This window comes from Homalodisca vitripennis, chromosome 6, assembly GCF_021130785.1.
Source record: "Homalodisca vitripennis isolate AUS2020 chromosome 6, UT_GWSS_2.1, whole genome shotgun sequence".
Classification (NCBI taxonomy): Eukaryota; Metazoa; Arthropoda; class Insecta; order Hemiptera; family Cicadellidae; genus Homalodisca; species Homalodisca vitripennis.
The window spans coordinates 161,884,705-161,956,793 of record NC_060212.1 but is presented as its reverse complement, the minus strand read 5'-3'; positions in this window follow the sequence as shown (position 1 = coordinate 161,956,793).

Genomic DNA, 72,089 nt, shown 5'->3' with positions numbered 1-72,089 from the left:
AGACTACCACCTATAATTACTTTGAACTTAATTGGACCATGCAGTATGTGGTATGTCGCAAAACAATGACTTTCATTATCAAAATTTAAATCTAATAAAAACACAGTTATCCTGGAGTGCTTAATAAATGTATCTTGTCTAAGATGGTGTGATGTACATTGAACTGTGATGTACTTGAGTAGTTTCAGGAGCACTAATTAGTTCCCTTGTACTGTTCGCTGTATTGTTACGTTAAATACTTTATTATTATATTGGTTAGCTGATTATCATGCGGTTATAGAGTAAATATTTAATTGTTGTCTACTGTTTGCTGAATTAGTTTATTAAATTAGTGATGCGATGCTAACGCGTAAGTGATGATGCTTTGGAATTGTTCATGTTTTTTTTTTCTTTTTTTGCGTAACGGGGTGTGTTTTGATATTGTAACTTGGGTGTATTCTATGTTTAAGCCATACATATGCAGATAGGTAGTTGGATAAGAAATCTTGTAAAGAGAGAGACCGTTGTAATAGTGAGTAAGAGAAAGAGAAAGTTATGTACAAATTGTTGTAAAGAGAGGAAGCCTAAGCCGCAAGCAAGCGTCCAAACTTTAAATTTCGTGGTAAAATTCTGTCCTTATTATGAACTGTAATGCTGAAGCCTTTCTGAATTTTTACCCTTATCAGTTTCATGCACCTACCTGTGGCATATAAAAAAAAAATGTATACGGAGTGGCGGTTGTACGTTTGGCTGGGATGGAGGCACACCGAGAGCTCCTCGGTACTCTACGAGTACCCCATGCTGAGGGCAGCATGATGTAAGGGTGGGGGGAGTGTGACACCTCGGTGTTAACGCCCCAAAGCTTCAACAAATAAATTAATTTAAACTAATATTAAACTGAGAATTCTGCGAAAATTTACATAACATTAATTTAGTGACTACTTCTAATCACTATTTAGAATGGAAGTCAAGACCTCCACAAGGTGTAATAATGCCACCGTACACATTAAGTGCCATCCGGAATAATATAGCGAAATATAGGCGCTGAGCCGACTTCAGAGGAAGGGGACAAGGAATTTTCCACAGCCTGCAGGTGCATTAAACTAAAGCTAACGACCTGGTGTTGCCGCAGACACGTGTAAGGAATCCGCTGACATCAGCGAAGAGCTGTGTTCAACGCAGGCCTCGAGCCGTCCAAAGTACCATGTAGTTTTGTTAATTACTGGGTAAATCGTTGGCGGCAGCACCTGATGGACAACCACCAGGGAAGAACTGGCGCTCTGATTGGTCGGGGACCAAGAGAGAAGGGAAGGGGCATCACTGGAGGCGATCTTAGAGCAGGGAGTCGTAAAATTGGTTCGGGATGCGGTAGATCATAATTCGGCTCCTCTCTCTACAATTCTCTAATTCTATTGTTCTAGAGCCAAATTCTAAATTTTCAATCATGTGTTAATTTTTTTTAATTCAATTAGTTTTAATCTTTTGTTATCTTAATCTAAATCTCTAATCACAAACGTTCGAAATTAAACAAGTAAGATTTTATTCCGACTTCGCTGTTTTATTTCTAAAGTTCGACCTTTCCTCGCCGCGAACTCAAGAACGAAGATCCCTTCTTTTGTCTCCCACTGGGCAAACTGCAGGTCGGCGGCAGATCACACTGTCAACTCCACATTTATTTTGATGCTAGTGACCTTTATATTTATACTTTTATATAATACTGAATAACACACCAGACGTAAAGTAGCACTGATGCCACGACCATAGCTCAGGCTGCAGCTGTAAATGACATAACAAACGCATGTTACAACTGTTCACTTGCTCTAATGTCCCTTGCTGTCAACTCCACAATTCTTTTGATTCTCGTAACATACATACTTATACTGTGATGTAATACTGAATATGACGCCAGAAGTAGAGCAACTGATGCCACGACCATAGCTCAGGTTGCAGTTGTAAATGACATAACAAACCCATGTTAAATTGTTCACTTACTATCAGGTCCCTTGCTGTCAACTCCACATTTCTTTTGATGCTGTTGACCTTTATATTTATACTGTTATATAATACTGAATAACACACCAGAAGTAGAGCAACACTGATGCCACGACCATAGCTCAGGTTGCAGTTGTAAATTACATAGCAAACCCATATTAAATTGTTCACTTACTATCAGGTCCCTTGCTGTCAACTCCACATTTCTTTTGATGCTGGTGACCTTTATATTTTTACTGTTATATAGTACTGAATATCAAACCAGAAGTAGAGAAAAACTGGTGCTACGACCATAGCTCAGGCTGCAGCTGTAAATGACATATCAAACTCATATTAAATTGTTTACTTTTTCAGGTCCCTTGTTGTCAACTACACCTTTATATTTAAACGGTTATGTAATACTGAATATCACACCAGACGTAAAGCAGGACTAACGCCACGACCATACATTAATACTGTAGCTGTAAATGACATGACAAACACAAGTTATACTTGTTTACTGGATCTCTCTTCTTGTGCGTCAGCACCATATGTTTAATATACTCCAACAATGTCGATCATTATCCACACATCTTTTCTACAAACAAAAATTCTTATGCTTTTCCTATACTTGTAGGTAAGAATGTTTGGGCAAAGTGTAGACAACTTTATATTATTTTGTTCACTATAAACAGTAGCATATCCCTATTATGTATTTTATAACGACATATAGAGTTTTTTATTGAAAGTATTATATGGAGGTTATATAATTAGGCCCAAAAAAGAATTAATGTAAAGCATACGAATTTGGAAATTAATGATATAAAGAATGTGATTTTACGAAAATAAGAAAATTTTATACCTTTTGGAAAAAATCAATTTCGGAAAGTATTTTTATTGAAATAATATAATCTCTACAAGTCACGTATTTTTTAAAGTATAACTTTTATACATACTTTAAAATAGTCTCATTTTTATTTTCAGCCGTTTTTATTCGCCCTGGATACACTGCTGAGTAAATTTCTTAATTTAGATTCACATTATACCTCGTGGAATAATCGAACAACTTGTTAGATCTGTTATATTTGCGGAGATGTTAGGCAATATATAAAACCCACAAATTGAAAAGGATTTTCAATGCTATTATATGGCATATGGGCAACCCAGTATTTGGCGCTCTAAAAGAAAAATCCCCTTGTCTTTCGTATAGACAGTAAGAAATCTCCAAGAACAGTGTTTCTACATAGTTTAAAGATTATTCAGCCTTTTTGAGTGAAAATGAGCATGCACAATGTATTTTATCCATTTATTCCCTAAATATCCAGTTATACAAATAAGAAATACAACACGATAGTTTGGTGACAATATTAGGACCAATTTTAGAAATTCTTTGAAATTGTTAAAATATTAAGTTGATCCTGGAGAGCAAAGGCAAATACAAGCCCAATGAAAGTTTCTTCTTTGCCAGATAGGATTGACTTACGCTAATCTGATTGAAGAGTACCTTAAGAATGTTTAGAGCTTCCAATAGTTTACCACTATAGAGATCTGGACGACTGATGTAATTTAATACTAACTCCAATCTAGTTGACTTACCTAATCAGTGTAGCAGTTATTAATGTAATCAAAACTTCAACGAAACATATAAATACAGTTACTCATTTTTTTATAAGCTAGGGTACATTGGATAGTAAATTATAAGTTTATAAATAAACACGTGATAAAATAGCAATAGTTTTGTACATACATTTCCTTTGTAAGCCGTAACTTATAATGTCTTGTATACGGATGTATTTACTTATTTTATCGTCATTTTTAAATCAAAATGACTAATTTTGAACCAAGAATTTCTCTATATATCTGGGCAAACAAACAAAGTACTTGTTTCCTAATACATGTAAAATCATTTAGTTCATTGTTCATTAATATGCGTAGTACTAAAAATGTTAAAGGTTTTGTAACAGAGAGTATCATGATCAGGAGTTTCTAATCAGGTGAAATGTATTTGAATGCTGATCTTGATAGAGATGAAATTTCTTGAGAAATCACCAGAAGCTCAACGTTCTTATTTCAACTAAGCGTTAGAACTTAGGACATATTCCCGGTTCAAACCATGTCGAGACATCGGTTACGCAATCAACTTCTTGATTTATTTCGGCCTCGTTTTGGTAGCTATCGCCAGCATTCCGATACTAAGCCAATAATAAACATTTTTCTGTATAGGAGTAAACTGGTAGTCTTCGGTATGGGTTATAACACAGGCCGAGTAAAACTAAGTACTAATAAGTAAAATAATCAAATTGTCAAAGGAGTTTATTTTATTAATTCACATGAACGCTTTTGGAGGTTTCACAAAAAAAACATAAAATAATAATTTAGTTTACCGTTTGATCCATTCATGGTATAACCTATATATTTGTTGTAATTAAACTATGACCTAAGAGACATATTACGTTTGGCTACTCAAAACACGTCTAACCAAATATATTTTAAGGCTCTTAAAGTATTACTCGCCATACATTATCGCAAATTCTCCAAAACTGAATACCTTGTATTACTAATTGAGTGTTACAAAATATGATGACCTTGTAGGTACCAGTCACAAATACTATTTTAAAACAAACCAGTTGTACTTTGAACCAGGCCTATCATCAGTAAGAAGACTTGAGCTGTCTTGTCTAAGAGAAAGCAAGCCTTAAAGAACGCAACCTTGGTTTATCCAAGAATCCGTACAATTCGGCTATTGGTGAGATTTTTCAAGTTTAAAAAGCTGATATTTGAAATCTATAGTTAAAAGCCTTATTATTTCACAGAGACTCGCCAAACATTCCTGGGATTACGCGGAACTATACAGTAGAGGTTACATCACCGGATAACTAAGTTTAATTAATACATTACATAATAGTATGTAATCATCATACCGATCAATTATGTCTAACGTGTGCAATAATCAGGTACATGCTTCGTGAGGATCTCCCTTGATTATCTGAACCAATTGTACTACTGTACAGAGCATATTAAAGTATACAAACATTAACGAATGAAACATTTTTTTTTTATTTTTCTTTATTTTCTCAAAAATGTTAACTACTACATAACGTGGTACAAAAGTATACATTAAATCAGTATTACGAGTTTAAATTTGTGTAAAACAAATGTAAAATGATACTAATTTGTATAGTAATTGCCATAAAATCTATACGTACTTAATACTGTCAAATTCCTGTCAAGTCAAATAGACTTGGTAAACATATGAACATTCAGCAAGTGCAGCCCTTTATAAAAACTCTACTATATACCTATTTCTACGATATGCATAACGTTTACTGCAGGTTGCTTTGTATTGCCATATTTTCTAACGTTGTGGTTTGTCAGTGCGTACAATGTATATTGAAATATTAACATACAATTTAATTTAACAAACCATATAAAAATTAACATTGATTCTAAATTATTATTGTAACTACATTATTAGGGGAAAACATTTAAAATAACAGTTCAGGCGAAGTAATAGGAAAAACATTATTCTCCCAGTTGGTATTTTTATTTTAATATATTAGTCTTTAAACATATAGGCTGATACATAGTCGCTCCGATTATTTATTTCTTCCAGTTAATTTCTCGCATTGGATATTATCTTCGGCTGTTATGTCCTATTATGTCTTACGATTTTAAAAATTCATCTTTAAGCCACTAAACATAAATATTGAAATTTAAAGGTATATAAGATACATATATGTACTCACCTATATGCAGGGAGTTCAAAAACACATTCATTCATTTCCGTTAAATATTTCGGTACATATAGTTTTATAACTGCAGGTAAATACAACATCCAACACAAATACAATTGTAATTTCAATTTGTACTTAACGAGCAAATCTCAGAATAAGCTCAATTGGAAAAACAACCGATTTCAATTATACCGTTTTAAATGAAACGTAGTACGACATTACAAAACCTGACTATTTGTAAAGGTCATCTCAAAAAAATTTTTCTTTAGATTTTCCTTCAAACATAATTTCAACGCAGACGGGAGTGGGGTTTATGATGAAGGTTGTTTATCCATGAGCATTCTATCATTGAATTCTGTCACTCAATAGGTTAACCAAATTTATGTTCTGTCTGCCGGGAGAATGCAAACGTTTCTTGTACGTATGATTGTCTGTCTATAGGATATCTCCGGAATGAAATGAGCTACACACTTGAAGTTTGCTTACAACGTTAGTGAAGCCTACTACGTATGATGTGGGGTGGTACTACCTTGATAAGTCAGTAAGGAGTTGTTTTATATGAAGTTATATATGGTAAGCAATATCATCCGACTTCCAGTATAAGTTACTTCTTTAATTTGGTTCTCATTCTTATAATTTTAATATCTCCAAGAATTAAAAAAAAAAATATTGTTCAATATAATCTCTGGCTTCAGAACAATAAAATAAAAAAAGTTTTATAACTGGTTCTTACGCTTAGTTTTTGGGTAAATCGAGTAAATTTCTTTCCTGACGACCAAAGGCTAATTTTAAATCGATTGCATTTATTATTAAGGATGTGTATTTTACAGTGTAAATCTTTGCGAACATTTGTATGATCGCCTAAATTAACTTGAGACAGCAAACGCTTGGGTGGACAAGGAGTCAGGTGAATAGTAACTGGAGACTGTCACTGACGCTCCATTAGGGTTGTTGGTTATACAAGAGGGCCTGGCTCAACATTGAGATAGGTCACTGATCCTGTATTGTAGCAAGTACTTTGGTACTAATAGCTGTTATAATATGTATTACTATAATAAGGAACTTTGTGGTGTTATCCATATTATAGTTCAAACAAGTTTTTTAAGTAAAATTAAACATTTATAACCAAATAAAGTGGTATATGAAGTATTTTTAAAAGATTAGATATTAGATACAGAAAAGTATTAATATGTGTGTTTGCCTGATCTGATATTTAAAAAATATAATATATATTAGGATTTTATCAAATAGTATCAACTGATCAATTCTATGTGTGTTCATCTCCTCCATTTTCGATTTTTTTTCTGAGAGAACTATAATGCTAAATAATCTATACTTATTTATGTTTCCAAATGTTAAAATAAATTTCATATAAATTTAAAATTTGTTTTTTTTTAAATTGAAATAAGTATATTTATAGCTGACACAACGGTGCATGTTATATGAGATAATCACATTAGTAATAATATTTTAAACATTACGAAGCAAAGCGATTCCAAGACACAAGTTCGGGCTGAACTAATGCACAAACAGTAGCTGTTAAAATATTGGTAACTTCACCAACATGACAGGCTTGGAGCAATAGTGTATTTATATTTCGTAAAAACTGTTCATACAGCTCCCTTTTACCTATTTCTTTTCAACCTTTTACTTGAAATTTCCTTAAATCTTTAAGTACAAAAATGTATGAATATAGTGCATATAATTGTAAAATTACGTTTTCCAGTACAAAAATATATATTACAGCAGGCCGTAACTTAAATAAAAATTTGAAATAATTCAAGTTTATTCTTAGGCCACACATCAGCCATAACCAATACCACACAGTCTATTAAGACGGTCACTAATTTTAAAATAAATGTGATCTAGAAAATTAATCTTAGAGCTATATATCATTATTAAGAAACTATAATTATTATATAAGAGAAACTGTTCATTATTGCAATCTTTGAAATTAAGTAGCAATAGAATGAATTGACGGCGTGATTTAATTTATTGCGTCATAGCGGCAGCGAATATGATATTTACGCGATATAATTAGCTATAATTAACATTTCTGCATTATTCACCAAGACACAAATTTTATTTTACTAAGTACTTAAGTTTACAGGAGATCGTAACCTGTAGTTAATAATCATAAATAGAGGCATTTATCAAGCATCACCAGCCAAGTAATCACCATTTAAATGCAATAAAAATTTGCACTATTGAATAACATTAATTACTTTAGGAATAATACTTACTAATTTTTATCATACAGTATAAATTAAAATTACGTGTTTACCTTTAAATCTATCAAATATTTTTGTAATCTTTACTTCTATCTTTTAATTTTGTAAAAGATTCATTACCGCCTTCTTAGATTGTTAGGTATCAGCTGTGTATACGTTACATTATATTAGCCTAAAAGTAATAATAATATCAGAACTATCTAGGGTGGTAGCAAAACAGGAAAGATAAAAGATTATCTTGAATTATTCTATTAAGTCTCATTCTATAGGAGATCACTACTTTTGAACAAAATAATCTATCTGGTGTCATCGCAATTGGTTGTATGAGTCTTCTTATTCACAATCATTGCTATATTACGAGGTCCTTAGCGCTGAATCCTAGTACAGGAGCTATTGAATGTACCTTTTCGAAATGTACCATTTTACTGCACGATAATTCCAAAATTAGCCTGTCATTGCTGGCCTTAAAACTGAACGTCACACCTACGTCAATATGCAACTTTATATATTCTATGTTTTGATTATTCTTCATCTATTTTTATTTATTTACTGTCTCCGAAGTAAAACGTATCAATTACATACTTTCAATGTGTGGTATTGTACAGTATATGGTGAGGTTAGTTAGACTGATTTCGTACTCTCCATCGATCACATCCACAGTTGAAAAGACATCACAAGATACGGGCGGCGCCATGCCACTGTCAAAAGTGAAAACATTAAATGGTAGAAACTTCAAGCAGAAGTAATCACAGATTACTGAGTCTTCAGATTGTTTACGCTCATAGTTATAATGTACTCTCACACCGGACCCTAAGTAAGGCACGAGTTGTACGGGAGGTCTGAGATTACCAAAACTGTCATAGTAGTAGCCTCTATTTCCAATTTTTTTTTACAACAGACCCAGTGCTTGTTGATCGCAAAAAAACCGTCAGCTTCTATGTGTTGGGAAGCAACTTTATCTCCGTCATGTTGAAAGGCTTATTGAAGGTGGAGATCCGTAGCACCCATTTGAAGTGAAAAGTTTACACCCTGGTGAGTGAATGAAAAATACTGATTAAGGATGTTGAATTTTGTGAATTTATACAAAAAAATCCCCAATACTCTAAATTTATACCTGTTTTATCAAATCTAACATTGGTTTTGTCGAAGTCCTTCACATCAAAAGTGTCGCTGTTACAGGAAAACTTGATAATTGATATAGGCTTTCCTTACCAATTTTAATTTTTTGTAAAATGAAACAGATACAACCACTTCGATACCCTTTGCTGTGAGCGGGGTCTCTTAACTTATACAAAGCGATCCCCACCGTTTTAGGTTAGTAATAAAGGCCAGGGTTACTGACGTCACAGGAGGGTTTAAAATCGAATAAATTTATTGAGCATATCTGTCATGAGATTTTTCTGAGCATTAGTGAGCTCTATCATTTAGAGAAAAATTTAATTTTAAATAAAAATATCTTCTATAGTAATATCAAGTTCAATGATGGTCATTTCTAGGATACCAGAAAGCAGTGAAGAATAAGTAGGAAGCCTTCAAACACATGGTCCAGGAGAAAGGCTTTTAATTTAATTTATTTAATTAAAACTTTATTTAATTAAAATTAATTATTATTACTTTTGGTGATAGTTATGCCAAGGCAGTTTTCCGGACAATGGGATGTACTTCATAGTACATATAAGATACAGTTGAGATATTAGCAATGGCTCTTAAAACTTGACGAACTTGTTACTTATTACTTACATATTTCAACTTATTGCGCGACACCTGTTCTGACGTATTCCTACCGTTCCATACAGACTACTAACTTTAATGATCTCAAATTGCGAACTTCATACAGCATAATGTAGTCATAATATATTCATAATGACCCCATATAGGTTAAAGTTAGCAGTTTTCTAAACTTAATGTTTTTAGAATTGTGTCCTTATAACTATTTACATTTAGGAAACTTCAATACGGTTAATCTTCAATATAAAAATAAAAAATTATAATCTCGTACAGACACGCCAAAACATTAATAGTGTCATAATATCACCTTTGAGGTTATATTTCATAGTGATAGTTATACAATTAAGTCTGTCATATACACATGTAAATAAATTGAAAATTTTTAGAAAAATGTCAATTAAATTTATAAATAGAATTATATTTTTGAATTAGATAGATTTTGCATTTTAAGATGCTGATTGTTAGGAAGGAGAGGAATTACTTCAAGGACTAAAACTAGACGTAGTCTCTGTTTCCTGGCTTATCTAAGAGTAATGTTTGTTTTTACCTTATTTGGTTTTAACGAGGCCAACTTTCCTTCTGATAACAGATTGTTTCTACTGGAGTAATATCTTGAGATATTTAAAATACATTTGAAATTTTAAAGATATTGCATATATTGCAAATATGAAATTGTGCGTTCTTTTTCTTTTCTTTTCTCTTGGTGGGCGGCCTACTGCGAGGCACTTAAGCCTCAAGGGATTTATGCGCACCTCGGAAACACACCATGAGGCCTACCAGTCTATGATTTCAGCAGTTCCAAAAACCGCCGAAAACAACCTATCAGGTCCTCCTGGGGAAATTAACCACCCTTGTCCAAACTACCAAAAAAGCATAACGCTCCCTTGCTATTGAAGGGCAATCGAAGAGCAGGTGCTCAGCAGTTTCATCTGCTAATCACACATTCTACAGAGCGGATCCTCCTGAAGGATGCCAACTCTGTTGAGATGCTTCAGGTGACCATGTCCCGTGATGAGACCAATAACCCGAGAAGACGTTGATCTATTTAATGAGAGAAGGTCCGACGCCACCCTGGAGGAAGGCGTCTGTAATACCATTCTGCTCATTCTCAAGCCCGGATGCAACCTCCACCTTCTCTCATGCTCCGCGCGAACCCATTTCGAGACAGCCCTGAAGGATTCACACCTTGGAACACCGCAGAACGGTTGAGGGCCCGTAATAATTGACGCTAAGCCCCGGTTGGGCATGGCATCAGCTCTTTCGTTCCCAGGGATCCCCCCATGACCAGGAACCCAGCAAAAGGTTACGTTGTTGGTTCTGGCAAGGGAGGAAACGGCTTGATAGCAATCCCAAACTAGTTTGGATTTGATCACACAAGAGTCCAGCGCCATCAGCGCTGCCTGACTGTCTGTGAAAATATTAATCGTCTTGCTCCTAAATCGCAGACGAAGATTCTCACGAGCACATTCCATAATAGCTGCGAATGAAAAACTGTCGGATACGGACCCATAGGGACCACCAGACTACAGCTCCATACATTAGTGCAGGTCTGACTACGGAAACATAAAGCCAATAAAAGACCCTCGGCTTCACTCTCCAGGACCCACATATCATGCGTCTGCAGCATTAGAGACCATTTCCCCCTGGCGATGACCCTTTCTAGATGAGGTCCCAAGTTTAGAACCCTATCTAGGATCACGCCCAGGTACTTGACCTCGGACTTCAGTTCAATGAAAGAGCCTCTGAATAGAAATGGATCAATGCCTTCCATCTGTGCCTCCTGGGAAAGGCAACCACAGCAGCCTTGGTGGGGTTGACAGTGAAGCCCACCTCATCGCACCAATTTCCCACCATGTTCAGAGCAGCATTGGTCAGTTCCGTCACTGTTCTGTTGAACTTGCCACTGACAAGAATCACAATATCATCTGCGTACCCGTGTGCACAGACACCGCTACTATTCAAAGAATTTAGCAGGTCGTCCACAACCACGCCACGTTCCACAGGAGAGGAGAAAGGACGCCACCCTGCGGACAGCCCCTCATAGTCCTCGCACTAACACTTGCGGGTTGTAACAACCACCCTGTCCGTGAGCAAGGCCCTTCCAGTCACATATTTGACCATAAATACCACATCTTGAGACCCCATTGATAATCGCCTGATTGGCTGTTATAATTCGTCAAAGGCTCCTTCGATGTCCAGAAAGACACCTATGGCTACCTCATTTGCCGCCAGCGTCTTCTGAATCTTGCATACCAATAGATGCAGAGCCGAGTTGCATGACCTTCCTGGAGTGTAGGCACGCTGATTAGGTAGCAATCGTCTTCTCCATGGTTTTAAGAAGAAAGGTTGAGAGGCATATCGGCCTAAAAGACTTCGGCCGATCCATGCTAGTCCTCCCCTGCTTCGGTATAAACACTATTCTAGACACTCTCCAGGATATTTGAATGTACCTGTAAAATAAGTATGTCAGGTAGGTTTTCCGCCTCAAAGAATATAGATAAAATGCTGTAAAAAAATTCAAATCTTTAAATATTTCAATTTTTAACCCGACACAGCTCAGATTAATATACTAAAATGATCATGAGTACTGTGTAAGTACTACAAGTACAATTGTTTTTATATGACTACAATAGTGTTTTACGGATAAAACCATGTATAAATTGGCTAGTTAAATGGCATAGTTGCTTGAAAATAATACTAATACAAATATATTGTTTTTATAACTTAAATGATTATTTAAAAAATATCAACACAAATATTATAAATATAATATTGCAAAACCTGAACTGCTTTGGCAGTTATTGGCGGAGTGTAAACAGACAATCCTACATGATACCACGTGGTACCGCCGTGTAAAGGTTTGCAGAGTTTGGTTAGTCAGTTCAGACTTACTGTAACCTGCATTCTCTACTTCATTTTCAGAAGTTAGTGATTTATTTTATTAGTGGAAGTTAGTGGTTTGTTTTATTGACGGATGGTTTAGAGATAGTGTGCCTGGAGGTTAGACAAGGCTTGATTGTTATTGATCCGGAGTTATACGTGTTACAATTCTATCGTATTATATGTTATTTGATCATACATATGTTATGACAGATATTCCTCTAAAGAATGTATCAGACTGCAGATCTCGAAATTTAGTGTTACTGATGTGTCTCCAACTGATGGTACATTTCCGGAAAAAATTTGAAAAACTCAATGACTGTATCTTGTGAGAAAAAAAGGAACACAAAAACCAAAAACTTATAGAGAAACAACCGTGCCATAACCTAGTCACCAGTTCATACACATTTTTGTATTTAGATATTTTTGATGTAATAGTGTAATTTAAATAAAGTATTTTCCTAAAATGAGAAACATAAATCACTTCCAGCATATTATAATTTTCCAAACTTCTTTAATGTGCAATGCGATATAATATCTATCAAACTTCAGGTATTAAAAAATATCATACATTTATTTATTATAAGATATAAATGAAAACTGTTTAGTTACAATTATTTTTCCAGCTCAGTCAGTGTATAACATAACTAGTTAATTTTGTTACTAAGACCATCGCCAGATGCTATACAAGTTTATATTGCAGTATTTATGACGTTGTCAAACAAAAGAGAAATTTAAAACATATACAAAAAACCCAATCGACAAGCTGTAGGAGAAAACAAAAGACGTTATATTTGACATTGTTATGAGGGCGGATAAACCTTGTGTAGCATGTGATGGTGGCATGTAACATTGTGACCGACACCGATCATTTTAGTGATAATCAGAGGAGAGGACAGAATAATAAACATTTTTTCTTTCGTTAATCAGCTCAGAAGGCTTATTATATATGTATATGTAAAAATAAAGGTTAAAGTTAAATAAAAACTAGAATGTTATTTATACTTAATATCAAACTGCAAGGGATCTGTACATGTCTATCATTATAAAAGAAAAAGCGATTATTATCAATTTATATAAAACATTATTACTTTAAAATGTTTAGTTATAAAAATTACCTACATATTTTGTAACATGAGGGATAAACGTATGAGGTCAATGATATAAATGTTCGCTTTGGTCAACTTGCAGTTCAAGTGCTTGGAAATTAAATGCCTGTATGTCTGGTAATAAGTGGTAGCTTTGATTGCCAAAGGGCTGTTAGAAATCCCACACACTATTTAAGGATGGAGCTTTCAATGTCATGTGAATACAGCCAGTGCATCTCTTTACCAGTTTTTGACTGAGGTCAGTAAGTAATTAATCGGTTTACTCTAAGGCATTACTCCTTTTTCCATCCTTCAGGTAGAAGTTTCGGAAACCATTTTTAGTAATCAGTAAGTATTTATAAAGCATATTCTAACATTCAACATAGTCCCGAACTATTACCCCCAACGAAAAACTCAGAAATAGGCAAGTACTCGTACTAAACAGATGGTATGAGTGTGCAATTTACCATTCATAAGTATAATAGTAGTATAAAAAATGTTACTTAGAGCTTGTCATACATAGCAGTAAAAATTCCATATCTACAATTCTCAGAAGGTAGTTTAACAATTTCCATACTTTGGTTAAATTAATTTTCAAATAATAAAAGCCAATTTATAATAACAAATGAATTAATGCGTTTTTCTTTCATTATAGTGTGGTATTCTTCCTAAAACATATAGGTTACAAATGGAAATAACAATTCAATTTTCGTATTTTAAAACATTTAGGTAAAGTAAGTGACAAGTAATTGCGGGATATCACAATTTTCTTGGCTAAGCTTAATTGTTTAAATAATTGAAAAACCTTTTCGAACACAGAATTTTATACATTATAGAATTATGTAAATAATGTTACCCCATGAAATTGAGATATAAACTTGATATTAAACTATAAAAAATAAAGCAAAATCCCTCTTCTGCCTCTCTATCTTTCTATCTGTGTATTCAATTTTCGCTGTATCGTTCAAAAAATAATTTAGTTATAGGAATTGAATTGAGCATCTAAAGTTATTTCTATTTGGTAACATCGTGATTAGGGACATGTGTATCTACAGAACTTAGCTGGGACCTTATATTACCTTCAGTATATCTAAAGAACAATTGTATCTTTGAACTTAAATTTAGCATGAAACTTGTTGAACATATAGACTATGATGAGTTCTATGGAGGTACATATCTATCCATTTCAATTAACTGAACGACATTGAAGGGAATCACTGTTTATTCTATCTCATAGTCTGTCTCTAGGCAGAAGTTTCTGTATTGTCTAGAGTGTGATAATTTATTTGTGTCTGACTCTCTGTCAATCTGCAGGACGTCTCAGAAGTTAAATGCGCTTTATACATGATCTATATATTGCATACAACTTCACCGTAGCCTGTTACACGGTACGGTGTACTATCCTTTATATACACAAAATTTTATGGTAATTCCTGTTGAAAACACTGTCCAAGAGTGCTTCCTTATTGAAGTTTCCTTTACAAAACAGCATATACATTTTATGGTTTGATCACAGCTGAAGAGTTTATATGGATAAGGGTTAAATATGACTGAGTGGGGTAAAGACTTAGGACACAAATAGTGAACAGAGACTGATGGGGGTATAATTGAAATTTCGTAACAAAATGTCGCATTCATAATTATATTATTATACTTATATTTTAAATTAAGGTTGGTCATACACTCTTTGAGGAAAGGGAGAGAGCTTCTAATTAAAAACCATATACAATACCTTTGATCTTGGAAGTTTGTTAGTATAATAGATAATATTATAATCAAATAGTCATAGAGTAGGTTTTTCAAAAGGATTATCTGGCTTTTACCTCCTCTCAGATACAATAATAAACGAATTTAAAGCTACATAGGCTGCGCTTCTATGTGGAGATTAATTCAAACTCAGTAATTATCTGATATAATCGTACGTATTGGTGATTTGATTTTGACATAGTGATTCAAAGTTAAATATGTAGATATGATTCAAATAAATATTTTATTTTAAACAAGTAAGGCGATTGGATTATATACGTTATAAGTCAGTTACAATTGTATATTTTAACTATTTGATTTATTAATAACCTAATTACTATGGGGAAAGCGCCTTAGTCTTTCATATAAGAGTAACGGTTTATCGTCCTTATAGTTAAACAATGAACGGATATTAAGTTTCTCTATATTGTTTAATTTAAGAAATTTCTTCTTCACTTGTGTAGATATATGTTTACCTTCAAAGAATAGTTCCAAACAGAACAATTTAAAAAAAATCAATCACGATAGATACAGTAGGGTTCTTGTTCTGTACTAGAATAATGTACATTTAGTTGATCACAAACAGAATACTTACCATAGATATGATATTTTATCTTCAATTAAAAACAGCTGCAACGTCTCAAGAAGGAAAACTCGCTTGGCTGAATGTAAGCTTGTTTAGCTTTGGATATCAACAAGTATATAACGAAACTCCAGCCCTTCTTTATGATAGCGCTTTGAGTGCCACTTAAATACACCCAGTTCATCTCTTGACCAGTTTCTGGCAGACTTTTATGAATAATACATTTTTAATAAATTGCTAAGTTAATTAAATTTTACATTGAGATAATGAAATCAATTTTGGATTTGGAAGTATTTCTTTATCTTTAATTCATAATTTTTCACGACATCCTTAAATACAAAGAAAGTAGAAATTTTTCACCAAATGAAATTAAAGGCATGTAAATTAGACATATTTCCATTTAAAACAGGCCCAAATAAAAAGGGCAGAAGATACAAATGAGAAATATTTACAGCACTAGTTATATCGGAGAATAAAAAATTTCTGTAGGGGAAGTGATCATATTGTGACATTACTTCGAATCAAATAAATAAATTTCTAAAGTCAGAATTGAAGAATGTAATAAATAAATCATTTCTCTGACCAACAGATGTTGGGGACCGTCCGCAGATTAGCTAGAAACATCTCTTGAGTGTTTTGGAGACATTCAGCAGACAATGCTTCCAGAGACAAGTTTAAATGAGGCATTACATTATATTTTGCAGGTTTTATTGAATCAATGAGTTGAATAAGCCACACTATTGTTTATCAATAAACACCAAGTGTTTTATTGCAACTGTTTAAACATGTATTGCGAGTTAAAAAACAATAAATGCCAAATTTTCTCAAAGCAGTGAGAAATATACGTGTAAATGTAATATATTCTTTTAAATAAGTAAATATAATAGGTTTTATTATTTTTAAAAGGTATAAATGTATTAAATTACTTTTATAAGTCTGCGAGTTTTGTTTTCAAAGTAAAATGCAATTACTCAATATCCTAAAACTAAAATTTTGCAATTCTCTGAATAAACAAATATTACCTGAAAATTAAGTTCCTCTGCCATCTTCTGTTTAAAATAACACGTACTAATTCTAATATATATATATATATATATATATATATATATATATATATATATGTATATTATATATATATAGCCTATATATATATACTTATAAGAAAATAAAAATACGCGAGGTTCTAAAGCACTAATTCTAAAAGCCCTAATAATTACCTTATTATCTTATCTTGATATCCTTATCTATACTACTTATTAAAATCCAATTTATAAAGCTTCTTTAAAAGAACGAGATATCACTCTTTACTGCATTTAACATTTAATTTCTCCGTATATTATTTAAACATAATAATCAAATCTTTTTTTGTCTCAAAGTCCTTTCAAAAATAAAATTTATCTCAGTAATTGACTATTGCTGTCTTGCTTTTATTTCAAACTTTATGAACTAAGATATGTAATCTCCGCCGGATTATCAGTAGTAAACAAGTTTACATTTACAATCAGATGACTTTTATTAGAGCCTAATAATTTTTACATATATATATATATATATATATATATTTTTTTTTTTTTCTGAAATATGAAATGAAATGTAATATAAACGACTTACAGTTTTGACACGAGAGCTGTTCACCAAAAAATATATTTAGGAAATAAACATACCTCGATATGAAATTATCCATGCAGAATGTAAGAAGAATGAGAGAGTTGGGTAAGAAATAACTAGGAGAGAAAAGAAAGTACATGTAACAATTTTGTATCTGAAATTAAATATCAAAATCATCTGTAGTGTACATAAACGTTTTCCTTGAAACAATACTTGATTTTAATGGCTCCACCCGAACTCATCTTTAAGTAAAATGGAACCTAATGGCTCGGTTATTGTGCTAAACAAATATATAAACCCGGTACGATACTGTCTATGTGGCCTTATCGTAACCGATACACCAACTCGTTTTTTTAAATCGCTTCCTTATACTATTAACATTTTATATTCACAATAACGCAATTAAAATATAATGTTGTATAGTCCATATAATCGTTTTCAGTATGAATCACCCAGAATCTACAAACAACGAAATTAACAGAATGTTGGCAACTCTGATAAAAAGTGGAAAGGATTAGGCCTAGTTGTGGTCTTTGACATACCGGCTGACCGATCTGCCATATATCAGGGCATTCAATATCATGTCGTGGTCGGTATTTGATAACCGCAGCAGTAACTCATGTTGTGGATTTTGTCCTTGACTTTTAGAACCAAAATATAAACCAAATATTTCCAAATAATATTGTCTGGTATCGAATGTATTCATTATTGAAGGAGCATGAAGCATACACTACGAGTACTATTCCGTTCGAATGCAATGCTTGAAAAGTATGCATTGGTACATTATTGGTAATTGTTAAATAATTATCCTTACATAACAGTGTATGTTCATTAAATCATTAGTATGCCAATTAATGTATCAATCATGAAAATGTAAGGACTATATGGAGTAGTGGTAAAATTATACTCCGGCTATTTAGAAGTTTAGTTTATTTATAGTTTATTTAGTAATAGTTTTATAGTCCCTATAGTACAAGTAAATTTTTTGTAGCATCTTAATTAATTTTATGTTTAAAAATGGTTTTCAGAAAACCATATTCTATGAACTATTTAACTAGAGCATGTTTTATTACAACTAGATTGTTGCTTTATAACGGAGTAGTATTAGGAGTATGTAACAAGTAGCAGTATTTTATGCAATAATTTAATACATTTAACACGTTGTCCGATTTAGTTATGTCAATGTTAGAAATTATATAGATACAAAGTACAAACCTTAAAATAACATTTACTGACCTAGTAATACAGGATGCCCAGCAGAAGTAGAGTGGAGTTGGTGACCCAACTATAGCTCAGGCTGTAGCTGTAACTGTCATAATAAACCCATGTTAGAGTCGTTCACTGGCTCTCAGGTCCTGTGCTGTCAACTCCACAATTCTTCTGATGTTGGCGACCCAACTACAGCTCAGACTGTAGCTGTAACTGTCATAATAAACCCATGTTAGAGTCGTTCACTGGCTCTCAGGTCCTGTGCTGTCAACTCCACAATTCTTCTGATGTTGGCGACCCAACTATAGCTCAGGCTGTAGCTGTAACTGTCATAATAAACCCATGTTAGAGTCGTTCACTGGCTCTCAGGTCCTGTGCTGTCAACTCCACAATTCTTCTGATGTTGGTGACCCAACTATAGCTCAGGCTGTAGCTGTAACTGTCATAATAAACCCATGTTAGAGTCATTCACTGGCTCTCAGGTCCTGTGCTGTCAACTCCACAATTCTTCTGATGTTGGTGACCCAACTATAGCTCAGGCTGTAGCTGTAACTGTCATAATAAACCCATGTTAGAGTCGTTCACTGGCTCTCAGGTATTGTGCTGTCAACTCCACAATTCTTCTGATGTTGGCGACCCAATTATAGCTCAGGCTGTAGCTGTAACTGTCGTAATAAAACCCATGTTAGAGTCGTTCACTGGCTCTCAGGTCCTGTGCTGTCAACTCCACAATTCTTCTGATGTTGGTGACCCAACTATAGCTCAGGCTGTAGCTGTAACTGTCATCATAAACCCATGTTAGAGTCGTTCACTGGCTCTCAGGTCCTGTGCTGTCAACTCCACAATTCTTCTGATGTTGGTGACCCAACTATAGCTCAGGCTGTAGCTGTAACTGTCATAATAAACCCATGTTAGAGTCGTTCACTGGCTCTCAGGTCCTGTGCTGTCAACTCTACAATTTTTCTGATGTTGGTGACCTTTATACCTAGTGAATAAACTCTGCGTTATAGTCACTTTTACTTGAATGCACACAGGAATGAGACTTTTATTTAAGTAATAACAACTTTTTACTTTTAAAATTTCATATACAATATTGTATAATATGATTTATAGAGTATTATAAGCTAATAAATAACGGTAAGATTTTATAAAAAAATTAGTATTCAACCTCTGCTTTGGACTGGATTTTCTATTTAAATAAAATTTGAATTATATGCATATATTCGTCGATGTCATAATAAACATTATTGTTCATAAATCATTATCAATCTAATTTATTTCAGACTAATTGGAATTTAAGTTTAAAGAGCATTTTTTTTCAGATCCCGAATTCGGAGGATGAAAGTTTTTACTAGTAGCCATGAAATACACAAGTATCTCTTTAACATTCCCTAAATACTTAAATGAATAGCTTGAGCCATTTTAACAAAACACTGACCGTTTTAAACCAGAGTGGAAAAATACTATGTTCATTGTAGTCTTGGCGAGCATTTATGATGTAATACAATGGAGCCATATGATAAGTTTGAAGCGCAGATAAACAGGGCATCGATATATATTTATTTATTTATTTATGTGCCTTTTTAGTGTTCAAAAGGAGTTAATAAGTTAAATCAAATTCCTACTGACTTTTCTTTTAAGCAAAGCGCATGGCTGTTTAAATATTTTTCAAGCCGTAGTAGAGTTTGCCTTGTTACCACGATTTAAAAACGTTTATTTTTGGTCCTTGTAATCTTCTTTCAGTATAAGTTATTCTTGGTACCCCAGGTAGCGTTTTCATTGTAGCCCTGATCAAGGAAATACATACATATAATTATGCGTCGATCTGACAAGTCTTTTTCAGAAAAAAGCATATAATTCCAGACATAAATGTAATTCTAGTCTAAGGTAATTTTTTTTATTGATACAATTGTAATATTCGTTGGTCTAATGAGTCTACTTTAGTACAAAAGTGTCTATCGTAATAATTTATTTTCTTAAGTATTGCTGGCACAATTTCTTTGTGCTTTTGTCGTGATCACCGATGAAAACGATTCATTGAAATGTCTACGTCAGTCAAATTGATTACTTCTAGCCGGTAATCTACTTCAACAGTACACCTAATATGAATATATACACATACGATGTTCTGAAAAGTTTTATTCTAGTCGAAAAGCTGTTAACTTTGGTCGTTGCAATTGACTTATAAGCTAAAAGCTAATTTAGCTTTTGCGTTGTTGTCCTGAAGAGGAAAATATATAAATATAAAGGTCTGGAAAGCCTCTTCATTGCTATACACTTCCAGTCTGAGGTATTTCTCGTGCCGTAGTAGCATTGTCTTGGTTGTCCTAATCGAGAAGGTGCATACATACTGAAAAACCTACTTTGATTAAAAATTATTTATTTAAGTTATTTTACTACTTCCGGTCTATTGTATTTCCAGAAGCGGTATTCTGGTTAGTAAAAACACAAATATCACTTTCCTTGGACAACAGGAAGCTGAATAACAAAATATAGTTCTTCTAAGGGACCTTGAATGTTTTCTGTATGAACTATTGCGGTCAAAATACGATCATTAATTTGCAATATTTGATAAATCTATGATCTAGAAAAATTTCATCTTAACCACACAAATGAACATTTAATTAAAAAGTTTAAATTAAATTATTGTCCTAATTAATAGCTACATGTGCCATTACTTTGACCTAAACCATTTTGTGTAGCAGGATGTTTAATGTATAAATCATTCTAGCCTAGAAAAAATTCAAATCCGAATTCAGTTATGGTACCGGTAACATGTTTTGTGTTAAAACCGTTTCAAACTATCTGCGATGTAAGTTCAACCTTGAGCTTCACACTTCAAATATAATACTTTATATCTATTATACCGTTACTATCACTTTGTGAAAATATTTTATCTGGTATTTTGAAGTTTTAAATAACATAAAAATAGTAAATAAAAATTAAATTCTTAAGATTCAAATCGTTAAACACTTTTTTACTCTTAGTTTTAGTAAAAGCCTAAATTTATTGGATTCAAAACCCCAAAAAACTTGAACGAAGTTGTTTGATCTTGGTTGGATAAAGTAGACTCTTCACTAAAAAATTACACAGCGTCACTTACTTTCGGTTTTAAAACAGTTTAATGAGCTGACAGTACACCTTGTAGCATATAAAAGCGGAGACAAAACAGAAGTACGACGAGGGAAGTGGAGAGGACACACGTGGTCTAGTGCCGTACGGAAAACAACACTATACCCTGTATGAACACTACAGTCTGCTCTGCAAGCAAATAAAGTAGTGTTTTGAAATTCCTGTCTAGTAATTGAGGTAGACCGCGTGAATAAATAACCATCAGCACATCCTGAAATTTTCCTTCTCAAATTTAATATTATAATTACATTCTAACATACTTTAAGATGAAAATAAATTTCAAATTATGAGAAGAAATACGGTGACGACTTCTCCCCTTATGTAGCTGAAATGTTTGAAAAATACATAAATGAAACGTAAGATTTATAAAACCTGCAGACTCGTAAGCACTAAAATATTGTTTTAATTGCCATAAATTTATGCAGACCGAGTATTCAGAAGAGTAAATAATGAGTTTTATAACACGGGTTTACAATTGGCCACCACCAATACAATTTTCATTCAACTAAGCATAATGCATGTAGAGTCCCACTTAATTGCAAACTAACTACAACATTTAGTTTTTTTATAGTATTATATCAATTTAATAATTCATAATTCTTGTCACTAGGTGTATCCAAATTGTTTTAATGTATTTTGTGTTAATTTTTTATGTGTAATTAAAGATATGTTATAGGAAAATCTGATGCCTTTTGAATGCCTGGTATGCAATATTTTGTGATATGAGGATTTTACATTGAAACAGTATGTGAGGCAAAATGTCTATAAAAATACCAACAGATTAATGTTTGAAAATATTTCTAAGCTATGAGATATGAGGTAATCTGAGAAGACAGAAAACATGGTCATAAAAATTCTACTATAGATTACTAAACATAGTCTTTTGATTCTAAAAACTCATAGTAAGTTACGACATAATATTTATCTCAAACAAGATTATATCCCAACATTTTTTCATATGCAGCATTTTCCACGGAATCGTGGTCACTGGTTTTAAGACTAGATCAATTACACATCTGTTTCAATACATATTACGATGGAACATCTATAAAGGCTTTCTTATAACAAGCTATTATTGATCTTCTAAAAATTGTATCGATATAAAGATTCTCTACTTATCGTAATTTATTTACAATGTAACGACTGCAAACATTTCCAGTTGTGCTCACCTGAGATATCCTGACATTTATACTAGTGTTATTTACATTACAATACTTGTGCCCTTCAAGCATCGCTAAGTAGTACAAATATGAATATTTAAATAAATCAATATGCATAAAAAACGTATTTGGTAATTAAAATGCTATTTACTTTCTGAGAATGTTTCATCAAATATCCTCCGATATAAAATCAGTACAAAAGTGCAAAATATTAGTTGTGTGAAATATTAATAAATATTTATTTACACAAGCTTATTTTACATTGCTAAACTTTTAGTTATAGAGTCAAAACGTACGCTTACAATATATCCCAAACAACTCTACTACTTCTGTACTAGATTCTTCCAGTCCATTCTGTGCCCAGTGTATGAGAACTGCTGACAGCCTGTTCAGTAGAGAACTTGTAACCTCGAGCGACGTGAAACTTATCCTGAAGGATAAATGTGTCATATAAGAATATGTTTTGCTGCTTCACCTTTTATAAATATGCGATCCCGATCTCCTTTGAAGTTTATTCTCTTACTTTATATATTAGATAGTGAACTGTGTGAACTGCATGCAGGCGGTATATACTGTCTTTGATAAAATTAAAAAGCCACACAAAAGCTTCGAAATTAAAACTATTGAAACTTAGGTCCATCTATAATTTAAGATAACCTGTGAAAGTAAGATTTTTTTTCATATTTTACATGCAAAATATTGTGAATTGGAAAACTGGGAAAGACGTAGGAGAGAATAAGCCATATCGTTGCTGATCTCAGTGTAGTGCTAATATTATGTCTGTATTCCAATAACCTGTTACCGTTATATTGAAAACTATTATAAGTAATACATACTATATCAAATATTTTGTTCTGCTGCAATAACTATTGTAAATTACACGGAGAAGATGATAGACAAAATCCTTATCCATCCTTCAAAATGCTTATCCTCTATATACATTTCGTCATTCAGTTTAAATTATGTTTATAGCATTTAGCATTTTTAAGACTATGTTCTGTCCAATTTCAGTATCAATACATGAATTACCTACAGTAAAATGTTTACAATAGAGTACATAACACAGAACCAATTGGGGTCCTTCACAAATCCAAGGGCAAACTTGCAATAAGTACAATCCCGCCTCTGTCCAGAAAAAAAAACGCAAAGGGCATGCATTCACTATGTAATTCATAATTTGGGCAACTGCTCCGTAATTCTGATTGATTTTCTGTATGATCCCTTATTTTCTTTTCATATTTAATGCTCCTCATTTCTTGGTAGAAGGGATTCATTATACTGACTTTCCCTGCAAATTGAATAAGTCGTAAGATGAAGCAATTCTTGATATTTGGAGTCTTGTAAATTTAACGGGAATTTCAAAATAAAATTCTTTATTGCACATAAGAAAATAAAATGCACAGTGAATTTTGGATATTAAGTGCAATTCTGTCTAAACTATGGTTGACCTACTATTTGTATACTAAAAAAATACCTATTAAATAAACAGATTAGACAAGGAATGTATAAAGTTTCATAGAGTGACGCTTGTAATATATAGAGGCTGATTTAGCTTAAATATTAACGCTTTTAACCGCATAATTATTGACAACGTGCCCTTTAGATGTTTTGTTTTTGTGATTGAATTTACAAATTCATTACTACGAGTTCATTTTGAAATCCACTTTAAACCGTCTGAATTGTAGTACATTAAATAAATACAATTTTTATTTCATACTTAAATATCAATATTCCAAATACTATATATCAAAATGTCTCTACTTTATTCGTAACTAATTTTCTTTAGTCAAATATGTATTAATTTATTTTTTTTAATGTATAGTTCAGCTAAATAATCAAATTTGCTTATGAAAATAGCTGATTTAATGTGGAATACAAAAAGGTAATATTAATTCTTTATGAACATTCGCGTGAGAGAACTGAAACAAACGTGAACATGACAACATTGTCCCTTAACTGCGCTGGAGGCTGAGAAGTTAGCTCAAACTCATTTCCATATCTTTTGATTTCGTATTAATCAATGTGATTTAAAAAATAAATTTAGTTTAAAATAATTAGCTATGAACTCCCGGGTATGTTTTAAAATAAGAAAATATACCAAACGTACTTTTTTATCGATTTGCAATGTTAACATAACAATGATATTTGAAAATTAATTGTATAGGAGATTAACAAAAATAGGTTTTTAAGGGCATATAAACTTACAAGATTAATTTAAAAGACCTTTTAACTACAACAAGTTTATATTCGTTAAGAGCCTGTTGAAGTAAAAGGACCTTGAGTTTTCCCTATAAGTACAATGCCAAACCTTCTGTTATTCTACGACCTTCTTTTAATTCAAAGAACTATGGAAGATTCTCGTTTTTACACAGAAGATATAATTAACACATACCTACCTTGTTTCATTTTACTAGTTAAGAATTAAAAAATGTTACACCTAAAGAACAAAACAAATCATTTTCATACGTGATTATTATATCTTTAAAATGAGAAACCTTCTATAACACTAAGATCAAAATAAGGGCGTAAAACTGTATAACGATTAACATAGTTTTATAAGGATAAACTCAAGATCTTTTACCAAGGTTAAAGCTAAAGCTGGGTTCCCCTTACTGTATCATTTATAAATTGTTTCTGAATATTTACTAACTTTACGTCTTGTTGTAACAATTAAAACTTTCAGCCCAATACGTGTATGTTACTCAATAGTAAGTACCTTAGTTATACATCTCTATGTGGGGCTTAAAGTGTTTAGTATGTAACTCTAGGTATTTTTCTGAATTTAATCGTTCGTTCGTTTTCATATAAGACATTTTGGTTTTCTGGTTATTTTTTCAAACCTATAAATAATGTAATTATTTATTAGAAAAAACCTAGCATATAAAAATAGACACCGATCATTTTTATCCCATAAATTCAAATATACGTAACCAGAAAGGGTAGACTTGTGCGAACTGAGTGCCAGAATTTACTATTTAATTAAAAGTAAAGTAATTTCAATGAATATTTTCGGAAAATACAGACAAGCTGTGAGGGCAGGCGTTTGGCTAAAGTGACGATCGACAGTGCCCTGAACTGTACCGTGAAGGTTATTTAGTTCTACTATTTAATAATGGAAGAGGTCATTATGATAGAAATACAACTTAAATACACTATAATACACTATCATATTCAAATATTACATATACTAACCAAATATTAAAATATATAAAAATGTTAAACCTGTGTGTCATAATATGCATCCTCACAATCACGTTGATTAGCCCCATTGATTATTAAAGTAAGAAGATAATATTTTTCAAATTTCATAATATATTTTGCCCAAAATCAATGCTGGTACCATAGTGCTTTTTATATATAAACCGCACACGAAAAAACCTCCGCAGAAGCAAAGATATGAACAGCCACGCGCTGGGGGCCTCTTCTCCCTGTGGTGGGAGTGGGACAAGCACCTCCTCGTCTCTATTTTATCAGGTGTTTGGATTGTTGGCCTACTCCTTTTATTTACACTGCAGGTACTTACGTGTTCTATGTATATTGCATTTTAGTGTATTCTGTATTTTGTTTGCCTATATGCATTTTAGGCAAATATTAATTAAACAGACTAATGTAGCCATAGACGTATCTAGTGAGCTTGCGTTTTGGTGTGAGATTAGCCGCACAGTGGCAGTGTTCAGGTCAGGGGATAGAGTAGTGGTGGAGATACAGGGAGAGGTCAGCATTATCTACGTGGACTAATATTGCGCAGTACATTTTTGTAAACGGTGTACCTATAACATCCTAACACGAGATTTGTTATGTTATAATACGAGCTCACGCACATACATTCCTACGACCGAAACCTGTTGTGTAACATGAGTGATGTTCTTCAACCAACGTTACGGTAGGATTAACTTTATAATGTACCTATAACATCCTAACACGAGATTTGTTATGTTATAATACGAGCTCATACATTCCTACGACCGAAACCTGTTGTGTAACATGAGTGATGTTCTTCACGTTACGTAGGATTAACTTTATAATAGAGATTTGTTATGTTATAATACGAGCTCACGCACATACATTCCTACGACCGAAACCTGTTGTGTAACATGAGTGATGTTCTTCAACCAACGTTACGGTAGGATTGACTTTATAATGTACCTATAACACCCTAACACGAGATTTGTTATGTTATAATACGAGCTCACGCACATACATTCCTACGACCGAAACTTGTTGTGTAACATGAGTGATGTTCTTCAACCAACGTTACGGTAGGATTAACTTTATAATGTACCTATAACATCCTAACACGAGATTTGTTATGTTATAATACGAGCTCACGCACATACATTCCTACGACCGAAACCTGTTGTGTAACATGAGTGATGTTCTTCAACCAACGTTACGGTAGGATTAACTTTATAATGTACCTATAACATCCTAATACGAGATTTGTTATGTTATAATACGAGCTCACGCACATACATTCCTACGACCGAAACTTGTTGTGTAACTTGAGTGATGTTCTTCAACCAACGTTACGGTAGGATTAACTTTATAATGTACCTATAACATCCTAATACGAGATTTGTTATGTTATAATACGAGCTCACGCACATACATTCCTACGACCGAAACTTGTTGTGTAACATGAGTGATGTTCTTCAACCAACGTTACGGTAGGATTGACTTTATAATGTACCTATAACATCCTAATACGAGATTTGTTATGTTATAATACGAGCTCACGCACATACATTCCTACGACCGAAACCTGTTGTGTAACATGAGTGATGTTCTGCAAACAACGTTACGGTAGGATTAACTTTATAATGTACCTATAACACCCTAATACGAGATTTGTTATGTTATAATACGAGCTCACGCACATACATTCCTACGACCGAAACTTGTTGTGTAACTTGAGTGATGTTCTTCAACCAACGTTACGGTAGGATTAACTTTATAATGTACCTATAACATCCTAATACGAGATTTGTTATGTTATAATACGAGCTCACGCACATACATTCCTACGACCGAAACTTGTTGTGTAACTTGAGTGATGTTCTTCAACCAACGTTACGGTAGGATTAACTTTATAATGTACCTATAACATCCTAATACGAGATTTGTTATGTTATAATACGAGCTCACGCACATACATTCCTACGACCGAAACTTGTTGTGTAACATGAGTGATGTTCTTCAACCAACGTTACGGTAGGATTAACTTTATAATGTACCTATAACATCCTAATACGAGATTTGTTATGTTATAATACGAGCTCACGCACATACATTCCTACGACCGAAACTTGTTGTGTAACTTGAGTGATGTTCTTCAACCAACGTTACGGTAGGATTAACTTTATAATGTACCTATAACATCCTAATACGAGATTTGTTATGTTATAATACGAGCTCACGCACATACATTCCTACGACCGAAACCTGTTGTGTAACATGAGTGATGTTCTTCAACCAACGTTACGGTAGGATTAACTTTATAATGTTAACACCAACTAGTGTCCTCAATCCGCTGAGAGGAAATCATAATCACCGGCCTTCCATCTTGTTCTTTAATGAACTCCTTTTCACTGGTTCCCTGAAAGAAACCGCACGACGGCTTCCGCTTCCTGAACTGGTCAAAAGCTGTCCGACATGACTTGTTTCTTGTGCAACTATTTTTTGTTAAACTATTGTTTTGATTGTTACATGTGAAAAATAATGCTACCTGATAATATTTTGTAGTAAAATTTTACGTACTTTGTTTAATATCGTACTTGAAATTTCACTGATATTTATTACGCATAGTATTATAATTTATTACATTTGCAATGTTGTTAAAGTTCAAGGTTACATTCCTTACAACCCTATATATATATATAACGGGTACATATAATATACATATATATGTGTGTGTGTGTGTGTGTGTGTGTGTGTGTGTGTGTGTGTGTGTGTGTGTGTGTGTGTGTGTGTGTGTGTGTGTGTGTGTGTGTGTGTGTGTGTGTGTGTGTGTGTGTGTGTGTGTGTGTGTGTGTGTGTGTGTGTGTGTGTGTGTGTGTGTGTGTGTGTGTGTGTGTGTGTGTGTGTGTGTGTGTGTGTGTGTGTGTGTGTGTGTGTGTGTGTGTGTGTGTGTACATATATCCGAAAGAAAGATTGATGACTAGCAATATAAACTAATCTATGCCTTGATAATAAAAAATGTATACTTATAAACATGGCAGGATGGCCATTACATTAAAGAACACGACAATAATGTTAATAGATAAAAATCAAACCAAATTTATAATAGGGCCAATTATGTTTCCTAATTATGTTGCAAATTACGGTAAAAATTATTTGTTTCTTCACAAATATATATATATATATATATATTGAGAGAAATATTTTTTTTTCGTTTATTATTGGGCATATTTTGATATAATATGATGTTACTAAAGTTTTTTGAATATTAGATTTTTTTTTTAAATCGTATAGGTTACATGAAGAAGATACTTGTAACTTATACAACGGTAACTTCTATAGTTATCGTTTGTTATTGTCAAAACATGCCTGTATTACGTTTTTAGTTTTGTTAGACACTATTTCAGAAGTATTAAATGTTAATCAAGTCATTAGTTTTATTGTGCATATAAAATATTTATTGTACTATTACAATTGTGAATAGTAGAATTAGAAATTTGTCAATATTATTATTCAAGACTATACTTTACGCATTACTAATTTTACTTCCAAAATCCAGGAAAGAGAAGTAATCCGCAAAAATATATAAAAGTATCTTTTAAAGTAAAAATCAAAAGTCAAGTGTTCCGTTCCCAGAGTATACACATTAAATATAAGCCGATATGATATCACTATACTAGAATTTGTATAGCTATATCATTCAAATTAAAGAATATAACAGATGTATATTTGAAGAGTATTAAACGTTAATACTTTTATGACATTTGTTGAATGACCCTCAATCCCAAGAAATAACAAATGCAAACCCGTTATTAGAAAGCATTAAAAAATTCATTTTGTCCTGACATTTCAGATATCTTACCTTCGACTGAAGACAAGAAAGACCTTATTTCTAGTATTAAAATAGTTTTACATCATTCCAGAAGTTTGACCATTGGACCGAATCACGTATCCATTTTAAAAATTATAAGCGAGAAGCATAGATAACCTAGTTTACGTGTAATGTGAATTATCCACCTTGAGTAGAGTATCCTGAAAAGTAGTGATACAATCTCTTGTCTTTTTTATATCACAGTACTATGGCAAACATTACAAATATCCTACCATCTTCACAACAACATGCATCATGTAATTACAAACATTATCAGTATTACATCCTAAAATTCTGTTAGCATTGTGGATATATTAATAGTCTTGTATTTATTCAATGAAATACGCACTATTATTATTTATTATGATCAGTATTCTTTTATAGGTTTGTAATTATTGTTATTAACCCTATTCTGATTTATGTATTGCAAACTTTAGTATTAACTTTCCCAAAAAAGTTACTTATTTCATGATTAAAAAGGTTTTAGAATTCAGTATTTGCATAATAAGCTTAAATAATTCGCACAGAGGGTAATAACCTAATTGTAAACTTTTGTTTTGAGAACCTTACATTATTATGTAATCAGAAGAACGATATTACTATTCATAATATACAATAAGTAAACGTAAAATTATTACCAATATTAACAATGGATAAGCGAGATGATGACTTAGATAAATAAACCTTCCGTTGCAATGCATTGAAATTAAGTAAGTAATGGGGTCTCATTACAAGGAAAATCTCATCAGAGCCTCATTAAAATCTCTCGCTGGCTGGTTACAAAGAACTTACACCTTTTCAGCAAGAGCTCTTGAATGTGATACTCTCGGTAGTTAGTTTCTGTAACAGCCAACCTTCGTCTTATAACTTTAGACTCTGACATACTGATATATCGCGTATATACTATATACTTCTTATTTTACTGATCAACGTTGTTCAGTGGAATAAAGGGAAATTATATTGTCAACTGATAAATGCGAATTATATTGGTCTTGGGCGAGTAAAGGCTTAGTTTGTCATTTAAAAGAGGAACGTTACACTATCCCTAGTTCTGGCTCAACCCATATAACTGATACACTGCCTTGGCTGTTAGTCTATGAGTTTTTAATTAATTATTAGTTAAACCCCCATAAAATAAAAATATTTTTAATATAATCTTTATTTTGGGATTAAAATGGGATTAACAATTGAGTAAAATGCTTTAATAACATATTTATAGTTCCCTTTTTTATTAATTTGACCATTATAAATTTATGTAAACGTTGTTTTACTACAAAACCTGCTTTAAAACTGTATAGTGAAATATTTTAAATAAAATGTAATTGATTTCCAATACTTTTATTTCAGTAAATGAAAATTCATTATTTACAAATATATTATAAAGCTGCGACGACTGCCTCGTATTTCTTGTTTCTAGATTAAAACGTCCCAAAGTAACTTTCTTGCATCTACTCACATAGCGTTAGACTACCCTAGGATTTATTCCAGGATTCTCGAGTAAATAACTCTATTTACTAATACCAAGTTGTTGCTATTAGGAAATAGGTTTACCCTAACAGATCGTTGGTCATTCTCAACATCACCAAAACCAAAATTTTAGCCATTGTAATAAGTAATATCGGTGAAAGTTTATCCTGCAGAGTAAACCTTGATGTCATATATGTCGGACTAGTTCTCTCCTTTACAGTTATAATAATACTTATCACCGTAGTGGGACTTATGCCAGCCTATCACTTGTTTGTACGTGAGTGAAGAAGAACTGTAAGTACGCAATAGGCCTAGATATTAAATTGTTCGTCCGTAAAACCGAAGGGTTTGCCTGGCTTCTTCACCTGCTATTTACACGATCTCGAAAATAATATCAAGTACACCAATAACGTTCCCACCGTAGTGTCGTGAACGTCAGGTATGTCGCCATTTATTTACGCATAAATAAAATTAACGTAATAATAATGAGTTCGTATGTAGCTGTTAAAGATATTAATATACTTATTGATATTCTAAAATATAAATTCAGAAATTCGTTTCCTACAAAGGCTAAATTATGGATATAAACTGATCGCATCGGTTTAAGTCATCGTACGTAAAATACTCGTATTAAATCTCCACATGTACCTGCCTTAAAAGCGCTATCGTAATATCATCACTGGTTGATCTACGAGAGTTCCTCGTTCTGAGCCATGGAGCTCGTTTTTGGTGATAACCACAACAATACCAGTCGTCGTGTCGAGCGCAGCCCGTTGGCGTAAATATAAACCCATCGGCTCAATCAGCAACAGATGCTGGTTTCTCTCTCAGATTTTTGATACTACTAAAAAATACCCCTACATTGTATTACGTTACAAAACATAGGAAACGTACTGACTTTCGCCTTGTTTAAGTTAAACAAAACATTACCTGGAGCATGAGTCTCTTATAGCTCCTGTTTTACTTGTATATGATGTACAAACATCAGTGAATTAAGTGTTTCTATCTGAGAGAAAACTAGTGGAACAGTAGGAATTTAATGGAGAAGATTTAATTCAATGCCCATTGACTTTTTTAACAACCCATATCTCTGGTAGTGTATGAAGTTTTTTTCTATTACTCTGTATTTCTGGATATATATATATATATATATATATATATATATATATATATATATATATATATATATATAAAACCTCTATAATAGTAGGTTTAATTCTAAGATTTTTATAATTTATGTTTATTGGGTGGAGGATGGTTTTCCCTTTGTGAAATTTCATAAATCTAATGAGATACAACCGAACAGAGTATCAAGGATATGTCTTAAGAAATCTTAAATGCACATTAAGTTAAAAACAGATTTCAGAAGTCATATTTTTACAAGTGAAAATGAGCTTCCCGCAATTTTTTGGGCAACTTTCCAGATTATTTCATTGTTTCGCGGCGTTTCAGCACAAGGTTATGAATAATATATCCTATCTGGATCATTGCGGTTTGACAATTTGCAAAGGTTGGGATACATCATTGCAAATTTCAGAGAAGCTTATAAAATCGATTTAATAAGATGTATTCAGTAAAGATTAAGTCCAACCATCTTTAATGGTTATTTGGATCAAGTCACAGTTTATGCTTAGATGGTATTCCTTTTGGACGTTATATAAAACCAATTGGCCAACACTCATACACAGTTTTATACAAACATTAGGCTTTGTTTTATTGATTACGGATTAAATTGTGATGCTGAGAACCACCTTACTACAATCCAATAGGAAGTCTGAAACTAAACTCAAATATGGAGGTTTTTCTAATAACTATCAGGAATATTAGAAAACATTCCGCTGTTCGTTCTATGTTTCTAATTAATGTCTTCCTGGTTAAAGACCACATCGAATCCATCAAAGCAATTGAAGAAATGCTTCAGGTAACAAGTTCGTATACTGTTAGTTTTAGTGCAACATAATATACTGTGAAAATAGCAAAGATTGCTACTATAAAAAATACTTTGAAAACTCCAAAAATAACTAAATGTGACCTCAGCCAACCCTGTGTCTAAAGATTAAGCTGTGGTTCAGAGGATAGTCTCAGCTTGTACCTTGCTAATCTATTATCAATGTGGTTAAATAGGTTAAGTCTTATTCAGTGAGACACTGAGAAATAATTATGAGAAACAGGTACCACTTGTAAAATTTCCATATTACAAACAGTATTTCTTCAATTCTTACGTGAAAACTTTACAAGAATGCAAATACTAAATTGTTGTAGATATACCTATTAGTGTAATTTAACACCACTGTTTTAGAGATTAAAATTTTAATAATAAACTATCTTTAGTCGTAAGTTTTATACTATAGTTTTGCTATCAAAAATGTGTTTCAGATATTATCCTATCAATATCTTGACCAATTTAACATTTTAAAGTTATACAAATAAAATTATTTATATCTTTGTATCTTAGCATCAAAACGGTAGATTTTACTTGAGACTGCCATCTTGAAATATACAACAGATGATGCAAGATTAAAGTTTAGAAGATTATTTTGTATAGATATTAATATACAAAAACACTATTAAAATGTCAACTTCATATTTCTGAATTTTTTTATGAAATGCACTTATTATTATTTTTAGAATTCATAAATTAACTAAAATACTAGTCCTACACAATTTACTTACAGATGATAGTCGTGATACCTCCCACATGAGCCTGAAAATTAAATATTGCTACATTTTGATGTATGCGACAAACTTTACGATAGTTACTAAAATCTTTAAATAAATTATTTGTTATAAAACATCTAAAGATTTTCATTCATGTGATTAAAGTAAATAAACCATCTAGTTTAAAATAACCACTTGGCTTTTGAAATCTTCTATTCTTCGAAAACTAAACAATACAAATCATTACAACCACTAAAAGGCTTATTTAATAATTTGGCTCACAGGATGTTTGTGAAACATAGATAGAGAGTACATACAAAAATCACAATTTTACATTGTAGTGTTTTTAAAGCTACATTGATTTATTTTTTTAATTAAAACTTAAATTAAATAAAAATTTTGGGATCGAAATATTGGGACTTAATTTTAGATTAGATTGTGAAATGTCAGGGTAAAATCGAACATGTATATTCCTTTGGCAAGTTAGCACTGGTAGTTTTAAATTGTTAGGAAGGCAGGTTGACTGCCTTGAATTGATTAGAACTTGTCTTATTGTGAGTATTGTTCTCCTGGTTTGATACAGCTGGACCAATGAGAGAGCTCCACGGATGTCCTGCAAAGGTGATTGGAAAGGGAAGTATTTAAGCGCCCGCTCATAATTTTCGCCCTTCTTTTGGTTATTTTCGTGAGTAAAGTTAATTGCCGTGCGCCGTTTTTCTTAATTTTTTTTCCGCGAGTGATTTTGAGGTAAGCACCACTTTATTGTACGTTTTATTGAAATAGTCATCCTGATCTGAATTTAAATTAATTTTGTTGTCTTTTTTATAGGAAAAAATTAAATTCATAGAAACTACAGAGCAATCTGAATAACTTATTCTCGAAGAACAATAGAGCATAATAGAATCATACAAGTTACATTTGGTTCATGCTTGCAAGAGAAGTGAATTAAAATTGAACTTTGTTAATTACTTTAATTGAGATTTGAAAACGTAGTAATTTGTTAATATTTAACTGGAACTGTTTTATTGTGAATTATAATTGAAAATTAATTGAACTTTAATAATTGTTAGAGAGAGACTTGGAATCTGAATTGTAGAGACTTGAAAGTTAAGGTTCAAATAGTGTAAAGAGAAGTTGAAATTTTTATTTTGAATTTTGAGTGAACTTAGAAGTGAACAATTTTATTTTTATTATTTCCAAGTGGTATTTCATTCTTATTTTAAAACTTTATTATTTTATTTTAGAAGAGAGCTCTGATTTTTAGTTTGATACATTTGATTAATATTTTTATTTCTTGCCAAAGGAATTTTTAAATTTACAAAAAGGTTTGTCAATTCTTTGTGGAAAATAGAGTGATAAAAATTCTGAAACGTTGAACTTATTATTTTGCCAGTTAAAAATAAATCCATTGTTTTTATTTTAGAAAAACCAGATAATATTTAATAGTTAACAAATTTAGTAATACATTGTACTTAATATTCACTAGAATCTTTACTAATCAAAAAATATTTTATATCGTCTTGGATGTATTATTGATGATTTAAATATTAATACTCTGGAATATTAATATCAACAATCCAAGTCGTTATATACATGTAATAAAGTAAATCTTTATCTTTATGTATATATTTTTTCTTGTGTGCGTGTGTATGTCACTGAACACTCCTAAACGACTGGACAACAAGTGAGTCTTCAGGTGGATTAGAAATAGTTTAGATTCACAATTCGGTCCAATTTAAATTGTTTATTTAACCAATATGTTATTTATAAATTGTTGTTGATTTTGGAATGTTTTACCTTCTATCAGGCAAACTGCGCTATGGCACTTAATACAAAGTAAACTGGTACTTAACAGCTGATAATACTTTCAGCTGAAGTTCATCAAAGAGGTAAAAACACTTATTAACATTTAAAATTTTGAAAATTATTATTGTAAAGTTCTTGATCAGTAGTATATTTCAGATTACATAGACGAATTCTTTACCTAATTTTAAATTTAGATTGCGCCAACGATCAATAAGCTATCTAATGCAATGAAAATACTAGTAAACGCTGTTATACAAACCACCTCGTAGTACAAAGCCGTAAATGTTTGCACATAAGGTAATAGAACTTGGTTAGTTCGAAGGTAAATTAAAAGAGCCGAAATAAGACGCTTGATGATCGAAATTGGTTTTCGTTGAAACATTTTCTCAATCGGAGCACAAGACAAATTCAACAGTAATACTGGAAATATTTTAGACAGAAAATTAATTATAACAGACCAAATTTTATTGTTTATAACCTAATTAGTTTATCGAGATTCATCCATATAAATTAATTGTACTGAATAACTTCCAGCAAAAGCCAAGAAAACCCATGAAAGATAGGGGCGCGAAATAAGGTACATACCTTCATAATGCGCCCAAAAGGCTCATGAAGGAATGACTATCAATTATCTCAGGAGTGTTTAGGATGTGATTGAAAAAGAATACGTAAATATAGTGTACAGATTTTCAACAGGAAATTGCGTGCGAAGCCGCGGGCAACTGCTAATATTAGATATATAGAGCAACAATTATAAAACAATGCCAACCTAAACAATTGTAAATAGTTATCCCTTTCCTATTTTTGATTCCGACAGCCAGAACAAAATTATACATAGCCTACTAATATAAAAGGTGTATGCTTCTTTAAGATTTAAACTCAGGGTATTTACTCTGACATTAGAAATTCATAGCAAATGATTTTTAGCACGTTTTGAAGTATTTTTCCAAAGGGTTAGTGTTATATGTATGAAATGTATAACTTATCAATCATTATGGTTAGTTCCAAAGAATTAGTCAAGTACATATTAATCATGAAAACAATTAACTTATAACGAAAACTAAACTAATAATTGCATATATTTTATGATATATGTTAATCCATTTTATTTCCCTGACGTGAAACTTTAAATCTTTAGTTTCATCTTAAATTAGAAGACATCTGGGTGGACTCTTCTACTTAGTGAAGATAAGATAAATAAGTGAACAAGTTTGAAGGAAACGTAATTTGGGAAGAACAACAAAAGTTTAATGAAAAAGTAACGCAGTGTTGTGGTTGTATATCGCGTAGCTTGCAGGACATGGTTTGAATGACATTCACTTGGAAAGCAAACATTTTATGTGATTAGTAAAGCAATTATGGAAAAGTGTATTTATAATTGGCTATAATTTATAAGCCCAAATAGAAGTTTAATTCTCAAAGAGTAAAGATAAATCAGTATTACCTTTTTAGTTTTTCCCTGACTGGCATAATATATTGTTTTGAACGAAGTGCGCAAAAAGCTAAAAGCTTTGAAAAATATTTACTATAATTTGGAGTTTATAAAAGAATAAATATTTTAATATTCACTTCAGGGTGTATTTCCAGTTTCCGATTCATATCAAATATGTTTACAAAATAATATTCAAAACCACTAACAATGACGTATCAAAGTCGATAAATTATTTTAATAAAGCCGCCATAACTTTTTTTTATACCGCACTTCCAAAGAGAATATTCTTACAGGTCCAAAGCCTGCAGAACCTGTTTTAAGTATTAAATAAAAGTGTCTAGGCTTGAATATGATTTATACTCCTAAAACATATAGTATTAAGTGTGAAATAACAGAAAAGATGTACACATGTCTTAAAACAAATGTTGTGTGGATATTTAATCTCAAACTTGATTAATCAAATGTTGATCTGTGGTTCTCAATTCCACAGGCATTTATAGAAGAATGAATTACAGACATTTAAATACCCGAAAATGCTCACGATCAATTACAGTTGTGCGGGGCAATACCTCTATAAGGTAGTACTTGAAAAGTTGTTTCTGGTTCTATTACTCCTGAGGTCGTTGGTCTAAAACTCTAAAATTACGATAGAAAAGGAGAAACCCATTATCGCATTGTTTAATGATAAATTAAAACTCGGTGGTACTGCCATTCCCCATACAACTGGAAAAAGTAAAGAACTAATTTATGAAAATCAATTCTAGTAATAAGTCAATGATTTGCTTATCCAAAACTAATCGTACCCAAAAGTTATATAAATATGTAATTGAGCATAAAAAAAGTTGGCCTTACAAGTCAAGTAACATAAAAGCAAGAATACAAGAAGCTATAGGTAATGTCGGGAAGTTACGATACGAAGTTAACCAAAAGAGTTTCAATCTAGGTTTTCAACAACTGAGTGACAAAACACATTTATAATTCGTTGTAAGACAAGATATGTAATACGAGACAAAGACTGTAAAAGCAACAAACAAGAAGCAATGTCTCATCTAAGTTTCAGTTGTAACCGAGAACAATGCTCGCGGTATTATTATTGTTTTTGTGTCTAATTATGCTGAAAATCTCTTTGTAACGCGGTAATAAGGCGTTAGATGAAGTCTGCAGCAGCACCTTCGGTAAACACATAACGTGCGCTTTTTATCCACACGCAGATAAAAGGAGGGAAATATAGTTACAAGTTACAAACAGCCTCTCACTTGTCATTCAATTATAGTGTAAAATAGATTACGGTGAAACTTCGTAGGTGAGTACTTATTAATAAAAAATAACACTTGAGATGAATGTGTTAACAGCTGTTAAGTATCAGTTGACGTTGTATTACGTGTCGTAGCGCAGTCTGCCACGGATCCATTGTAGAACATTCCAAAATCGACAAAAATTTATAAATAAAAAGTTAATTAAACAATCAATTTAATTGGACCGTATTTTAAACGTAAACCATTCTCGAATCCACGTGAAGACACAAACAAAATTTTATTAAAATCGATTTAGTAGTAATTTAAAAGGAGTTCAGTGAAATACACACGCACAAAAGAAATATAAAGATTATATATATATATATATATATTTATTTATTTATTTACATATACGAGATGTAAATGTTTTTACACAAATATATATATATATTATATATATATATATTTTAACTATATATAATATATATATAGACCTGTATTTGAATCAATAATTCTATTTTTGGCTATTCACTGACAACATAAATGTGGGCCGTATCTTGTCACAGTAAATTGTTTCTAAATAACTTATTTATATATTGGGTTAAATAACTGTAGGGTCACTAGATTAATGATAACATGATGTTTTACAATTTAATAGATATTTAAGACCATATTAGTTTAAAGTGTATCCTAATTTGTTGCCGTTGTATTGCCGCTCGAATTTAAGTATTTTTGTTTTAAACAACTTTACAAGTATTTTTCAACAAAAGCGTACAATAATTTATTTTTTTAGGTTTAGCGAGCACCATACCAACGTGCGTGGACACTGCCTGAGACGGAAAATACTGAATTAAATTCTAAAAACGAATAGCTCGAGTAGATAACCTTGTGAACTACGTGAGTACGTATATTTTGAAGACTGTGTGAATGTTGTGATTTATTTTTATAAACCATTATGTATTGTATCCATGGTTATAAGAAGAAATATAAATTTACAAGTACACAATCGCTCAATTTTGAAAGATTCAGATTACTTTTCAAACCATGCTGTCTAGTGTTTATTCCAACATATACGAGTATGCCTGAGCTAGCAATCTTATAACATGAAGGGCTGAAACATATTAGTATCTTTCTGTCTGTAGACAATATATCTCAAGAAGAAACTCATACGCAGACTTAGTATTTAGCATTTAGCTTTATTTTATGTAGGCAATATAATGTTCGATGGAGCATTTCACTCGATGAGATTGCAGCATTGGCCTATGGTGACCATAAGAGTGACAAAGTAGTTCCACTCTTGTACAAACACGAAGTGCAATGATTTAAACGTGTGACGTGAACTAAACTGCTTCCATAACATTGGATTGCAGCTACAGAAAATGAATATTATTTTTTTTTCAGCTTTAAAAACTCAAAACATCCTTAAACTTGCTTTACGTAGCCCGAAACCTAACACAACTTGTTAAAATGTTCAGATTTCATTCAGGTAATAGCCTTTGGTGTACTAGAGATTAAGGAACATGATGAACAAGGTTAAGAATAGTTGGAGATTGTCTCCAGTCAAAAAGTTACTCGAGTCGCAAAAACAACTCGTATGACATCTTGGATGCTTCTTTATTAAGTTTTCTTGTCATCTTCAACTCATATTTTCTTGAAAACATTTGCTTAGGATCTAGGTCAAACCAAAAGTTAATATAAGTCTCAACGTCATTTTATAGTATGTACTACATTAAGTTGAAATGTGTCTATTGCAAATATAGCTTTTGGACACAATAATTCTTGTTATTTCTAACCCCATTAAGTAGCAAATTTGATGTAGTATTAGTGTTTTTGCTCGTGATTTTTAATGGGTCATTAGTCTTCTTCCTTTATTTTTTTAGATTATAAAAATTTAGAAATATTTTATCGAAGTTATTGTACAACATAAACGAAAGATGAAACGTTCTTCATCCGTTAAGGGATTAACTCTGGATATACTTAGATTTTCTAACACAAGTAAAATACTTCTTATTTAAATCTCTTTTGCAACCACTGATAAGCGAAGAGTAAATATCCAAATAAAATTCAAATAACAAGCTTTAGTAAAAATATATTTTACTTATATAATTATATATATATATATTATATACTTATATAATTATATATATAATATACATATATATATATATATATATTATATATATATATATATATAAATTGTATAAATGGCAATAGCCTTATTTAATTTCAATAAACATTGAATCGCAAAAAGTACTTGCTCCACCGGGAGTGAAGTACTTTTATATACACTTTTATATACTTACTTATACATCGGCGGAGAAAGTACTTTTGCGAACGCATAACTATTTGTGCTGCTCTTTAATTTCAAGTATAATTTTAAATTTTATGGAATAAATACTATAAAGCGTTAAAACTCCGACATTCAATTAAAACGCCCAGTTTATTCGTAGTTCTGTTCTAAAGGTGAGATAAGGCAAAGTTCAAATACTTTACGTTTGGATGGAAATATATGTAAGTAAACATTTCTCAGTAACCTAGTAACAACCACTGTTCTATACTTTCTGTAACAAATTAAAAACACTGTACTCTAGAGTCTTGTTTAAATTTCCAAATGAATTTCTAGCTTTGACTTCCATAACTCTCCACATACCGAGCAGCTTACCTTTACATTTCTTGTAATTTAATATTTGAAGCACGGTCCTTTGAATTTATATTTACGTGATCAACAAAGTCTTTTTTATACAATTAAATACAGCGTACCGCTCTACATAAACACATAATGAATGGCGTAGTTGACTCACTTGTATTACGTAATATTTTATTATTTTAATTTATGAAATAAGCGTAAAACTGAATAATCACACTACACACACCATAAGTAATACCCTAATTAATTCTATATTATTACTAATTAACTGTTCCTGTTATTCTACTATAGATGTTTATTGTCTACAGCATAATAAGAGTACCTCAAAAAACCTGTAGAATAAGACGTTGCACAAAATATTTCAAATCTACAGTTCATGTAATGTTCTGTGTGCTGTGGACACAAAGACAGGTACAACTCATACATATAAGATATTGTTATATTATCTTGGCAGATAAAATACATCAGTTGTGCCATCCTATTGAGTTATTGATGTATAAGGACGGCCAGAGCTAGTTTTGTAACATGTCTCCGAGTACGACCTCAGCATGTCTCTTACTTTAATTATTCATCTATATTTTAGTTGAATGTAAAAATATTCGCTAATGCTTAGGCAGATACGATAGAATGGCATGAACCATGATCAAATTCAGTGTCATCTATACGGAAATGAATCTTCATACAAAGTTTTAAGTATATCGGTCAGTTCGTTTTCAAAATTCCTGTGGTCACACTTGGAGATAGACAGAAATACAGAAATAACATTTACTTCAGCCTACGAGTGATGGGATTCGCTAATGTTTAGTCAATAAGTATCTAGCAATAATAGAATAGCAGAATTCATTTAACATAAAATTAACTATACATTTTTAAAGTGATTAAGTTACTATTTATTAATTACAAGTCGTTAGAAGTATTTTAAACCTAAATTTTATACAGTTTAGTACGTTTTTAGGATTTTGATTTTGAAAATGTCTGTAAGTTCAGTTTTGACTTTTATAATTCCTGTTTATTGATTTAGTAAAACCTTATAATCTAATTATATACAGGATTAATCGAGCTAAAATTTGTTTATAGTCAAAATTATATGTGCGAGGTAATTGTATTTTTTCTGTATAGTTATTTATTTTTCTTGCCCCTGTCCTTCATGACTCTAAAGCAATCTCAACCCATCAAGTAAAGAAGAAGGAATTTAAGGTTTTAAACAGTCCAAGAAAGTAAAATATACAGACCATAGGAAGTTCAAGTGGATGACTCATATGCCATAAAACGTTATTTAAGAGACATGATGTTTTTAGACTTTAAACAGATCTGAAAAATTTACTCTACCTCAATACTAGTATAGTTTTAAAATAAATCATAATACCAAAAATACAAGCAATTAATTTTAATCCATATCATTGATCAATATATACAATTGCACAGAATTCACCATTCCTCAGTGGCTAAGGGTCAATCAGAGGAATCAAGCAAGAGGAAGTTAGGAACAAACCTCAAGAGAACAGAGATTTTAACTCAAACTAATTGTATCAGATGACTCAGGAGAATCCATATCATTGATAAATATATACAAGTGCACAGAATTTACCATTCCTCAGTGGCTAAGGGTCAATCAGAGGAATCAAGCAAGAGGAAGTTAGGAACAAACCTCAAGAGAACAGAGATTTTAACTCAAACTAATTGTATCAGATGACTCAGGAGAATCCATATCATTGATAAATATATACAAGTGCACAGAATTTACCATTCCTCAGTGGCTAAGGGTCAATCAGAGGAATCAAGCAAGAGGAAGTTAGGAACAAACCTCAAGAGAACAGAGATTTTAACTCAAACTAATTGTATCAGATGACTCAGGAGAATCCATATCATTGATAAATATATACAAGTGCACAGAATTTACCATTCCTCAGTGGCTAAGGGTCAATCAGAGGAATCAAGCAAGAGGAAGTTAGGAACAAACCTCAAGAGAACAGAGATTTTAACTCAAACTAATTGTATCAGATGACTCAGGAGAATCCATATCATTGATAAATATATACAAGTGCACAGAATTTACCATTCCTCAGTGGCTAAGGGTCAATCAGAGGAATCAAGCAAGAGGAAGTTAGGAACAAACCTCAAGAGAACAGAGATTTTAACTCAAACTAATTGTATCAGATGACTCAGGAGAATCCATATCATTGATAAATATATACAAGTGCACAGAATTTACCATTCCTCAGTGGCTAAGGGTCAATCAGAGGAATCAAGCAAGAGGAAGTTAGGAACAAACCTCAAGAGAACAGAGATTTTAACTCAAACTAATTGTATCAGATGACTCCGGAGAATCCATATCATTGATCAATATATACAAGTGCACAGAATTTACCATTCCTCAGTGGCTAAGGGTCAATCAGAGGAATCAAGCAAGAGGAAGTTAGGAACAAACCTCAAGAGAACAGAGATTTTAACTCAAACTAATTGTATCAGATGACTCCGGAGAATCCATATCATTGATCAATATATACAAGTGCACAGAATTTACCATTCCTCAGTGGCTAAGGGTCAATCAGAGGAATCAAGCAAGAGGAAGTTAGGAACAAACCTCAAGAGAACAGAGATTTTAACTCAAACTAATTGTATCAGATGACTCCGGAGATATATTTCTTTCTCTGAGGTAATGTTTCTTGTTGTGTTTATATTTCACTGACTCCTTTAAGTTATTCACTATCGTAATTTCTTCCGTGTCAATACAAAGGTACAATACAGTCCCGCTTGTTTTATCTGTATTACATCTCGCTTTATCCAATATGATACTGTAACAACATGACTCTTTTACTAATTTCAAAGAAACCAAATATACAGTATATTACGAAGTAATTATTCATCCAAGTTTTACAAATAAAAGAATGTTCTGAATGATTTACACTAGATGTGTACTAATACATACAATACATTACCTACGTTAGTGGGAAGAAATAGGAAATAACATTATTGAATATGTTATAGACAAGAGTCTCGTTTTGATTGCTTCACCTTTTTTTGCAACCATATGTCGTTAAAGATGGTTGTAGAATTAACGTTGTAAACAAAATGACAGAGGGTGATAGGAACATATTCCTGTACATGAGATGTGTCAGTTACAGTACAACTAACTCTGTTATGATTCAGTTGTCATTACACATCCTAGATGGTATAGCACATACTGTGGTTATTGTTTTGCTTCAATCTTCTATTGTAGTGACTAACAATTTTCTAATGGCCCAGCCGAAATATTGATAGTGTGTTCCATTACAGTACTTAGCTGTTTCACATTTCATTGGGTGGATGTTTATTGCTATATGTTAACAAAATAAAACACAAAACCAGCTCAAGTAGACTTAAATTTGCTTATTTAAAACATTAGCTCTTTTAAATTTTCCCTCTAGAAAATAATGACCCACCAATAAATTATAATCAACCACGGAGCAACAAAATGGGAATTAATCAGGTAATGGTTTTTTTTTAGTTCCTACTGCATGAACTTAATAAGACCATATTGATACTTTGCAATGATTAAATAAATCCTTATTATGTTTTATTTTTAAATTTTTGTTTTTTAGTTAATTCTTAGTAACCTAAAAAATGTAAATTGTCTCAAGAATGACAATAATAAATTTTTAAGAGAGTTTTAATACAAATCTAATAACACGAAATGTATTTGAATCAAGAAATAAGTTACGTATTTTGAGCAGATTTACTGTGAAAGCCAAATTCCAATATTGTGTTTCTCAGCCAATAGCCAACAATACAGCCTAAATAAACGGCAGTTTATTAAATTTTTTTGTTATGATATAAATAAATTTAAATACATTCATTTCAGAATTACCTAAGGATAGTGTAGTCAAATATTTTACACCCATCGAATTTATGAAGAAAAAATTAAAACGTTTATTGTTGTTAGTAAATGTTGTACAATATATCTACTGGTTTTTCTATCTATTTAGACGAAAAAAATTACTTAGCAACAGATCTTGATGTGCATAATCGCTTTAAACAGAAGAACTAGAATATTAGCGCAATTAGTACAAGATATTCTAAAGCTGTGTTTATTGGCTTTTGCATTTTTGGTTTTTCGCTGAAAACCGCAATGTAGCCTATGTCTTGTCACAGTACATTTGCTCTTAATCAATTATTTACTATTAGTTTCAAATAATTTTGGTGTCAATTAAGTTTTAATTAAATTCTTTAAAACATAATACTCTGCTACTTTTTGAGACGCATTGATGGTCTTAAGATATGATTAATAATTTGAAAAACCGCAATTTTTTAATTATTAAAAATAATATAATTTTAGACACTAACTGCCTTTATTGTTATAAAACTTTTAACCAAATTTGGTATAGTTTAATCTAATAATTTTTATTATATAAATTAACAACTAAGCACTGGAGACCCATGTTTATATGGTCAAATGTGTTTGTCTTCGCCTGAGAAATAAAGTTGTATTCATTTCTCCAGAGAGTTACGGGACACCATGAATTTTATAATATATTAAGTTAATAATTATATATTGAGTTTAACCTTAGATGCGTAATAAAGTGTACCTGCCTTATAACTATGTTGGGAGGAATACTTTACAAATTAGCGATGAAAGCAGATTTGGAATATCTTAAACGTTTTCACAAGTCTTATATTTATAGACAATATATGTTCATAGAGAAAGTTTGTGTCACAGGAGCCATACCTCAGAAGAGAAGGGTGGGACATAAATCACAGAATATTAAAATTGGAACATTCCCCGCAGCAGTGGTGATACAGACAGCAGGTATATCTTGATTGTTGTCTTCCTGGTAACTATTGCCTCTGGATAATACTAAACGTGGCATTATAAAAAATATTTGTTTCATGCCGCCTGTTGATCCTCGAATGTGTCCTTAAGACTATTGTGGAAAGTTCGTTGAAAAGTACAAACTCGAACTTTCTTTTTTTACAGAGACAAATCATTAGTTTATATATATATATATATATATATATATATATATATATATATATATATATATATATATATACATCTGTGAGAGATCCGGGTTCGACTCTCGGCGGAGCAAGTACTTTTTGTGATTCAATGTTTATTAAAATTATATATATATATATATATATATATATATATATATATATATATTTAATGTATTTGATTAAATAAAAAGTTATTTTAAGTAAATAAAGGTTTAATTTTTCACTTTAGACTTTTTGAAAATGTATTTTAAAACTTATGGTAGCTATATATATAACTTCTCATAATCATCCTCACATCAATCACTCTTAGATGGTTTCCCGCGCTCTAAACATTGAGCTTATTAATCGATAAATCTGATTAAAGATCCTTCCTTGACCTCTTTTAATTAATTTAACTTTCACTATTAAAGACCTTCAATACTAATATTGAGTTTAATATATATGTCAATCTAATTCGTGTGCGTTTATCAAACATTGGTAAAAGCAACCTGACACTATTCCGTGGTTTCTATAAACTATAAAAAAGCAATTATAAAGACTAAAATAAAGAAAACTATAAAAAAGAAAGAAAAAGCCAGTTACAAAATCATAAATTAACATTTTCTTGCTATCTGCAATGAACAAAGTAAGTCTTAAATCAAATGTGGGACTTCGTTCTGATAAGTATTAAATTACTACAAAAGATTTTAATTTAACGGAAACGTCCTTATCCTTCGCTTGGTTCACAGAAAAAATATACATAGAGGGAAAGAATTTTCATAGTGCTTTACATATCACATAGTAGTCTCCACTGTATCATTGGAGGCGACAAGTTTTTAGGTTTGAAAAACGTAGGCGTCAATCTAATTGAAATAAAAGGCAACTGTGTAAATATATCTACGTACCTTCTACAAGAAAAACTATTGCATTGCTGAATTATATATTGAGACTGTTTTGTAGGTGAAAAACCTGACATGATGTGCTTTTGCGCTGCATTCGTATGTGCAAATAATGTGGGCAATGGAAATCAAACTACTAGCTGGGGATTTTGAAAAAGTTCTTATGGAGGAAGGTTAAGGTCAAAGCTGCTAAAAATAAACAAACTATAAATATATCAATACTATATTTTATATAAATGCTAGATTTTGTCCCGATTTAAAGTATACACTACGCTATTCGTACTTAACACGAAAACTATCGTTAATGCAAAATCTGAACTCGTTTTTAAATATCAACATTACATGGAATTATCATCAACACTGATTAGTTTGACAATAAAGAATGCTGCTCGGAGGTCAATGAATGGCGTTTAGACTAAATGGGTTGCTTTAAAAAACTAACACTATAACAAATTAAACAGATGTAAAATGAAAGGAAAATGTAGAACGAGAATAAAATGGTTAAATAGAGGAATGATGCCACTCACCGGAGCAGTCTTCACCTGCCACACGGCACGGCTGAGATGTCTCATCCTCCCAAAAGACTCCCATAGGATCGAACCAATATGTTCGGAATTTTTTAGGTAAATTCAGAGATATTATATATACTCAGTTTAAACTAAGAGTCACTGGAATCAGAGGGCGGGGAGACAAGTACTTATGCTAGAGTCCACGACTGTCCAGGACAAAACACGAAATGAGCAACATCTAAAGGGAGTTATGGGATTTTCGAGAATATCCTCACCTTGTGAGAGTCAGAGTCATATGACACAATTAATTATAAAGGTTTTTGAGAGTCATGTGCGAGGAACGCATGAACAACGAGATATAGATGTACCCCACACGGATTCCCATGTTGGAGTGAATGCTGGCCAGGGTATCCTTCCCGATCGTGTGATGTCATAGGATGTCTAGAGGAGTATTAATATTTTCTTGACTAAATGAAAGCAATACTCCGATTCAATGTCATCGCCTATACAGTGCAGTGCAGCTAGATCATTGGGAATTAGATCAAGAATGGAAATATCAACCGAACTAATCAAAACAATGAAATAATAGTTTTTACTAACGAAATAGATTTAAAATTACTATACAGATGCCATTAAATTCCGTACACTGTAATATTAAATAATCCTGATTTGCCACATTAAAAAATATTACATTTTGATATTAACTATTTAATCCCCAAGACCAGTTCAATATCAAGCTGAGTAATAACCATCCCGTTGTCAATTGTGAGGACAATTAGAAGCACTTAAAAGCGATCAAGGTAATAGAAGCGAAACTGCCCAAAGCTCTTATATAAAACCATTAGTAATGGTCACAACAAGAGAGGGACTTCTCGCCAGTAAATGTACGTGAAGTGCTTAATTGTACAGCTTACTGTACTCTGGAACCATTACGTCGGTTATTGTACAAAACCATTATATCTATCTATCTCTTAATAAACTTGTAGGGTGAGCCATGAACAATTACTTGTAATTTTATTGTGTAAATGATTTTCATTCTTATAATCCGCGATTTTCTAAAGATATATAATATAATGATATTTGTTTCGGGTTTACTTCAAACATCTAGGTAGTATTAAAATATACTGACCCGTTTTAATTACGTAGATGGTCCTATATTATGTTGTAAAAATCCTATTTCCTTAAGCTTGATAACAATTAAACAATTAGTTTAGTTAATAGAACTGAATAATGCTATTTCTTTAGTACTCAAATACGCTTATACTAGGCCAAACTACAATAAAATTGAATAGCCTAACACGACTTTTTTGTATATTGCAGTTGCAGCAAAGCGGTATATAGGCCAAAAAAATTGACATCGGCTTACATTTTGATTGATAAACCAAAATTTTTCTACCATAAAATACACTACGTGCCACAAAACAGGATGTTCTGATGTTCCAGGAAAAATTTAACTAAAAAACTCTCGAAGATGTGCGAAGAAAAATACAGACCTGCGATTATAAAGCAATTTTTTCTCTGTATATCCCACCCTACCCACCACATGTAATGGCTTAAATAAGTGAATGGTTTCGTGAAAGTGAAACGCTTTAACAAATGATCATGCATAACCATAGAAGTCATTATGTATATGTAGGAAACGAAGTCTTCACAAAAAGCCACCATATAGTGATGTTGTATATGTTAGGATATTTAGTCTGCAAATTTTAAAACCTCAGACAGGCAAAACCACGGATAAATGAAATTTCTCTCCTAGTCGATTGACTAATTGTAAGTGATTAATTGACATGCTTTGCTAATACTCAGCCAATAAATAAAATTTAAAAGTACATTATAATATCAAATAAAATTTAGAGTAGAATTCAGTACTCAAAGTGTTAAACTATGATTTTATAAAATTAGTAAAATAAGGTTGTGAATATGATTATGTAATACACGAAAAAAACAACAATATATTCTATGAAATTAGCATAGAGATAAGAAAAATAATATATTAAATACACTTATTTAAATTTGGAAATCTGCTATACCATGGAGACTCGCACTAAGAAAACGTCATTTTAATACCGTTAATACAGATTGGTAAACTTTTACTAGCATAGTTATAACTATGGAAGGAGATTTCAGACAACTACTACAGATAACCCTTCATCCAAAAGCAACATACACTGCAGTGTCAATATAACTATATGACTTCTGTTAATATTGCAAAACGGTATTTCAGTAATTAATATAAGATTTTATTGATATATAAAAATAGGAGTTTGCTGCTGAACACCAAAGCCAGTAATTAACAATAAAGCCTGGAAATATTAGATTGGAGATTTTCTTGAAATCTTAGCGGAAAACATGTGGAAAACGTGAAAGGCATCTGAAATACATGCTTTGTGCTTTGTAATGTTTGAAAATTATTCTCAACATGTTGATGGTTAGACATGAAATTATATCTCGAAGAAAGTAAAATAACTGCACATTATCGTTCATTTCGAGAAATATTTTTAGCGTAGGGAAATATTTTAATATCGGTAGGATAAACTAGGTCAAATTTCACAGAAACAAATATGATTATAAATTTTTCGGAGTAAGTACTAGTAATAATAATTGAATGTCTCGTTATTCTTAAATAATTATTAAAATAAACGTGTAGTCCTGTAAAAATTAAAGGCCTTAATTATTGTATTTTATTAATCAACAGATGCAAATATTCTCTATTGATAAAAAAATCTACAGTGATTAATCAATAAGGTTTTACAATAAAATAATAAAGGACAATAAAAATAATTGATGTTGTTTTCATGGATAAAAGACTTTTCAGGACTTACAGTCTAGGACCTGAGACCTAGTTTTCAGAGCAGTATAAGGTCAGCTGACACTGAATGTTACATTTATACGTGTCTTATAGCTGTTACGTTAAGACGTAATATTTATAGCTTCACGCTATAAGTAGCGTGAAGCTATAAATATTAAGATTGCAGAACATCATTATCGCTTTATATATTTAATCCTTCATGACGCAGTATAATACTTTTCGTTTAACGTAAAACATATAACGGTTTAATTTTAACACAATATCAAAACACTTATTTATTATTCCTGATCTCATTATAACTCTAGAAAATAACAACGAGCATTCAAAATGTAGGAGAAGATTCATCAGTTCTATTTTTAATATGAAATTTTACTTTAAGGAACTTGTGTTTCTCGTACTCGTGACTTGTGCTCGGGACTTGGATTATCTTCAGTCACAACGCCTGGACTAGACTCTAATCAGATTTTGTGTTCGTTTGAACCATATTCCCCTTCTTTTCTCCTTTTTGTTGTTTATATTTGTAAGTACTAATATCTCTCCCACCCGACGAAGAGAATAGATTCTAACCCTCAAACGTTGTGTTATACCTTTTGTAACATAAACTATGGCAAATGTCCGAAATCATGTAATCATATCAAAAGATTTATAGTTGCACAAATCTTTATGAAGCTAATGCATTGGTTCGAAATCCAATATTAATAAAATTATAGTTTACATTAGTACTCAATCACTTGTAGGATTCTTGAATAGAATCTGTTATTTGTTAGCGCTTGTTTAAATAGCATAAAATATTACTTGAATATGCCAGCAACAGTAAAGTGTCTACTAATATGAAATACTAACAGTTTTTGAAGTGAGATATCCAATTGAGTAGTTTGTTACAATTTTCGCATTTGTGTATATGTGTACTGGTAAACCTTCACCCTTTCATTACATTTATGTATATGTGTACTGGTAAACCTTCACCCTTTCATTACATTTATGTATATGTGTACTGGTAAACCTTCACCCTTTCATTACATTTATGTATATGTGTACTGGTAAACCTTCACCCTTTCATTACATTTATGTATATGTGTACTGGTAAACCTTCACCCTTTCATTACATTTATGTATATGTGTACTGGTAAACCTTCACCCTTTCATTACATGTATGTATATGTGTACTGGTAAACCTTCACCCTTTCATTACATTTATGTATATGTGTACTGGTAAACCTTCACCCTTTCATTACATTTATGTATATGTGTACTGGTAAACCTTCACCCTTGCATTACATTTATGTATATGTGTACTGGTAAACCTTCACCCTTTCATTACATTACTTGTTTAGTATACTTAGTATTAAACGATTATCCAGTTATTTCTTCGACATTCGGCCACACAACACTATTATCTGGAAATTCTTACACGCATTAAAGACGTTTTGTATTAATGTATCATCTTTTTAACATTACAAACAGTATGAAATAATAGTATTTTCAGATAGAGCTCCCATAAGTGGACGATCGATGCCTAAATAGAACATTTCTGATATTCTCAACGTCAAGACTTTCTTTAAAATACAAGGAATATAAAATAATTAACTGCAATTTAAAAAAAATACAAACTCATAACTTGGAAAAAATAAAATTAATACTTTTAAAGATGTAATAAGGTTTTTAAAGAAATACAACATTTGGTAAGACAAGAACGTTTTACTAACTGAGCGTTAACTAAATCGGCTACTGAAAAAGGCCATTTCCAAAAAGCTCATTGGTATCAAGCTAGGCAAGTTATAAATATTGTGAAGTTTCTTTGATATATTAGTCCAGGCCATAGTTGCTTATGTAATGTTAAATTTATGTTTTTAAAATTGTAATTTACGAGATTTTTCTTGTTACAGTAATTTTATTTTATTTATTATAAATTCTATTGTGTAGAGTGTTTACATATCGAAGTTGGATAATATATCGAATTGTTCCATAAAAACAACCGAAAAACGAGAATAGGCCTCATAATAAAGTCTTTTCCATTACGGCTTCATTTATAAACAAATTGTATTTAAATTTTTATTGCCTTGAGGTCTTGATGTAATAATAATAACTTTTATCCTAATGTGTGTATGTTACTCTATAGTAAGTACCGTAGTAGTAAATCTGTACGTAGGGATGAGAGTGTTCAGTATGTAACTACGTCTGTTAATGTGCGCATGTTACTCTATAATAAGTACCGTAGTAGTAAATCTGTACGTAGGGATGAGAGTGTTAAGTATGTAACTACGTCTGTTAATGTGTGTATGTTACTCTGTAGTAAGTACCGTAGTAGTAAACCTGTACGTAGGGATGAGAGTGTTAAGTATGTAACTACGTCTGTTAATGTGTGCATGTTACTCTATAGTAAGTACCGTAGTAGTAAATCTGTACGTAGGGATGAGAGTGTTAAGTATGTAAACTACGTCTGTTAATGTGTGCATGTTACTCTATAGTAAGTACCGTAGTAGTAAACCTGTACGTATGGATGAGAGTGTTAAGTATGTAACTACGTCTGTTAATGTGTGCATGTTACTCTATAGTAAGTACGTAGTAGTAAAACCTGTACGTTATGGATGAGAGTGTTAAGTAAGTAACTACGTCTGTTAATGTGTGTATGTTACTCTATAGTAAGTACCGTAGTAGTAAACCTGTACGTAGGGATGATGAGTGTTAAGTATGTAACTACGTCTGTTAATGTGTGCATGTTACTCTGTAGTAAGTACCGTAGTAGTAAATCTGTACGTAGGGATGAGAGTGTTAAGTATGTAACTACGTCTGTTAATGTGTGTATGTTACTCTATAGTAAGTACCCGTAGTAGTAAAATCTGTACGTAGGGATGAGAGTGTTAAGTATGTAACTACGTCTGTTAATGTGTGCATGTTACTCTGTAGTAAGTACCGTAGTAGTAAATCTGTACGTAGGGATGAGAGTGTTAAGTATGTAACTACGTCTGTTAATGTGTGTATGTTACTCTATAGTAAGTACCGTAGTAGTAAATCTGTACGTAGGGATGAGAGTGTTAAGTATGTAACTACGTCTGTTAATGTGTTGCATGTTACTCTGTAGTAAGTACCGTAGTAGTAAATCTGTACGTAGGGATGAAAGTGTTAAGTATGTAACTACGTCTGTTAATGTGTGCATGTTACTCTGTAGTAAGTACCGTAGTAGTAAATCTGTACGTAGGGATGAGAGTGTTAAGTATGTAACTACGTTCTGTTAATGTGTGCATGTTACTCTGTAGTAAGTACCGTAGTAGTAAATCTGTACGTAGGGATGAGAGTGTTAAGTATGTAAACTACGTCTGTTAATGTGTGCATGTTACTCTGTAGTAAGTACCGTAGTAGTAAATCTGTACGTAGGGATGAGAGTGTTAAGTATGTAACTACGTCTGTTAATGTGTGGATGTTACTCTATAGTTAGTACCGTAGTAGTAAATCTGTACGTAGGGGATGGAGAGTGTTAAGTATGTAACTACGTCTGTTAATGTGTGCATGTTTACTCTGTAGTAAGTACCGTAGTAGTAAATCTGTACGTAGGGATGAGATGAGAGTGTTAAGTATGTAACTACGTCTGTTAATGTGTGCATGTTACTCTGTAGTAAGTACCGTAGTAGTAAATCTGTACGTAGGGATTGAGAGTGTTAAGTATGTAACTACGTCTGTTAATGTGTGTATGTTACTCTATAGTAAGTACCGTAGTAGTAAATCTGTACGTAGGGATGAGAGGTGTTAAGTATGTAACTACGTCTGTTAATGTGTGCATGTTACTCTGTAGTAAGTACCGTAGTAGTAAATCTGTACGTAGGGATGAGAGTGTTAAGTATGTAACTACGTCTGTTAATGTGTGCATGTTACTCTGTAGTAAGTATCGTAGTAGTAAACCTGTACGTAGGGAATGAGAGTGTTAAGTATGTAACTACGTCTGTTAATGTGTGCATGTTACTCTATAGTAAGTACCGTAGTAGTAAACCTGTACGTATGGATGAGAGTGTTAAGTATGTAACTACGTCTGTTAATGTGTGTATGTTACTCTATAGTAAGTACCGTAGTAGTAAACCTGTACGTATGGATGAGAGTGTTAAGTATGTAACTACGTCTGTTAATGTGTGTATGTTACTCTGTAGTAAGTATCGTAGTAGTAAACCTGTACGTAGGGATGAGGAGTGTTAAGTATGTAACTACGTCTGTTAATGTGTGTATGTTACTCTGTAGTAAGTATCGTAGTAGTAAACCTGTACGTAGGGATGAGAGAGTGTTAAGTATGTAACTACGTCTGTTAATGTGTGCATGTTACTCTATAGTAAGTACCGTAGTAGTTAAATCTGTACGTAGGGATGAGAGTGTTAAGTATGTAAGTACATCTGTTAATGTGTGTATATTACTCTATAGTAAGTACCGTAGTAGTAAATCTGTACGTAGGGATGAGAGTGTTAAGTATGTAACTACGTCTGTTAATGTGTGTATGTTACTCTATAGTAAGTACCGTAGTAGTAAATCTGTACGTAGGGATGAGAGTGTTAAGTATGTAACTACGTCTGTTAATGTGTGTATGTTACTCTATAGTAAGTACCGTAGTAGTAAATCTGTACGTAGGGATGAGAGTGTTAAGTATGTAACTACGTCTGTTAATGTGTGTATGTTACTCTATAGTAAGTACCGTAGTAGTAAATCTGTACGTAGGGATGAGAGTGTTAAGTATGTAACTACGTCTGTTAATGTGTGTATGTTACTCTATAGTAAGTACCGTAGTAGTAAATCTGTACGTAGGGCCGTGAGTGTTAAGTATGTAACTACGTCTGTTAATGTGTGTGTATGTTACTCTATAGTAAGTACCGTAGTAGTAAATCTGTACGTAGGGATGAGAGTGTTAAGTATTTAACTACGTCTGTTAATGTGTGTATGTTACTCTATAATAAGTACCGTAGTAGTAAATCTGTACGTAGGGCCGAGAGTGTTAAGTATGTAACTACGTCTGTTAATGTGTGTATGTTACTCTATAGTAAGTACCGTAGTAGTAAATCTGTACGTAGGGATGAGAGTGTTAAGTATGTAACTACGTCTGTTAATGTGTGTATGTTACTCTATAGTAAGTACCGTAGTAGTAAATCTGTACGTAGGGCCGTGAGAGTGTTAAGTATGTAACTACGTCTGTTAATGTGTGTATGTTACTCTATAGTAAGTACCGTAGTAGTAAATCTGTACGTAGGGCCGAGAGTGTTTAGTATGTAACTACGTCTGTTAATGTGTGTATGTTACTCTATAGTAAGTACCGTAGTAGTAAATCTGTACGTAGGGATGAGAGTGTTAAGTATGTAACTACGTCTGTTAATGAGGTCAGCTGGGTATTCATCTTCATATACAACATTTTGTAAAAATAGTATTTTTATATTACTATTTTTATGAAGTATTATACGTGGTTATTCTTTCCAATCTATAAATAATTTAAGGATCGATTATAGAAGAAAAAACCCTATAATAATAAACCCCAATATATTTGATCCTATAATTTCAAATACGAGAATACTCTTCCTCGTATACGTAACCAGGAAGAGTATTCTTTTGCGAACTGAGGGCCAGCTTGTGTTATTTAATTTAACTATATATAATTGCAATGATTAATTGGGTCCACTGTTTTATTAATGTTGATGGTTCTTGGTTTAGTAAATGTTCACATTTGCGTAAAATGCAGACAAGCTGTGGGGATAAGCGTGTGGCTAAGGTGACGACCAACAGTATACTCAATTTTAACGTGGGGGTTATTTTGTTTAACTATTTAAAAATGGAAGTGTTCATTACAATTGTGTTGTAATACAACTTAAGAATTTATAATCTATTATATCCAAATATTACATATACTAACCACATATTATAATTAATTCCTAAAAGTTATGAAAACCTGTAAATCATGATACGTCTCCTCAGAAACATGTTAGCCCCATTGATTATTGAACAAAATTTAAAAGTTTTGTTATTTCCTAATATATTTTGCGTAAAAATCAGTGCGGGTAGCAAACATTGTAATATAAGATTGTTGATCTTATAGTAATAAAACACACAAGCACACATATGTTGTTTAAATATACTTACGATCGAAACTTGTATGTCCTTCGACCAACTTTACGGTAAAATTGGCTTTTTAAAACACCAATCAATATTGGATATTAGCTGAGGGAAATCATAATCAGAGGCCTTTCTTCTTGTTCCTTAATGAACTCCTTTTCACTAGTTCCCTGAAAGAAACCGCACGACGGCTTCCGCTTCCTGAATTGGTCAAAAGCTTTCCGACGTGAATCGTATCTTCTACAACAGTTTTGGTAGAACATTTTTTTCGCTTGGTGCAAGGGAAAAGTAACGTTACCTGATAATATTTTGGAGTGTAATTGTGATATTTATTACTCATAATATTGTAATTAATAAAAATACTAAGCAAGGTTTTTTACGTTATAAGTCGATGTAATTAAAACCAAAAATTGTATTTTTATCTTTTATATTATTATATAATTCAGTATTTTGGTAATTAGGTTATGCCTTTAAAGTAGGTACGAACAATTATTCACTCTGCAGCTTTAAACTTAGCAAAGTTTGATTTGACTTTATGACGAGGATTGTTTAAAATTAACGACGATATTATTAGAGATTTTGGTTACTTTACCTTCTTCACAAACTAATAATCGATTAATACAGTTTTATGATATATGTGATATTGCATTTTATACAAGTATTATTTATTATGGTATAAAATTTTGATTATGTATTTGCCCGTAGTTTTTTTTCCGGTCACGGGTCCTTACTAGTTTATTTACTTCATATTTATGGACGAATGAAACATTTATAATTATCGATATAAACCAATATAAACCAATATATACTATGATAATATTTTGTAATCATTTCATTCATATGCTATAATAGCCGTTAAAATAAAGAACCCGACAATAATGTAAACGGATGAAACTACATCTGTAATAGGCCTAATTATTTTTCCAACATAACTTACAATTTCAATCAAAGAAAAATATTTTAGTTTTCTAAAAAAATAAATACCAAAATATAGTTAATGTAATTTTATATTTTTTTATTACAGGATACGTTGTGATATCATATGATTTTAATTAAGTGTTTTGAATCTAAAAGTTTTCATTATTGATTTTAACAAATTGTACACGTTCTTCTACATGAAGTCGATACTTGTAACGTATACAACAGAAACTTCTAATGCTTTTTTATTTTTCAAACATGTTTTTCTTACTTTTTGAGTTTTCATAGATATTATTTTATATAAATTAAGATCTCTAATATAAAGTCATGAATCTTTATACCTATATCAGGTTTGATTATACGTATAAAATGTATTTTATACCATTAAAATTGTGAAAAGTTGAATTAGAAATGTCCTAATATATTCCTCGTATTAATATTCAATACTATTATTTAAGCATTACTAATGTTACTTCCATAATACGAGAAAGATAAATTATGCCGCAAAAAAATTAAAAACATCTTTACAAATCTTTCTTTTGATACAACTATCAAAAGTCTAGTTTTACCGCTTCGCAAAGTAATAAAATTAAGTATGAGCTTTGATATCACTATACTAGTATTTACATAGGTATATCATGCTAATAAAAGCACATAACATATTCTATTGAAAGATTATTAAATGTTAATACTGTTATAGACAAGGAAGATCTCATTTCAAGTATTACAATAGTGTTATATCGCTCGTGATGTTGGACCATTGAACTGACTGACGTTTTCATATTTAACAAAACATAAGCGAGAAAGTTAGTTAACCTAGTTTACGTGTCAGGTGAGTTGTCTCCTGGAGTAGAGATCAGTTGCAATATTGAGATAAGTAGTGATACTGTTATGTACAAGGAAGATCTCATTTCAAGTATTACAATAGTGTTATATCGCTCGTGATGTTGGACCATTGAACTGACTGACGTTTTCATATTTAACAAAACATAAGCGAGAAAGTTAGTTAACCTAGTTTACGTGTCAGGTGAGTTGTCTCCTGGAGTAGAGATCAGTTGCAATATTGAGATAAGTAGTGATACTGTTATATACAAGGAAGATCTCATTTCAAGTATTACAATAGTGTTATATCGCTCGTGATGTTGGACCATTGAACTGACTGACGTTTTCATCATATTTAACAAATCATAAGCGAGAAAGTTAGTTAACCTAGTTTACGTGTCAGGTGAGTTGTCTCCTGGAGTAGAGATCAGTTGCAATATTGTGATAAGTAGTGATACTGTTATATACAGGGAAGATCTCATTTCAAGTATTACAATAGTGTTATATCGCTCGTGATGTTGGACCATTGGACTGACTGACGTTTTCATATTTAACAAATCATAAGCGAGAAAGTTAGTTAACCTAGTTTACGTGTCAGGTGAGTTGTCTCCTGGAGTAGAGATCAGTTGCAATATTGAGATAAGTAGTGATACTGTTATATACAAGGAAGATCTCATTTCAAGTATTACAATAGTGTTATATCGCTCGTGATGTTGGACCATTGGACTGACTGACGTTTTCATATTTAACAAATCATAAGCGAGAAAGTTAGTTAACCTAGTTTACGTGTCAGGTGAGTTGTCTCCTGGAGTAGAGATCAGTTGCAATATTGAGATAAGTAGTGATACTGTTATATACAAGGAAGATCTCATTTCAAGTATTACAATAGTGTTATATCGCTCGTGATGTTGGACCATTGGACTGACTGACGTTTTCATATTTAACAAATCATAAGCGAGAAAGTTAGTTAACCTAGTTTACGTGTCAGGTGAGTTGTCTCCTGGAGTAGAGATCAGTTGCAATATTGTGATAAGTAGTGATACTGTTATATACAAGGAAGATCTCATTTCAAGTATTACAATAGTGTTATATCGCTCGTGATGTTGGACCATTGGACTGACTGACGTTTTCATATTTAACAAATCATAAGCGAGAAAGTTAGTTAACCTAGTTTACGTGTCAGGTGAGTTGTCTCCTGGAGTAGAGATCAGTTGCAATATTGAGATAAGTAGTGATACTGTTATATACAAGGAAGATCTCATTTCAAGTATTACAATAGTGTTATATCGCTCGTGATGTTGGACCATTGAACTGACTGACGTTTTCATATTTAACAAAACATAAGCGAGAAAGTTAGTTAACCTAGTTTACGTGTCAGGTGAGTTGTCTCCTGGAGTAGAGATCAGTTGCAATATTGAGATAAGTAGTGATACTGTTATATACAAGGAAGATCTCATTTCAAGTATTACAATAGTGTTATATCGCTCGTGATGTTGGACCATTGGACTGACTGACGTTTTCATATTTAACAAATCATAAGCGAGAAAGTTAGTTAACCTAGTTTACGTGTCAGGTGAGTTGTCTCCTGGAGTAGAGATCAGTTGCAATATTGTGATAAGTAGTGATACTGTTATATACAGGGAAGATCTCATTTCAAGTATTACAATAGTGTTATATCGCTCGTGATGTTGGACCATTGGACTGACTGACGTTTTCATATTTAACAAATCATAAGCGAGAAAGTTAGTTAACCTAGTTTACGTGTCAGGTGAGTTGTCTCCTGGAGTAGAGATCAGTTGCAATATTGTGATAAGTAGTGATACTGTTATATACAGGGAAGATCTCATTTCAAGTATTACAATAGTGTTATATCGCTCGTGATGTTGGACCATTGGACTGACTGACGTTTTCATATTTATCAAATCATAAGCGAGAAAGTTAGTTAACCTAGTTTACGTGTCAGGTGAGTTGTCTCCTGGAGTAGAGATCAGTTGCAATATTGAGATAAGTAGTGATACTGTTATATACAAGGGAGATCTCATTTCAAGTATTACAATAGTGTTATATCGCTCGTGATGTTGGACCATTGAACTGACTGACGTTTTTCATATTTAACAAAACATAAGCGAGAAAGTTAGTTAACCTAGTTTACGTGTCAGATGAGTTGTCTCCTGGAGTAGAGATCAGTTCCAATATTTAGAAAAGTAGTGATACTGTTTTTCTCTTTTTTTGTTTCACAGTATGATGGTGAAAAGTTTTACAAAACCTCCATTGTTAAAACATTTAAATGATTAGCGATTTTTTTTTAATCAGACTTTTACGTTATTTTGTATTTGAGATAGTTTGATATGTTATTACAAACTTTATCACCATTTCATTGAAAACTTTTGGCATCATGGAGTGTATATAAATTATCTTGTATCTATTCAATCGTATGCCTACTATTATTATTTAAAATCATCATATTCTTTCTACGGATTTAATTATTATTAGCACTATTCTCATTTATATACTGCAATCTTTAGTGTTAATTTGCCCAAAGAAGTTACTCATTTTATAACTAACGAAATGTGTTTAATTTATTTCGTATTCCGGTAATATGCCTAATACATTCTCACAGATTATTAATAACCTAATTGTAAAATTTTGTTTCAAAATTTACAATTATAGATTACATTATTATATTATCAGATTAATGATCGTACCTTTATTAATAATAAAGAATACTTGAACGTAATATTATTACCAATATTAGCAATATATGAGCAAGAATATGATCTAGATAAATAAATCTTCCGTTGCAATGTAATCAAATTAATTAAGTAATGAGGTCTCATTACAAGGGAAAACTCATCAGAGCCTCATTAAAATCTCTCGCTGGCTGGTTTCAAAGAACTTACACCTTTTCAGCAAGAGCTCTTGAATGTGATACTCTCGGTTGTTAGTTTCTGTAACAGCCAACCTTCGTCTTATAACCTTAGACTGTGAAATTCTGAAGTAAAGAGGATTTTTCCAGATATTTCCCATCGATCATTGATTCAAAACATCAGTAACACTACGTTTTGATATATGTAATCTAATCTATTAATATATATAAATAATAATATATAAATAAATAAAAGCTCCATGATTCTCAGGTAAACGACTCAATATTGTAATATCATACGGATTTAAACATAATGGGCTAACCCCCCTACAAATCAACAGTCTCTCTCATTATCATTAAAACCTAAAGTGGTTAATTCGAAAAAGTAATATCTGTGAAAGTTAATTCGACGGTGTAAACTTCTATGTCACCCACATAGGACTCACTCATTTAAAGTTCTAATTATACCTAAATCAAACAACACTTATCGTCGTAGTTGGAGTTATTCCAGCCTTGCCACTCAACACTTGTTTGTAAGTGAGTGAAGGAGAACTGTAAGTACGCAATAAGCCTAGATATTAAATTGTTCGTCAGTATACTGATGGGTTTACCTGGCTTCATCTCCAATTACTTACCCGATCCCAAAGTAATATCAAGTACACCAGAATGGTTCCCACGGTCTCGTCGTAAACTTTAGGAGTTTCATTGTGTATTTACAAAAAAATTGAATTAAACAATAATAATAATAAACTCGTATAGCGGTTAACGACATTAATATACTTATTGATATTGTAAAAAATGAATTAGGAATTTCTTATAATACAAAGGCTACATTATAGAAAGTCATTTGATCGCATCAATTTAAGTTATCCTACGTAAAATACTCGTATTAGATCTCATATACCTACATGTCTCGGAAACGCTATCGTAATATCGTCATTGGTTGATAAACGAGAGTTCCTTGCTCTGAGCCATGGAGCTGGTTTTATCGTAATTATATGAGGACACTGTCTATTGGTGACACTGACCGTTGCGTCGTTTCGAGCCCATCCCGAGTACGTAACTATTAAACCCATGTGCTCAACAGCCACAGTTCCTAGTTAATCTCGTTATATTAATTATGCTACTAAAAATACCCCTACATTGTTTTACGCTGGAACTTGTTCACTTTCGCTTAGTTGTTACACATAACATTTGTAACCCTGCTGTACGAATTTCTTATAGCTCTAGTTCTACAAATATGATGTTGAAAATCAGTGAATTAAATAAGTCTTACTTTCATCTTACATATTTACCACTTAAATATGTGGACTATTAGGGAATTCATAAAAAAGATTCAAATTGACCCCCATTGACTTTTCAATCTATAATCCTTATCTCTGCCTGTGTACGAAGTTTTACTATTTTACTGGTGTTTTCTGTATTTAAAAAACATTCATATTTGTAAGATGTAATTTTTTTATCGGTTGGTTTTGGTTCAAGATTATTTACTCAATGTATAATTGCATAAATGTGTTGTAGACAGTCGGATGCCCCTGAGTCCGTGCCAGTTCTGAGTTGATGGTTGAACGGCGACCGCGGAGGTATAACCAACTAAAGTGGATTTCAAGGATTTGTGTTTCTTAAATTAACTTCAAACTATATTCATTTTAAAAAATTATGTAGGCTTTATATGCTGCAGTAAAGGGTCAAAATACAACAAAGAAATGAAGGTTATTTATAATTACCAAGAATTATGAGATATCACCCATGCACATTAATTTAAAACTTGATTTCAGAAATCGTATTTAAAGTAAAAATGAATTTCCCCAGAATTATTTGGAACGACTTCTCTGATTGTGTTATGGTTTTGGGACGTTTCAGTAGGAGGTTATTAAGAATCCGTATTGTCTGAAACATTGCGTCTGTAACAAAGTGCAAAGGTCGTAATCATTGCGAATTTCAGAGAAGCTTACAAAATATTTGAATAAGTTAGATTCAGTAAAGGTTAAGTTTATCCATCTATGTTGGATTTTTTAGATCAAGTAAGATTTTAATGCTCCAAACATATCCCGTTTGTACGTTATATAAAACCAATTGGCCATCACTCACATACCGATTTATACAAAAATAGGAAAAATAAGGCTTTACTCTATTGATTACGGCTTAACAATGGAAATGCTGGTAAACACCTTACTACAATCCACTAGAAAGCCTTTGAAACTAAACGTAGCGATTTTTCTAATAACCATAAGTTGTATAAGGAAACATTCCACTCTTCCATTCAAAAGAATATCCTAGTTAATAACCAATTCGAATCAATTCAATAATAAAGAGTTGTCTCTGGGAACAAGTTCATTTATGTTTAATGCAACTTGAAATAATTAGAAAATGGCAAAAACTACTAACATCAAAATATTTTTAATATTACAAGAATTACTACCTATAAATTCAGATTAACAATGTAGTGTTTATATAGTAATCTTTGTTTAATAGAGGAGCTCTGGCTTGAGCGTTGTTAAACTATTATTAAAGTTGTTAACTCATATACAGTGAGGACACTGGGACATAAAGTACAGGGACACATGAGAAACAGCTACCACTTTTAATAATTCGATATTGTAACAGCATTTCTTCAATGCTTACGTGATAAATTTTACATCAATGCATATGTAAAACTGGTGTAGAAGTACGCATCAGTGTAATTTTACACTGCTTTATAGATTACACATTTCAATAATCAAACATCTTTAGTTCTAAGTTTTATATTATAGTTTTGTTATCAAATACTTGTTTCAATGTTATAAATATCTTGACTAATTTTACAGTTTGAATTTATTCAAATAAAACAATTTATATCTCTTTCAGATTATTAAAAAAATGGCCGGACTTTAATTTAAAGAAATAAATCTGAAATTGCAGTATTACAGTTTAAAAGGTTAATTTTTATGATTGCTATTAAAATGACACAGTTTTTTAAAACATAATAAGAGGAATGTTGTTAAAAATTTAAGATTAAAAAAAAATTAAGATAATAGACGCGATACCTCCCACATGAGGCTGAAGTTAAAGATTGCTCAATTTAAATTTATGCAACATTACTAAAAAATGAAATCTGGAAATAAAATACTTGTTTTAAAAATCTAAAGATTGTCACTTCCCATTAAAATAGATACACGTTGTAGTTAACTAAACTACCTGGCTTTTCAAACCTTTTATTCTTTAAAAACAAAACAATACCAGACAACATAACATCATCAACGAAACCGCTAAAAGGTTTACCGGATATCTTGGATCACAGGAACTTCATGATTCTACTGAATCATAGAAAGAGATGTGTTGTTAAACATAACACTTTTGCATGCAATAAAGCACAACATTAGTTTTTTTGCAGCATTAGATATATTCAGCAATAATTGCATAACAATACCAACCTACTCAATGATAAATGATGTGACTCCACTGTTTTATTCAGATAGCACAAACGAAATTATGGATTTTCTAATGATATTAAAAATTCTTCTTCTTTAAAGTTAAACACCGAATATTTACAATGACATTAGCATAATATTTTTAGCACATTTTAAATTAGATTTCACTGTGGTTAATTCAAAATGCCTAATCAATTACATATGAATGATGGATCAAATGAATTTAAAATAAAATTTGAATGAGTAGTTGCAGAATGATATTTGAGGTATAATAAGTGTTAATCCATTTTATTTCCCTGGGCTGAAACTCTGGATGTTTAATTTCATCTTACGTTGGAAGATATTTGAGTTAACTCTTATACTTAATGAAATAAGATAAATAGGTGAACAAGTTTAAAGGAAACGTAATTTAGGAAGAATAACAAAAGTTTAATGAAGAAGTGACGACGCAGCGCTGCAGCTGTATATCACGTAGTGTGATTGGACAGATTTCTGAACGACATTCATTTGTCAGAGCAAACAATAATCTGATCGGTAAAGCCACTATAGCATTGAAAAGTATATTTATAATTTTCTGTGCTGAGTGAGCTACAAAAAATAGTTCAGGAGAAATCAATTTTAACGTTCTCCAACATAAGATTAAAAACCATGATAATGCCGTTCTAAATACAACTGGAAAAGGTTAAGAATTAATTGTAAAAAGTTGTTTACGTAATAATTTAGTGATTTGCATATAAAAAATTAAACATACCCAGAAGTTACATAAATATGTAACTCAGTCATAAAAAAAGACTTGCCTTAAAAGTCAAGCAACATAAAAAAGCATTACATAAAGAAGCCAAAGGAATTACTGGTAAGTTACTTTACAAAGTTCTACATAAATGATAAAACCTAAGTTCTCAACATCAGAGTGACAAAACACATTTATAGTTCGTTGTAAGACAAGATATGTAATACCAGACAAAGACTGTAAGAACAACAAACAAGAAGCAATGTCTCAGCTAAGATTCAGTTGTAACCGAGAACAAAGCTCGCGGTAATATTATTTTGTGTGTGTCTAATTATGCTGAAAATCTCTTTGTAACGCGATAATAATGCGTGATGATGAACGTCTGCAGAAGCAACTTCGGTAAACACATTAATTACGGTTTTTATCTTCACGCAGATGAGGCAAAATATAGTTACAAGGTACAAACAGCCTCTCGCTTGTCTTTTAAATTTAGTTGAAAATAGATACGGTTAAACTGCAAAGGTGATTACTCAATAAATAACGGTTATTGTTACATGTTGTTATGATTACTGAGAAGTACTCTACTACATACTATTAAATATCAAAAAACGATATCTTATAATATTATTTACTAATATAGTGTGTTAAAGCTAGGTAAAAGTCTGAGTATTTATAGTATAAAGGTGCTGTCTAGTCAAAAAATTGGAAGAAGAGAATTGGAGATGAATGGATTTCAATGAAAATTAGCATAAATTATCTATAGAAAAATTATTAATATAGCATATTTCGTGATTCATTTCAGATTTAAAAAGAAACACTCTAGGATTAAATCCGTTTTTTTTCAGAATTATTATGCAGCCTCTAAAACACTTTACATAACTTGATATTAATATTTCATGGAACATTTAAAGAAACCCATGTGAGTAAAATTACAAGGGCAGAGTTTTATTTCATTAAACAGTTCTGCAACTTTTATAAAAGCATAAGTTTTAGTACAACTTTGCATAAATATTCTAAGTAGTAAATAATGATATAAATTATTTTATAATTTAAATAAAACATAAAACCGCGGAGATTTACTATAAGTATATACAGTTTTTAACGAGCTCCTTAGCAATGAGTACTAATCGTTTATTTATTCTTAATCTTCATGACGGCTAAATGTACACTTCTAAAGTACTTATGGTGAAAAGAGCCTGTTGTGTATGATCTTGCGTTTAGCCCCAGTTCACAATCCCTTTAGTGCACAAATCTGGCGATGTCACAGACTCGACTACTAGATTTTAGAGTTCTGTTTGATGAGGTCCAGAAAAAGCATTTTTACTATTTTTTCTGAAATACTTGATGTAATGAAAGATTTCGTGTTAGTTTATAATTTAACCAAAAACTGTATCGTTGTATTGCTGTTCGAACTTACGGATTTAATTTTAATAACATCATATTTATGATAAGTTTTAAATAAAGTAATATCATATTTTATTTTGATAGGTATAGCGATCACCATACCGAAATGGAAAAATAATGAATTACCTTGACCCTACGTGCGCGGGCACTGCCTGAGACGGAAAACACTTAATTAAATTCCAACGCTACGACATCGTCAGACGCATACCTATAGCTGCTTACACGACTAGCCTTGTGAACTATGTCAGTGTGTTTGAAGTGTGCGTGAATTAAGTAATTAATTTTGAGGAAACATGTTATATATACACGTTTATAAGGTAGATATCATAGAAATTTTCCAATAGCAATCTCTTAACTATAAAAGCTTCAGATTAATTTCCAAACCCGGCTGTCTAGTTTTAAATGCTATATTTAGTAATATATACTTGCGAGCAAACATATTACTTAAGGGGCTGAACAATTTCAATTCCTTTCTATCTGTCCACAAGATATCTCTATAAAAATCCTTTACATAGATTTAACATATAGAATGAGGAGTCATTTCTATTTAGGTAACACTGAGTTAGATGTTATTGCATTCACACAATGGGACTTGACGGAGCGTGAGTTAACATTTTCTAAATTCGCCGATGGTAACATGGCAGCAACAGAGTAAATACATTTTCATACGAACATTTAATAAAGTGATTTAAACATGTGACATGAACGGGACTACTACCGTAACATTTAAATTTAAATCTTAATTCAGCTTCAACGTAATTTTATACATAGACTAGAACGAATTCTGTGATGATAATTGTACATTCATGGGAGTTCGCTGAGCATCATTTGTACCTATCACCTAGTAGACTGGCACAATTTCTCTTTTGTCTGTTGGACTATTTGTCCGGGAAAGCTAAAAACATGGTTTTATATATTTTTATATATTTTATATATTTCTGGTACTTTACAAAGCTGTGATACGTCTTAAATTTTTAAGAATTACGATTTCAGCTTTAAACCTAAACTAAAAAAACTCCTTAATTTACTTTAAATCGTCCCAAACATGACACAACCTGTTGAAATGTGCAAATTTGTTCCAAAGTTTGGCCTTTGGTGTAGTAGGAACTAGGAGAAAGTATTTTAAAAAGGCCAGAATAGTTGGAGATTGTCTCCTGACAGAAAATTACTCGAGTCACTAAAAACAACTTCTGCGACATCTTTGATCTTTATTAAGTCTTCTTGTCATCTTCATCTTTTAGTTTCTTGAAAACATTTGTCTAGGACAAACAGAAAATGTATATATAATCCTAGAATTTTTTTGTTACAATATACAGCATTTAGACATGATAACTATTAATTGTAATTTCTAACCAATTCTGGAAAATCTTGGTTAAGTATTTTTGTCACGTGTTTTATAATAGTTCTTTGGCTCCTTCCTTTTAATTTTTGAGTTAGATAAAAATTTTATAAATATTTTATCTTAGCTATTGCAGAACATAGACTTAAGATTAAACGTTCTTGACTCTTATGGGGAATAACTTATGATCGAAAATCAACTGGATGTACCGAGATTTTCTAAAACGGTGGAGTTTATATTATTACAACATTTGTATACATTATGGATAAAAAATAAATTTTACAAAATATACATTTGTTTGAATTTACTATTCTACACTATTGTATACAAATCTATTTGTTTCTGTATGTTTTTGTATTTGTGTGCTTGTATTTGTGAGTGAGTAGGAGCGTTTTTGATGGAGTGTTAAATCAATCACTTAAAAACTGCAAGTCCAACATAAATAAAATTTTACATGAAGACTATTAGTGTCTCTGTTTTTACATACAGACCTATTCTCTCTTCTAAAATCTCTACGGGCATGTCTACTCTGAAAAGTAGCAAGAAAACCCATGTTCGTTCCTTAAAATACAATACGTCAAACAAATAATATTATTAGACGTAATTTTACTACTTATAGCAGTTATATGAGGCTTATAGATTCTGAAGGATTGTTAAACATAAACATAAATCTACGTAGCGAAGTTTATACATATCTCTCGCCAAACCCAACTTAACATCAACCAGTCTTAGATGGCTTCCCACGATCTCAACATTGAGCTTATAATGAATAAATCTGGTTAAAGATCCATCCTTGAACTAACTTAACTTTCACTATTACAGACCTTCGACATAAATATTGAGTTTATATTGATATAAGTGAAAATTTAATTCGTGTACGTTTATCAAACGACAGTAAGAAAAACCTGACACTAATCCCTGGTTTTCATAAACTATAAAGAGGTAATAACAATATCAGAAGTTAACATTTCCTTGCTATCTGAAATGAACTAAGTAAAGTTTTAGATGCAATATCTGAATTCATTCGGATAAGTATTAAATTACTACAACAGATTTTAATTTAATGGAAAAATCTTTATCCATTATTAGTTTTACAGAAATAATATACATAGAGGAAAAGAATTTGCATAGTGCTTTACAAATCACATAGTGGTTTCATCTGTATCTTTAGAAGCGACAAGTGTTTAGCTTTGAAAACTGTACGCGTTGATCGAATGGAAATACAAACAACAGTATAAATATATCTACATGCCTTTCACAAGAAAAATTATTGCATTGCTGAATTATGCCAGTTCTTTGTTATTGTATTCAGCATTACAATACGATTAGTAACCAATTATTGCAGAATCAATTATAGCAAGATTAATAGCCACAATCATTTGGCAACATAATGTGCTCCTGGCTAGAAGCCCTGACGGAATATAAATCTGAGAACATTCCAGGCTATCAGCCAATGTTTATGACACTCCTGATGGTACTCCAGGATGCGGTTCAATATCTTGAGACTGTTTTATTGGTGATAAACCTGACATGAGGTACTTTACGCTGCACTCGGTTGTACAAATAGCTGTGCTATGGAAACCAAACTATTAGCTCGGGATGTTGAGCAAGTTCTTCTGGGGTTTGTGGTTAAGTTCAAAGCTGCTTGTTAATAACAATCTATGAATATATCAATATTATGTATAAATGCTAGATTTCTATCCCGTTTTTAAGTATATACTACGATATCTGTACTTGATACGAAAACTATTATTAATCCATAATCTGAAAACATGCATGTGAATAATCGTGTTGAACGTTTAACTAAATAATACATGAAATTATCTTCGACATTGATTAGTATTATACAGTAGAATGAGTAGAAGTGTTCGGAGGTCAATGAATGGCGTTTAAACTAATTATATTATTTTAACCTAAATCAATAAAAAACACTGGAACTAATGAAATAGACGTAAATATGAAGGGGACGTGTAGAGCGAGACTAAAAGGGTTCAATAGAGGAATGATGCCACACGCCTGTCACACGCCCACCACGGCACGGCTGAGATGTCTCATCCTCCCAGAAGGCTCACAGAGGGTCGACACACTGTGTATAAACATTTTAAGTTAAATTCACAGATACATTATATACACAGTATATACCAAGAGACACTGAAATCAGGGAGGGGGGGTAGAAGTTATACTAGAATCCACGACTGTCCATACACAAAACGCATACCCTACGACAAGTGGGTCAAGGGGTTATCGAGAATATCCTTCTCTTGCGAGAGACAGAATTACGTGACTCAATTAAATGTGGCAAATGCCGGCCAGGCAGTGACGCTACCGGGGAAGCCTTATCGATCACGTGATGTCAGAGGATGTCAAGAGAGGTATTTATATTAAGATAAAAAATGAAAATATAAACAAAACTAATCTAAACAATGAAATAATCGTTTATAATAATGGAAGATAGCTGTTAATATTTTACAGACAATACTGTAATATTTCTTAATCCTGTTTTTCCAATATATAAATGTTTACTTTTGAAATTTAATTATTTAAACCCCAGAACAAGTTCAATAATATAAAGCTGATTAATAACCATTCAGTTGCCGTCATTTATGAGAACAATTACAGGCACTTGAAATCGATCAAGTTAATAGAAGCGAAACTTCCCAAAGCTCTTATATACAACCATTAGTAATGGTCACAACAAGAGAGGGACTTACCGCCAGTAAATGTACGTGAAGTGCTTAATTGTGCAGCTTACTGCACTCTGGAACCATTACAAAAGTTGTTATACAAATCCACCAAATCCATCTATGTTTTACTGAACTTTGCACACTATGCAAAGAACATTTACTTTTAACTTTATTATAAAAATGTAAGATATGATGTGTATATCAGATTTACTTCAATGATCTGGGTTATATTTGGCAAAATCTTATTTTCTCTAGTTAACAAGATAACTAGAAAACAATTAGTTTAGTATATAGAAGTGAACAATACCATTTACTTAGTACTCAAATACGCGTATACTATGCCAAACTACACACAAATCGCATAACTTTTTAAATATTGCAGTTACCTCACAATGGTAACTAGGTCAAAAATTTAATATCGGCTTAAATTTGTATTGATAAAACACAATTTCTACACCATGTAATACCTTAAAATACCATGTACACCTAAGTACCTTAAAATATGAATAGTGACAGACAGACATGTATAGAAAACAAATCTTACCTCCCACCCCACCCACCACCTATGGCTTAATAGGTGAATGGCTTCAATAACGATCGGACAAATGGTCCTGCCTAATCATAGAAGCCATGCTGTATATGTAGAAAATAAAACTCCATGCAAAACTTAAAGTCTATAGATGTATTCAATAACGTCTGGTTTCGTAGCAGTGCTTAATATATGATTACAAATTTTTTATTTATTGGAGTGTTTGATCATACAGTATATTAAGCATTTAGTTTCCAATAAGAAGAAGCTGGTAAAATGTATTCATAGCAGTGTTTAAATAATATAAAGATTACACAGAGTCACCATATAGTGATGTTGTATGTGTTAAGATATGTGGCCTGCAAATGAAATTTCTCTTACCGCTGCTGAAGTGATTATTTGTATTCATTTATAAGCTTTGTTAACGCTCAGCAAATACAAATGTAATAATACATTATGTTAAAAAATACAGTATCGTGTATAATATGTACAGTGCTAAAAGTGTTTAAATATTTTATAGTAGAGTAATATAATACAAGTAAAGATGGTAGAGAATAAATTAGTAGTCAAGATTATGCAATGTGCGAAGGAATACAACAATTTACTCTATGGAATTAGCAAAGGGATGAGGAAAACAATGTATTAAATGCACTTATTTAAATTAGGAAAATATGCAATACCACCGAGACTCACATTAAGGAAACGCTAGTTTAATACCATTAATACAGATGGTAGATCTTTTACTTGCTTATTAAAAGTTTTGGAAGGAGATTTCAGACAACTATAAAAAATTACTT